Source organism: Pelobates fuscus, chromosome 2, assembly GCF_036172605.1.
Source record: "Pelobates fuscus isolate aPelFus1 chromosome 2, aPelFus1.pri, whole genome shotgun sequence".
Lineage (NCBI taxonomy): Eukaryota > Metazoa > Chordata > Amphibia > Anura > Pelobatidae > Pelobates > Pelobates fuscus.
This window is the reverse complement of record NC_086318.1, coordinates 181,003,852-181,075,940: the sequence shown is the minus strand read 5'-3', so window position 1 is coordinate 181,075,940 and position 72,089 is coordinate 181,003,852. Positions and strand designations below refer to the sequence as shown.

General features: G+C 42.9%; 1 protein-coding gene across 1 annotated transcript; it reads right to left on the bottom strand.

The window, feature by feature from the left end:
* Positions 1-14,900: 14,900 nt before the first annotated feature.
* On the bottom strand, positions 14,901-65,863 carry LOC134586244 (cyclic GMP-AMP synthase-like). The gene is made up of 5 exons (XM_063441737.1): positions 65,146-65,863; positions 43,677-43,893; positions 25,690-25,932; positions 24,710-24,812; positions 14,901-15,267 (listed from the first exon to the last, which is right to left on the bottom strand). The coding sequence occupies exons 1-5, from the start codon at positions 65,806-65,808 to the stop codon at positions 14,901-14,903; spliced, it is 1,593 nt and encodes a 530-aa protein (XP_063297807.1). The 5' UTR covers positions 65,809-65,863.
* Between the last annotated feature and the right edge of the window lie 6,226 nt (positions 65,864-72,089).

Genomic DNA, 72,089 nt, shown 5'->3' with positions numbered 1-72,089 from the left:
CACCAGATATGAGTGGCAAAGTGGACTGGCAGAGGTTGGCAGAGTACACGCTGAAGGCCTGACTCACCAGCTTGAAGGACACTGACTGCTATTAGCTTACAGTGAAAAACCTGTTTTCTTTTAAAAGGCACGCTATAGTCACACCAGATATGAGTGGCAAAGTGCACTTGCAGAGGTTAGCAGAGTACACGCGGAAGGCCTGACACCCAGACGCTTGCAGACAACTAACTGCTATTCAATGTATTACAGTGAAAAAATGTTTTTAACCCCTTAAGGACCAATCTTCTGGAATAAAAGGGAATCATGACATGTCACACATGTCGTGTGTCCTTAAGGGGTTAAATGCAAGCTTAAGCTATTGTGACACCAGATATGAGTGGTGGCACTGGGCAAGTGGGCACATTATCCACTGTGAGCCTGACACAGAAGCTGGCAGACAACTAACTGCTATTCAACCTATTACAGTGAAATTTTTTTTGTTTTTAAATGTCAAGCTTAAGCTATTGTGACACCAGATATGAGTGGTGGCACTGGGCAAGTGGGCACAGTATCCACTGTGAGCCTGACACAGAAGCTGGCAGACAACCAACTTCTATTCAATCTATTACAGTGAAAAACATTTTTTTCTTTTTAAATGTCAAGCTTAAGCTATTGTGACACCAGATATGAGTGGTGGCACTGGGCAAGTGGGCACAGTATCCACTGTGAGACTGACACAGAAGCTGGCAGAAAACTAACTGCTATTCAACCTATTACAGTGAAATTTTTTTTGTTTTTAAATGTCAAGCTTAAGCTATTGTGACACCAGATATGAGTGGTGGCACTGGGCAAGTGGGCACAGTATCCACTGTGAGCCTGACACAGAAGCTGGCAGACAACCAACTTCTATTCAATCTATTACAGTGAAAAACATTTTTTTCTTTTTAAATGTCAAGCTTAAGCTATTGTGACACCAGATATGAGTGGTGGCACTGGGCAAGTGGGCACAGTATCCACTGTGAGCCTGACACAGAAGCTGGCAGACAACCAACTTCTATTCAATCTATTACAGTGAAAAACATTTTTTTCTTTTTAAATGTCAAGCTCAAGCTATTGTGACACCAGATATGAGTGGTGGCACTGGGCAAGTGGGCACAGTATCCACTGTGAGCCTGACACAGAAGCTGGCAGACAACTAACTGCTATTCAATCTATTACAGTGAAAAACATTTTTTGTTTTTAAATGTCAAGCTTAAGCTATTGTGACACCAGATATGAGTGGTGGCACTGGGCAAGTGGGCACAGTATCCACTGTGAGCCTGACACAGAAGCTGGCAGACAACTAACTGCTATTCAATCTATTACAGGGAATTTTTTTTCTTTTTAAAAGTCAAGCTTAAGCTATTGTGACACCAGATATGAGTGGTGGCACTGGGCAAGTGGGCACAGTATCCACTGTGAGCCTGACACAGAAGCTGGCAGGCAGGCAACTGCAATTACATTACACACAAAAAAAAGCAGACTGATGTTCTAGCCCTAAAAAGGGCTTTTTGGGGTGCTGTCCTTACAGCAGAGATCAGATGAGTCCTTCAGGACTGTAGTGGACACTAAATACCCTAGCCTAGCTATCAATTTCCCTATCAAATGAGCAGCAGCTACACTTTCCCTCCTCTATCTAAGAATGCAGCTTCAGAATGAATTTAAAATGGATGCTGTACAGTAGGTGGGAGGGTCTGGAAGGGAGGGTCTGCTGCTAATTTGCTGGAATGTGTCTGCTGACCGTGAGGCACAGGGTCAAAGTTTGCTCAATGATGACGAATAGGGGGCAGATCGAACCGCGCATGTGTTCGCCCGCCGTGGCGAACGCGAACACGCTATGTTCGCCGGGAACTATTCGCCAGCGAACAGTTTGGTACATCACTATTTATTAATCCTCTTCTTTATCTGCAAAATGCTTTCAATTTACCCATACAAATATAATACAGTAGTTTAGGAGATTAAAATTACCTCACTTATAAATTTCAGAACTTGTCTAATCTCTATTAAAAATACCATGTTATTTTTACCCCATAGTGATGTCCCGAACGGTTCGCTGGCGAATAGTTCCTGGCGAACATAGCATGTTCGCGTCCGCCACCGCGGGCGAACACATGCGATGTTCGGTCCGCCCCCTATTCTTTATCATTGAGTAAACTTTGATCCTGTACCTCACAGTCAGCAGACACATTCCAGCCAATCAGCAGCACACCCTCCCTAGCAGACCCTCCCACCTACTGGACAGCATCCATTTTAGATTCATTCGGAAGCTGCAACCATTTTATTTTATTTTTTCAATGTATTATTTTTTTTTCAAGTGCATATAAATGTTACAAGCAGATACTCCCCCCAGACACTCTGTATTACTGCAGATACTCCCCCCAGACACTCTGTGTTACTGCACATACTCCCTCCAGACACCCTGTGTTACTGCAGATACTCCCTCCAGACACCCTGTGTTACTGCAGATACTCCCCCCAGACACTCTGTGTTACTGCAGATACTCCCTCCAGACACTCTGTGTTACTGCACATACTCCCTCCAGACACTCTGTGTTACTGCAGATACTCCCTCCAGACACTCTGTGTTACTGCAGATACTCCCTCCACACACTCTGTGTTACTGCAGATACTCCCTCCAGACACTCTGTGTTACTGCAGATACTACCCCCAGACACTCTGTGTTACTGCAGATACTCCCTCCAGACACCCTGTGTTACTGCAGATACTCCCCCCAGACACCCAGTGTTACTGCAGATACTCCCCCCAGACACTCTGTGTTACTGCAGATACTCCCTCCAGACACCCTGTGTTACTGCAGATACTCCCTCCAGACACTCTGTGTTACTGCAGATACTCCCTCCAGACACTCTGTGTTACTGCAGATACTCCCTCCAGACACCCTGTGTTCAGTGGCGTACATACCAGGGCCGCAGGGGTCGCGGCTGCGACCGGGCCCGGCCCACCAGGGGGCCCGGCCGCCCCTGCGACCCGGTATGTACCCACAGGGCCAGCCTCTTCTGCTGGGGGGCCCAGGAGCCGGCCACCTCCGGGCCCCCCAAGGCTGGCCCTGCTGTCACCCAGCTGGCGGGCGCGCGAGGGAGCACTGTCTCCTGAGTGTTCCCTCTTCTGCTCCCTCGCACACCGCACTGAAACCGGAGCCGGAAGATGACGTCATCTTCCGGCTCCCAGTACAAGGCGCGCGAGGGAGCTGAAGAGGGAGCACTCAGGGCACAGTGCTCCCTCGCGCGCCCGCCAGCAGGGCCAGCAACACCACTGGACCCCAGGGAATCCCCTCAGCTCTCCCACAGGTAAGGAGGCTGGGGGGATTAAATTTAAAAAATTTAGTGAGAGTGTTAGTGAGTGTGTTAGTGAGAGTGTTAGTGAGTGTGTTAGTGTTAGAGTGTTAGTGTTAGTGTGTTAGTGAGTGTGTGTTAGTGAGAGTGTTAGTGAGTGAGTGTGTTAATGTTAGTGTGAGTGATTGTGTTAGTGAGTGTGTTAGTGAGTGTGTTAGTGAGAGTGTTAGTGAGAGTGTTATTGAGTGTGTGTTAGTGAGTGTGTGTTAGTGAGTGTGTGTTAGTGAGTGTGTTAGTGTTAGTGTTAGTGTGTTAGTGAGTGTTAGTGAGTGTTAGTGAGTGTTAGTGAGTGTGTTAGTGAGTGTGTTAGTGAGAGTGTTAGTGAGAGTGTTAGTGAGAGTGTTAGTGAGTGAGTGTGTTAATGTTAGTGTGAGTGATTGTGTTAGTGAGTGTGTTAGTGAGTGTTAGTGAGAGTGTTAGTGAGAGTGTTAGTGAGAGTGTTAGTGAGTGAGTGTGTTAATGTTAGTGTGAGTGATTGTGTTAGTGAGAGTGTTAGTGAGAGTGTTAGTGAGAGTGTTAGTGAGTGTGTTAGTGAGTGTGTTAGTGAGAGTGTTAGTGAGTGAGTTAGTGAGTGAGTGTGTTAGTGAGTGTGTTAATGTTAGTGTGAGTGATTGTGTTAGTGAGTGTGTTAGTGTTAGTTTGTGTTAGTGTGTGTGTTAGTGTTAGAGTGTGTGTTAGTGTGTGTGTGTGTTAGTGTGTGTGTCTGTTACTGAGTATGTTTGTGTGCGTCTGTCACTGAGTGTGTGTCTGTCAGTAAATGTGTGCGTCTGTTCATGAGAGTGTGTGTGTGTGTCTAAAGCACTTACCTTTCTCCAGCGCCGGGCTCCCTTGGCGCTGGGGATCTCTCCGTCCCGATCCGCCTCTCAGCTCCGAATGCACATGCGTGGCAAGAGCCACGCGCGCATTCAAACCGCCCATAGGAAAGCATTACTCAATGCTTTCCTATGGACGTTCAGCGTCTTCTCACTGTGATTTTCACAGTGAGAATCGCAGAAAATCCTCTAGCGGCTGTCAATGAGACAGCCACTAGAGGCTGGATTGACCCTCAGTGAAACATAGCAGTTTCTCTGAAACTGCTATGTTTTCAGCTGCAGGGTTAAAACTAGAGAGACCTGGCACCCAGACCACTTCATTGAGCTGATTTGATCTGGGTGTCTGTAGTGGTCCTTTAAGTGTATGTGTTTATGCATGCACTGGCGTACATACCGCGGTCGCACGGGTCGCAGCCCTGCGACCAGGTGCCCGCCGCTATGTGTTGCGGCCCCAGCCCGCGCAGAGTAAGCGCGGGGGGGGGGGGGGGGGCCCACAGATCAGTTTTCGCACCGGGGCCCCATGGGTTGTGTGTACGCCACTGCCTGTGTTACTGCAGATACTCCCTCCAGACACTCTGTGTTACTGCAGATACTCCCTCCAGACACTCTGTATTACTGCAGATACTCCCTCCAGACACTCTGTGTTACTGCAGATACTCCCTCCAGACACTCTGTGTTACTGCAGATACTCCCTCCAGACACTCTGCTTTACTGCAGATACTCCCTCCAGACACTCTGCGTTACTGCAGATACTCCCTCCAGACACCCTGTGTTACTGCAGATACTCCCTCCAGACACCCTGTGTTACTGCAGATACTCCCTCCAGACACCCTGTGTTACTATAGATACTCCCTCCAGACACTCTGTATAACTGCAGATACTCCCCCCAGACAGTGACACAGAGCAGAATAGGGACTGTTCCCCCTACATAGGGTCACTTGGCAGATATGGATTGACACCTATCCTAAGGATCCCTGATACACACTGACACAGAGCAGAATAGGAACGGTTCCTCCTACATAGGGTCACTTGGCAGATATGCATTGACACCTATCCTAAGGATCCCTGATACACACTGACACAGAGCAGAATAGGAACGGTTCCTCCTACATAGGGTCACTTGGCAGATATGGATTGACACCTATCCTAAGGATCCCTGATACACACTGACACAGAGCAGAATAGGAACGGTTCCTCCTACATAGGGTCACTTGGCAGATATGGATTGACACCTATCCTAAGGATCCCTGATACACACTGACACAGAGCAGAATAGGGACTGTTCCCCCTACATAGGGTCACTTGGCAGATATGGATTGACACCTATCCTAAGGATCCCTGATACACACTGACACAGAGCAGAATAGGGACTGTTCCTCCTACATAGGGTCACTTGGTAGATATGGATTGACACCTATCCTTAGGATCCCTGATACACACTGACACAGAGCAGAATAGGGACTGTTCCCCCTACATAGGGTCACTTGGCAGATATGGATTGACACCTATCCTAAGGATCCCTGATACACACTGACACAGAGCAAAATAGGGACTGTTCCTCCGACATAGGGTCACTTGGCAGATATGGATTGACACCTATTCTAAGGATCCCTGATACATATTGATACAGAGCAGAATAGGGAGTGTTCCCCCTACATAGGGTCACTTGGCAGATATGGATTGACACCTATCCTAAGGATCCCTGATACACACTGACACAGAGAAGAATAGGGACTGTTCCCCCTACATAGGGTCACTTGGCAGATATGGATTGACACCTATCCTAAGGATCCCTGATACACACTGACACAGAGCAGAATAGGGACTGTTCCCCCTACATAGGGTCATTTGGCAGATATGGATTGACACCTATCCTAAGGATCCCTGATACACACTGACACAGAGCAGAATAGGGACTGTTCCTCCTACAAAGGGTCACTTGGCAGATATGGATTGACACCTATCCTAAAGATCCCTGATACACACTGACACAGAGCAGAATAGGGACTGTTCCCCCTACATAGGGTCACTTGGCAGATATGGATTGACACCTATCCTAAGGATCCCTGATACACACTGACACAGAGCAGAATAGGGACTGTTACCCCTACATAGGGTCACTTGGCAGATATGGATTGACTCCTATCCTAAGGATCCCTGATACACATCGACACAGAGCAGAATAGGAACTGTTCCTCCTACACAGGGTCACTTGGCAGATATGGATTGACACCTATCCTAAGGATCCCTGATACACACTGACACAGAGCAGAATAGGGACTGTTCCTCCTACATAGGGTCACTTGGTAGATATGGATTGACACCTATCCTTAGGATCCCTGATACACACTGACACAGAGCAGAATAGGGACTGTTCCCCCTACATAGGGTCACTTGGCAGATATGGATTGACACCTATTCTAAGGATCCCTGATACATATTGATACAGAGCAGAATAGGGACTGTTCCCCCTACATAGGGTCACTTGGCAGATATGGATTGACACCTATCCTAAGGATCCCTGATACACACTGACACAGAGAAGAATAGGGACTGTTCCCCCTACATAGGGTCACTTGGCAGATATGGATTGACACCTATCCTAAGGATCCCTGATACACACTGACACAGAGCAGAATAGGGACTGTTCCCCCTACATAGGGTCATTTGGCAGATATGGATTGACACCTATCCTAAGGATCCCTGATACACACTGACACAGAGCAGAATAGGGACTGTTCCTCCTACAAAGGGTCACTTGGCAGATATGGATTGACACCTATCCTAAAGATCCCTGATACACACTGACACAGAGCAGAATAGGGACTGTTCCCCCTACATAGGGTCACTTGGCAGATATGGATTGACACCTATCCTAAGGATCCCTGATACACACTGACACAGAGCAGAATAGGGACTGTTACCCCTACATAGGGTCACTTGGCAGATATGGATTGACTCCTATCCTAAGGATCCCTGATACACATCGACACAGAGCAGAATAGGAACTGTTCCTCCTACACAGGGTCACTTGGCAGATATGGATTGACACCTATCCTAAGGATCCCTGATACACACTGACACAGAGCAGAATAGGGACTGTTCCTCCTACATAGGGTCACTTGGCAGATATGGATTGACACCTATCCTAAGGATCCCTGATACACACTGACACAGAGCATAATAGGGACTGTTGCCCCTACATAGGGTCACTTGGCAGATATGGATTGACACCTATCCTAAGGATCCCTGATACACACTGACACAGTGCAGAATAGGGACTGTTCCTCCTACATAGGGTCACTTGGCAGATATGGATTGACACCTATCCTAAGGATCCCTGATACACACTGACACAGAGCAGAATAGGGACTGTTCCCCCTACATAGGGTCACTTGGCAGATATGGATTGACACCTATCCTAAGGATCCCTGATACACACTGACACAGAGCAGAATAGGGACTGTCCCCCCTACATAGGGTCACTTGGCAGATATGGATTGACACCTATCCTAAGGATCCCTGATACACACTGACACAGAGCAGAATAGGGACTGTTCCCCCTACATAGGGTCACTTGGCAGATATGGATTAACACCTATCCTAAGGATCCCTGATACACACTGACACAGAGCAGAATAGGGACTGTTCCCCCTACATAGGGTCACTTGGCAGATATGGATTGACACCTATCCTAAGGATCCCTGACACACACTGACACAGAGCAGAATAGGGACTGTTCCCCCTACATAGGGTCACTTGGCAGATATGGATTGACACCTGTCCTCAGGGACCCTGATACACACTGGGGGGGGGACCTACTGTCCTCCCCCCGCCCCCACCACTGCGTGGTGGGTGGGGGCCATAAAATAATGAGGGGGGACCTACTGTCCTCCCCCCGGCCCCCACCCCTGCACGGTGGGTGGGGGTCATGAATCAAAATGGGGGGAGGACCTACTGTCCTTCCCCCACCCCCCACCCCTGCGCGGTGGGTTGGGGGCCGTAAAAATAATGAGGGTGGGACCTACTGTCCTCCCCCCCGGCCCCCACCCCTGCGGTGGGTTGGGGCCATAAATCACAAGGGGGGAGGACCTACTGTCCTCCCCCCGCCCCCACCCCTGCGCGGTGGGTGGGGGCCGTAAAAATAATGACGGGGGGACCTACTGTCCTCCCTCCAAGCCCCCACCCCTGCGCGGAGTGTGGGGGCCATAAATCACAATGGGGGATGACCTACTGTCCTCCCGCCGCCCCCACCCCTGCGTGGTGGGTGGGGGCCATAAAAATAATGAAGGGGGGGACCTACTGTCCTCCCCCAGGCCCCCACTCCTTCGCGGTGGGTGGGGGCCATAAATCACAATGGGGGAGGACCTTCTGTCCTCCCCCCGCCCCCACCCCTGCGTGGTGGGTCGGGGCCATAAAAAAATTAGGGGGGGATCTACTGTCCTCCCCCCGGCCCCCACCCCTGCGCGGTGGGTGGGGGCCATAAAAATAATGAGGGGGGGACCTACTGTCCTCCCCCCTGGCCCCCACCCCTGAGCGGTGGGTTGGGGCCCTAAAAAAACAATAAGGAGGGACCTACTGTCCCCCCCCAGCCCCCATCCCTTAGTGGTGGGTGGGGGCCCTAAATAAAAATCCCCCCCCCCCATAATCAAAGGTGACTAGGGGTCCCCAAGCCCCTAGTCAACCACCCCCCCACCCCCAAAAAATTTACCCCCTACCTACCCCCCTCACCCTAAAAAATAGTGAAGGGGGAATAAAATAACTAACCTGTAAAGAAAATTTCAACTTACTATTTGACATCTTCTTTTTTCTAAAATCTTCTTTTTTCAGCCCCAAAAAAGGCCAAATAAAAAGCCATAAGATCCGACGCAATAAAAAAAAAAAAAACGAGCGCAAAAAAAAAATCCATCTTTACCCATGGAGAGCTCCGCGCAGACTGAGCTCTGCAGGGCGGGGGAAGGCTTATAAAGCCTTGCCAAGCCCTCAATTAGGCTAAGAACACTGATTGGCTGGTTCCCACGCTGTGTAAAATGACAAAGAGCACTCTCATTGGTGGGCTTGGAATCTAACCAATCAGAGTGCTCTTTGTCATTTTACACAGCGTGGGAAAATTCCAAAGAACTTTCCCACGCTGTGTAAAATGACACAGAACACTCTGATTGGTTAGATTCCAAGCCCACCAATGAGAGTGCTCTTTGTCATTTTACACAGCGTGGGAAAATTCCAAAGAACTTTCCCACGCTGTGTAAAATGACACAGAACACTCTGATTGGTTAGATTCCAAGCCCACCAATCAGAGTTCTCTTTGTCATTTTACACAGCGTGGGAAAATTTCAAAGAACTCTCCCACGCTGTGTAAAATTACACAGTGCACTGTGATTGGTGGGCTTGGAATCTAACCAATCAGAGTGCTCTGTGTCATTTTACACAGCGTGGGAAAGTTCTTTGGAATTTTCCCACGCTGTGTAAAATGACAAAGAGCACTCTGATTGGCTTAAACCAACCAATCAGAGTGCTCTTAGCCTAATTGCAGGGCGTGGCAAGGCTTTATAAGAGCTCAGCCTGCAGAGCTCAGTCTGCGCGGAGCCCTCCATGGGTGAACATTGATTATTTTTTTTGCGCTTGTTTTTTTTTTTTTTTTTTTAATTGCGTCGGTTCTTATGGCTTTTTATTTGGCCTTTTTTGGGGCTGAAAAAAGAAGATTTAAGAAAAAAGAAGACGTCAAATGGTAAGCTGAATTTTTCTTTACAGGTTAGTTATTTTATTCCCCCTTCACTATTTTTTAGGTCGAGGGGGGTAGGTAGGGGGTAACTTTTTTTGGGGTGGGTGACTAGGGGCTTGGGGACCCCTAGTCACCTTTGATTGGGGGGGGGAATTTTTATTTAGGCCCTCCACCCACCACTCAGGGGTGGGGGCCAGTGGGGGAGGACAGTAGGTCCCCCCTCATTATTTGTATGGCCCCCACCCACCGCGCAGGGGTGGGGGCAGGGGGATGACAGTAGGTCCTCCCCCCATTGTGATTTATGGCCCCCACTCAACGCGCAGGGGTGGGGGCCGGGGGGGAGGACAGTAGGTCCCCCCCTCATTATTTTTATGGCCCCCACCCACCGCACAGGGGTGGGCCGGGGGCGAGTACAGTAGATCCCCCCTCATTATTTTTATGGCCCCCACCCACCGCGGTGGGGGCAGGGGGAGGACAGTAGGTCCTCCCCCCATTGTGATTTATGGCCCCCACCCACCGCACAGGGGTGGGGGCCGGGGGGAGGACAGTAGGTCCCCCCTCATTATTTTGAGGGCCCCCACCCACCGCGCAAGGGTGGGGGCGGGGGGCGGACAGTAGGTCCCCCCCCAGTGTGTATCAGAGTCCCTGAGGACAGGTGTCAATCCATATCTGCCACTTGACCCTATATAGGGGGAACAGTCCCTATTCTGCTCTGTGTCAGTGTGTATCAGGGATCCTTAGGATAGGTGTCAATCCATATCTGCCTAGTGACCCTATGTAGGGGGAACAGTCCCTATTCTGCTCTGTGTCAGTGTGTATCAGGGATCCTTAGGATAGGTGTCAATCCATATCTGCCAAGTGACCCTATGTAGGGGGAACAGTCCCTATTCTGCTCTGTGTCAGTGTGTATCAGGGTCTCTGAGGACAGGTGTCAATCCATATGTCAAGGTGTCAATATGTCATATGTCAGGTGTCAATCCATATCCATTGTGATTTAGGAATTTTAGGTGATTTATGCCCTTTATGGATTAAAACCAGACTCTTCATCAACTGTGTTATTTTCCATGGGAGTTTTGCCTTGGATCCCCCTTCGGCATGCCACAGTCCAGGTGTTAGTCCCCTTGAAACAACTTTTCCATCACTTTTGTGGCCAGAAAGAGTCCCTGTGGGTTTTAAAATTCGCCTGCCCATTGAAGTCAATGGCGGTTCGCCCGGTTCGCCGGTTCGTGAACATTTGCGGAAGTTCACCTCTGGCTGTTCGCAAAACGAAAATTTTGTGTTCAAACATCACTATTACCCCATAATCAATGAGGCATACTAGATGAATCTTAATTTGACACAAACAATGCAATATACTTTAAAAGTAGAGTTAACTCTGAGCTGGACAATGCTCCCCTATTAGAACTCCTTTATGAGGGAGAGACCCTATATCTTGTCCATTCAATCCTTATCAGTAAAAGAATGACTTTCTGGATTAATCAATTTGCAAATGGAAATGTGGACCCACGATTTGAAGTTTGCGGGGCCCCTTTCACGTGGGATGTAACAAGTGCTTTTCTTGCTCCAGGAGCGATAGCATACAATTGTTTCATTCTAGCCGGCTGGACAGCATTTCACCTTTTGTAAAAACACTAAATGCTTGCGTTAAATCACTCTGCTAGTTGGATAATAAAATACATAAAACACATAACACACCAATTCATTTCAAACCATATAACTCATACTCAGCATCCAATGTAATATTACACATCATCTCACAAAACAGACATCTCACAAAACAGACGTAGTAGAAACACATAATGGATACCCAGCAGATATGCCAATACAGAAAATACATTCATGGGCATGCAACTACACACTCTGTGTCCCTCCTAGGAAACATGGGTAGACACAATATGAAAACAGTCTTAAACACCTCCAAATCTCCATTCCTATATAGCTATATCAGACCACAACACAGAGCCTCTCTGAGCTGATAGAACTACTCCAGGTTATTTGGCTGGCATTTTTATCAGTATCACTAGACTGAGACAAACTGATTCAAATATAATTTAAAACAACACAGCAACATATAAATTAAACCACTTTCCAGTTAAGCTGCACACTTCACACATTATCACAGTCACCATTTACACAGAATAAACAGTTAACAGCTGTATTCAGAACATATTATTGTAAGGTATACCAATTTTAGTTTGTATTAGATTTATTTTAGGGATTCTTATATATACTTGTTTTTCTTAATTAACTTCATTACTTTAATCTACTATAGTATTGTATATAAAGAAAGGATCCATTTATATAGCGTGCTCATAACTCAAATATTTGTATGAAACTTCCATTAACTAATCTGAGATGATACTGCATCAACTTAAATCTTATAGAAATTGAGCAAACATCTGGACCAGATTACACAGACATGGTTTCACCCGAATCTTTCAGAACTCTCAGAGACTTAAAAAATTTATACTATACCATGTTGAAAGGCATGGCAAACCTTAGACCGGTCAGTCTCCAAGAGCCTTAGTAACACAGGTAGAAACCTTTGTCCATGATCTCTGATCCAGGCTATATACCACAATTTAAAAGAACACATATAATGTGAGAAATAGAAGACACAAAACATATGCTGGATCATTTAAAGCACCTATAGCAATAAAAAGGTTAGCTTACAGCACAAAATGAAGCATGTGTTGGACCGCTGAAAATGTAAATGTTGCTCTCTTATTTACAAACAAAATCATATTTACAGTATGGATCCTTTGCAACAAACACCCAGGGCAGAGAAGATGTGCTGATTGGTGTTCTATACAATCAATCCCATATGGGGAATTAACTTTCAAATACTAATGAAGGGACTTTTTGTCTCAGTTTAAAAATACTGAGCTCATCATGCAAACAATGTACACTATCCCACTCTCATAGAAAGTGTAGTGGGCTTATGGTATTAAAGTAACAATCATACCAGGCACACAGATCCCATGTAAAATAACTTACAATAAAACATAGTAATAAGCTTATACTTCTATGTGACAGAAAGAATAAAGCAAAAAGAGTTTTCATATCCTTACAGTCAGCACTAATGATGATAAACCTTATCTAAGCATAAAATACATATGAACAAGAAAAGTTAACTACTTCATATTCTTACATGGCTATTTCCCATTCCTAGGACAAATCTTTCAAACACTTATTCACACACACAACCACCACCAGACTTAACTAATGACAATTAGAGGGTGGACAAGGTGAACCTATTTGTCTGTGTACACTTTTTCTTTTATCCTAGTATATTCACTTATATACTAAATCCTTTGTCTATTTGCTTATAGACACCTTAGTCTATTACTGTCTAGTTCTCTTACTAGACCTATCTAGTTCACTTACTAGAAATATAGTCTATTACTGTCTAGTTCTCTTACTAGATCTATCTAGTTCACTTACTAGAAATATATATATCCTGTCTAGTTCCCTTACTAGACTATTTAACGGGACCTTATGTAAACTGAGTCACATAAAACACATATACTAAATAACCTTTCCTAAAATGATGTAGACTTACAAATCCATGGGGATCATAGATTCAGGGCGTCAAGATAGACACAAGGAATTACTACTCACCGCAATCAATGGTTTGGCTACAATCCCACTTCTGACACCAAGCTGAAAGGTAAATCTGCTAGTCTAGTGACTCGATCCCTCTCTGTCCACGGTTCTCCAACCCTCGATTGTCAGCTGAATATTCAGGGAAGAATTATGGAAGCGTAATAACGAGACACACACAAGTTGCTTTCCAAAAGTCTTCTGACAATGTATTCAAAATGCTCTGTACTTATACAGTATTTGTCACGAACATTGGCTACACAAAAGGTTACAAAAAGGTTACACGAGATACATAAAAGAGGAAGTTTCTGCTGTTACGTTCAATATTCAATAATCTATTCTTACAAAATATCACATGTACATTGTGGTTAAGAGCATCCTTTTACATAGAAACTGTTATAGCTTGTGACTTCCTTTCAGTTATGTTTTGTAAGCAGTTCTGCAAAAGAGCTTGCTACTTCATTTACAAAATAATTCAATTTATACAATACTGACAGATTAACTGTGTCAATTCCTTCAACTAACCACCTCTACAAACCTCTCAGGTGTCCTAGGGCATGCTGAACTGCCTTACAGAGCCACAGTGTAAATCAGCCTTATTGAGATACACTGTTGAACTGTATATATAGTGGAAAACATGAAGTCCCCTGCAGGAAGGGGCAGCAAATCCTATACAGGGGAGCTGGATGTTGAAATCAGGTCATTTAATTCCTGATGTGAAAATGATTGAACCTTAAAAAAGCTTGAATAGCATTAGGTATCACATGTGGCATTAATTTGCTTAGATTAGAGAAAGTATTCACCTTGCATCAAACAGCATAGCAAGTTGCAATTGTGACCTTGTGATTTAAACAAGCACAGTAAGTAGCGGGTTAACAAACTGAGCCATAAAATTCCCAGTGTCAAAGCTTTTTTAAAATTCTTATTACAATTTTTACTACAGTAAACAACTTCATTTGGGCAATTTCATTGGGCCTTATGAATATCAGGTGTCTGTCATGACCATTGAGCACTGACTAAAAAAATACATGAACTGCCATAGTTGACACAAAAGCTAATACCCATATTTAATTTAATTTAATAGCAGATCGCATGATTAAACCGTACAGATAAATGTACAAAAATATAGTTTTAATATACCGTAGTTTTAGTATATTTTATTTGTACTGCTATTTAGCTCTCCAGACAATCATGTAAAATTTCAATTTAAACAGTAGATGCTTCCTATGGCTCTTTGATACGCGATCATTTGTTTGTGTAAACAATCAGGATATTTATTAAAAAACAAAACAAAAAAAACTAGATATTCAGATAAAAACCGAAAACATTTGCATAGTTTAGCTGGGTAAAGAGTTAATCATGGGAGAAATACGTCAATCATCAAAATCATAAATCACTTTGAAATTGTTTTAAGAAGAATTTTATCAAAGATTGGATATCCTTGATTTTTCTCACATTCTATTTCATTATGAAGAAGAGTAAAGCATGTTTTTTCAATTCTGCTGTCAAACAGATTGTGACAAGGTATAAAAAAGTTAGGGAGACTCACATCTTTAAGGCATGTTAGAAAGTATCCAACAAAATCATCAAAACATTTTTGCAGATCTTCTGTTAACCATTGTGTATCTAATGGGTTCATTGCACAGTAATGTAAGAAGGCAGTCTTAGCGTGGTATGAACAGAACACATCCAGGCTCTCTTCATTGGAATTATTTTTTATGAGTTCCAAAAGGCATTTCAAAAGTTTAAGGCATGCTTTCCTGTTAAGAAGAAAAAAAATATGTAAACAGAAAAAACATGTGTTTTGTTAATTTTTATGTATATGTAAATCCGTATCGAAAACAAACATACATGGCTAAAACACTTAATTTACTGATCAGTAATTGAAAATAAGATTTCACAGTACTGTCTGACCATCCCAAATATTAGATGCATTAATGCTGAGCTGAGAGCATTAGGACCATGTGAAGGACGTTTCAGTTGTGATCAGTGCATGGCCCGCTCTGAGTGGGGTCAGCTGGGAGGTTGCAGTACTCCCAACTGTATCGCTTTCAGGCAGGACAGTCCACATATTATCCTGTCCTGCTGTACCAATTTATTTCCCTGGTGTCTTATATCCGACGCCAGGGAATTATCTTTGGGAAGCACAGTCATTAGACCTGCTCGGTATGTGAAACTGGCACTAGGACCATGCAGAGAGAGCTTCTGAACCACTCTTTGCATAATCTTGTATGGAGCAGAACGGCCATCATGCTAGACGACAGGTTGACACACCCCTTCAGTGAGAAGCCTGCCCACTTTCTGGACGGGCCCATTCATTGCGGGTATCGATATGGGCATCATTAGGGTTGCAAGTTGTGTCATGGGTGACGCCTCCTGAAGGACCCACGCACCCTGATTACATACCTCCCATTGTTGGGAGGTATTAACCTGTCCGTCAGTCACTCACCAGCAGGCCGCAGATAAAGTACAGCTCAGGACATAGAAACTCCACAAAATACTATTTAAAGCAATTCCTCCAGAAGCATAGAGATCAACCTCAATCACCAGGTCCATAGTTATACAGGTAAATATTCCACCTTCTTCATCAACAGAACACAAGTAGCATGAAATGGGACGGCTCCCAAATCACCTCTAACCCCTTTGTGTATGGGCTGAATCAAGCTTTGCTCCAAATTAGGAAATCACCATTCAAGCTTTTTATTCTAACCGTATTTTTATATTAATATATACAGTTGCAAGAAAAGTATGTGAACCCTTTGGAATGATATGGATTTCTGCACAAATTGGTCATAAAATGTGATCTGATCATCATCTAAGTCACAACAATAGACAATCACAGTCTGCTTAAACTAATAACACACAAAGAATGAAATGTTGCCATGTTTTTTATTGAACACACCATGTAAACATTCACAGTGCAGGTGGAAAAAGTATGTGAACCCTTGGATTTAATAACTGGCTGAACCTCCTTTGGCAGCAATAACTTCAACCAAGCGTTTCCTGTAGTTGCAGATCAGACGTGCACAACGGTCAGGAGTAATTCTTGACCATTCCTCTTTACAGAACTGTTTCAGTTCAGCAATATTCTTGGGATGTCTGGTGTGAATTGCTTTCTTGAGGTCATGCCACAGCATCTCAATCGGGTTGAGGTCAGGACTCTGACTGGGCCACTTCAGAAGGCATATTTTCTTCTGTTTAAGCCATTCTGTTGTTGATTTACTTCTATGCTTTGGGTCATTGTCCTGTTGCAACATCCATCTTCTGTTGAGCTTCAGCTGGTAGACAGATGGCCTTAAGTTCTCCTGCAAAATGTCTTGATAAACCTGGGAATTCATTTTTTCTTCGATGATAGCAATCCGTCCAAGCCCTGACGCAGCAAAGCAGCCCCAAACCATTTACATAATTAAGTCATTTTATTGATTGCAATTTGGGGGACCAGCCTGGCAACCTAGGCGAAAGTCCAGAGAATGTAATTTGCTAGCACTAGATTTAACCCTGTAACTTTCCAAGACACCCTAAAACCTGTAATGGGGGGTACTGTTTTACTCGGGAGACTTCACTGAACACAAATATTAGTGTTTCAAAACAGTAAAACATATCACAACGATGATATTGTCTGTGAAAGTGAAATTTTTTGCATTTTTCACACACAAACAGCACTTTCACTGATAATATCAATGTTGTTTACGTTTTACTGTTTTGAAACACTAATATTTGTGTTCAGCGAAGTCTCCTGAGTATAACAGTACCCCCCATGTACAGGTTTTAGAGTGTTTTTGAAAGTTACAGGGTCAAATATAAGGCCGTTTTTTCAAATTGATTTTTTTCAGATTGGTTATGTTGCCTTTGAGAGCGTGTGGTCAGGGCCGCCACCAGAAATTTTGGGGCCCCTTAACTCAGCTCAGGGTCTGGGCCCCCTGGGGCCCGCCTCCAAATACCGCCCACTGGGTCCACACACAGACACAAACGCACACACTGATACAAAAGGACACAGATACATACTAACAGACACACACGCATACAGGCATACATACTGACACACACATACTGAGACATACACACAGGCATACATAGTGACAGACACATACTAACATACATACAGACACACATGCAAGAGGACATAAAGACACATACATACATACAGACATACAGACACCGACATACATACATACATGCATACACATTTATACATACAGACACTGACATCCATACACACACATTCATAATGGCATACAGACATACACAGACATACATTCATAATGGCATAGAGACATACATACATACATACAGACTGACATACATGCATATATACAGACATACTGACAGACATACATGCATACAGACATCCATACACACATACACACAGACCTACGTTCATAATGATATGCAGACATACATTCATACTGACATACAGACATACATATATACATATATAATGACATACAGACATACATACATGCATACAGACATACATGTATGCATACAGACATACACAAACATACATAGACAGACATATATACGTAGACATACATGCATGCAGTCAGACAGACATACATACATGCATACAGACATACATACAGACATACATACATACATACATAGACATACACACATAATATGAGTGGCAACAAACAAGTTAGGTTTTTAATATGTCCAGGAACATTATGATATGATGTTTAAAGTAGAAATATTCACATCAGTAGGGTGAGGTTTTGAGGTTGCTGTTTCTTTGACATACATACATAGACAGACATACACACAGACATGCATGCATCCAGACAGACAGACACATACATACATGCATACAGACATACACATACAGACAGACATACATACATAGACATACATGCATGCATACAGACAGACATACACAGACAGACATACACAGACAGACATACATGCATGCATACAGACATACATACATACATAGATAGACATACATGCATACAGACATACACATACAGACAGACAGACACATACATGCATACAGACACACAGACATACAGACAGACATGCATGCATCCAGACAGACATACATACATACATAGACATACACATACATACATACATAGACAGACAGACATAGACAGACAGACATACATACATACATAGACATACATACATACATAGACATACAGACAGACATACATACATACACATACATACATACATAGACATACATACATACATACATACACATACATACATGCATACATAGGCATACAGACAGACATACATACATACATAGACATACATACATACATAGACATACAGACAGACAGACATACATACATAGACATACAGACAGACATACATAGACATACATGCATGCATACAAACAGACATACACAGACAGACATACATGCACACACACAGCTCATTTTCCAGCCACCCTCCTGTCTCTTACCTTTTCTTTGCAGGAGGGTGGCTGGGGATGATGGGAGTCGGTGCTGCTCCCTCTTCACTGCCTGGCTCTCCCTCTTCACGGCTTGGCGGGCGGGCTTGCGGGAGCGCTCCTCCCGCGCGGAGTGAGCTGGGAGGAAGTGACCACTTCCTCCCAGCAGCACTTGCGGCTGCTTTTTTTTTTTAAAGGGGCCCGGTCGCGCTATACAACAGCCACAGCGCTGACCGGGCCCCTGAAGGGGGGGGGGGGCTCATCGGGTGTCCCTAAGTGTGTGGGCCACCCGATGCCTGATGCCTGGTGTCTGGGCCACCCCCAGGGCCGCCGGGCCCGTGACAACTGTTATGGTTGTCAGCCCCTGATGGCGGCCCTGCGTGTGCCCAGGAATGAGAATTACCCCCATGATGGCATACCATTTGCAAAAGAAGACAACCCGAGTTATTGCAAATGGGGTATGTTCAGTCTTTTCTAGTAGCCACTTACTCACAAACACTGGCCAAAGTTAGCGTTCATAATGTTTTTTTGCATTTTTAACACACAAACAAATATAAATTCTAGCTTTGGGCTTTGTTTGTGACTAAGTGGCTACTAAAAAAGATTGGACAAACCCCATATATTATACCCTGGGTTGTCTACTTTTCAAAAATATATGGTTTGATGGGGGTAAATTACATTGTCCGGCTTTTTAAAAAATGTCCCAAATAGGACATGGGTGCATGATGACCAGCTGTAAAAATTCCAAGTTGGAAAACTGTGAATGTGCACCCTCCAAATAAGGTCTTTTAGCCCCCAGATTACACACCTATACCTGGGTGGTATCACTGTACTCAGGAGATGTTGCTGAATACATATTGGGGTGTTCTTTGGTAGTAACCCTTAAAGTTCTCAGTACATATATTCTTTAATTGCTATGTGTGTCAAAAAAATCACCAATTATTATTATTTTTTGAAATTGGGCATAGATTGATGGTAAAATGGTTGCATGAAAAGAGTTAAAATACCCCAGGTTTAATACCTTAGGTTGTCTTCTTTTAAAAAATATATACATGTGAAGGGTTATTCAGGGATTCCTGACAGATATCAGTGTTAAAAGTGTTAAACTTGCGTTTATAAAAAAAAAAAATGGTTTGGAAACAGGAAAGTGCTACTTTACTTATAGCCCTAAACTTTAAAAAAAAAAAAGCTAAGAACATGTTAACATCTGGTATTTCTAAACTCAGGACAAAATTTAGAAACTATTTAGCATGGGTGTTTTTTGGTGGTTGTAGATGCCTAACCGATTTTGGGGGTCAAAGTTTGAAAAGGTGTGGTTTTTTATTTTTTTCATAAATTTTTTTATAGTATGTTATATGATATGATGAAAATAATGGTATCTTTTGAAAGACCATTTAATGGCGAGAAAAACGGCATATAATTTGTGTGGGTACAGTAAATGAGTAAGAGAAAAATTACAGTAAAACACAAACACTGCAGAAATGTAAAAACAGCCCTGGTCCCAAACGGTAAGAAAATTGAAAAGCAGTCAGGTCACTAAGGGGTTAAATTGCAGTACTCTTTTTTTGGATTTAAATTACTACAAACATTGTTTTTTTTAATCTAATTCGCAAGATCCTGAACTGCTCAAACATATATATTGTTCTGTAGGATCTTGGATAAAAAATAGATTTTTTTTTTTCAATTAAGTATATTTACATATGTTTTCATTATCTAAATTATTGTCTACTTACTCCATTTCTATCAAAACATTATTTTTAAAGTTCCTGTTCTAGAAAATTTTAAAACATACACTGAGAAAGAATTAGACATCCTGATGGGATGAATTTAAGACCTTTGTTTAAAATACTAATAATAATCTGTTAATTTATAGTTCCAAAACATTAATGAGTGCATATGGTGGGAAAATATTGTCATTATTATGATCATCATGTTAATTAGCCAAAGCCTCAAAGTGATTGGTTAGCGAAATCCCTCAATCCTTCTGTGCATGACAAAGACTGCAATTTCTTTTCATTCTCCCATTGTCATGCCCAGATGGCGTTCTCATTTTTGTCCACCCGGCATGATATCCACTTTTAGGGGATTTTAAATTTCCTTCTACATTTTCACTATACTTAATCACCTTACTTTTTATTTTTTTCTTATTATCATTACTCTGGTTATGCTGTTATTACTCCGAGCATAAAATCCAGACTTTCTTCGACAATTGTGTGAGCGAGTGCATTATAAGGGCAGTATGTGAGTCAATATGCATTGGGATCTAAAGAAGCTGATTCCACAACACGTCATCGAGTAGGAAATCAGTGTCCTGTCCAGGGCCGGACTGGGAATTAAAAGCAGCCCTGGAAAAAAATTATTTACCAGCCCCATAATGCGTCGTGCCAGCATAGTGTGCAGATACAGAGTTAGAAAAGATAAATTAAAATTATTACTCCAACGTGAAAAAAGCACATATAGGCTTAAAAAAAAAGAGTGCAGATTTATTTTAAGCAGACGTGACTTTGCATATAACCAATGTTTCAGTCCAACTACCTTGACATAATAAGGAAAGCTTGGTAATGGGACTGAAATGGTGAATGTATGTAGGGCACAACTGTAAAAAATGACGTTATCTTGTTTATTTTGAGGTCCTGTGGGTGCACTCTTCACTTTAAATATGTTATTGTGCTGGATTATGCACCTAGCAACAAGACTGGGCCAATATCTGCTTATTACATATTGTACATATCAATGACATTTCTTAGTGTATTATGCATATATAAATGTACATTAATATATGTGTAAATATAATAGGAATAATTATATATATATATATATATATATATATATATATATATATATATATATAATATAAATCAGTGGCGGATCCAGAGCCTGATCTCAGGAGGGGCACCTATAGATTATTTAAAGAAATAATCCATGCACAATAACCACTACTGCTCTGTGTAGTGGGTATGGTGCCAGGAGTGCCGGGACCCGCTCCCAGAGTAAGTAGTCAAACCGTTTAAGTACAGTTTGACAACTTACCTGGGGTCTGCTGGGATATGGGGCTGTAGTAGGGTATAGGAGCAGTGGTGCAATGTGTGAGGGGTGCAATGTGTGTGAAAGGTTCAGTGTGTAGGGTGCGTGGGGCAATGTGTGTATGGGGGTCTGTGTGTGTGTATGGGGGGGCAGTGTGTGAATGTGTATGGTGTGTGTGGGCAGTGTTTGTATGGGGCTAGAGTTCACTCTCACCACTTGGACCACCAGGAATCCCTGGTGGTCGCAGTGGTGAGAGTGAACTCTAGCCCGTAGCTCCAGGGCTAGAGTTTCCCTGTGGCACTCTCCCTCCCCCTCTGTCTCTCTCTATTCACCCCTCTTTCTCCCCTTGTGTCTCACTCTCCCCCCTCTGTCTCTTTCTCCCCCCTTTCCCTGTGGCACTCTCCCTCCCCTCTGTCTCTCTCTATTCGCCCCTCTTTCTCCCCTTGTGTCTCACTCTCCCCCCTCTCCCTGTGGCACTCTCCCCCCTCTGTCTCTTTATCCCTCCTTTCCCTGTGGCACTCTCCCTCCCCCTCTGTCTCTCTCTATTCGCCCCTCTCTCCCCCCTTGTGTCTCACTCTCCCCCTCTCCCTGTGGCACTCTCCCCCCTCTGTCTCTCTCTCTATTCACCCCCCCTCTGTCTCTCTCTCTATTCACCCCTCTCTCTCTCTCTCTCTATTCACCCCCCCTCTGTCTCTCTCTCTATTCACCCCCTCTATCTCTCTCTCTCTATTCACCCCCTCTGTCTCTCTCTCTATTCACCCCCTCTGTCTCTCTCTCTCTATTCACTCCCCCTCTGTCTCTCTCTATTCACCCCCTCTGTCTCTCTCTATTCACCCCCTCTGTCTCTCTCTATTCACCCCCTCTGTCTCTCTCTATTCACCCCCTCTGTCTCTCTCTCTCTATTCACTCCCCCCTCTGTCTCTCTCTCTTCACCCCCCCTCTGTCTCTCTCTCTCTTCACCCCCCCTCTGTCTCTCTCTCTTCACCCCCCCTCTGTCTCTCTCTCTTCACCCCCCCTCTGGCTCTCTCTCTCTTCACCCCCCCTCTCTCTCTTCACCCCCCTGTCTCTCTCTCTCTTCACCCCCCCTGTCTCTCTCTCTCTCTCTCTCTTCACCCCCCTCTGTCTCTCTCTCTCTTCACCCCCCTCTGTCTCTCTCTCTCTTCACCCCCCTCTGTCTCTCTTCACCCCCCTCTGTCTCTCTTCACCCCCCTCTGTCTCTCTCTCTTCACACCCCCCTCTGTCTCTCTCTCTCTTCACACCCCCCCTCTGTCTCTCTCTCTCTTTTCACCCTCCCCCTCTGTCGTTCTCTCTAATAAGCCCCCCACTTCCATCCCCCCCACCCACCTGAGAGGAGTCAGGGGGCCGGCCGCATTGCACGCTGCAGCCTCGCCGGTCCGGCAGCACTGTTAATGCTGAGGGCTGAAGGGGGAGGGAGCATATCTCTACCATGCTCCCTCGCGGTTCCCACAATCCCCAGCACGAATGCTGCTGGGGATTGTGGGAACCGCGAGGGAGCATGGTAGAGATATGCTCCCTCCCCCTTCAGCCCTCAGCATTAACAGTGCTGCCGGAACGGCGAGGCTGCAGCGTGCAATGCGGCCGCCTGCCGGCCGGCCCCCTCAAAGTGTGTGCCACCGGACCGGCCACCCGGTGGCACATATATTGCCAGAGCAGCCCCCAGGAGCCGCGGCCCACCGGGAAATTTCCCGGTATCCCGGTGGGCCAGTCCGGCCCTGGTCCTGTCTCTCGGAAAGTGGTTCAAGGTGTTTGCTGTAAACAAGACATTTGGCATTCAAACTCTTCAAAGATAGATTCAGCTTATATATGGTGCTCATCCTTTGGGAGGATGTTTGAAGTTATTTGGGGGATGTCCTATTGCATGTTATTTGTAACCACTAACCACTGCATACCATGAACACCCTATGAGAAATGCCATTTTGGAAATGCTCTGGCCCAGTCGTCTAGCCATCACTATTTGTCAAATTCACTCAGATCTTTTCACTTGTCAATTTTTCCTGCTTCCAGCTCATGAAATTCAAGAACTGAATGATCACTTGCTGCCTAAGATATCCCACCCATTGACAGGTGCCATTGTAACAATATAGTCAATGTTATTCACTTCACCTGTCAGTGGTGTTAATGCCGTGTCTGATCAGTGTATTGTTCCTGCACCAAAGTATCTGACTTTCTACTTTCATGGGATGAATATTCCACATTTATTATGTAAAACATGCTTCTTAATCTTGTTCATGATCTGATCTCATACATTGCCATACTGCCAACTTATTTTAAGAGTTTAGAGTAATGGGTCCTCTTCAGTAGAAAATTAAGATAACAATAGAAATAAAAAAAATACAATAGATACAGTCTTGCTCTGCACAATACTTCTGAGCAGCTGTAGCATGGAATATTTAGCAGTGGCAATCCAAATATAATTCAGGAAAGTCATGCATCAGGTTAAAGGGGCACTGTAGGGACACTCATCTCATTGAGGGAGGGAGGCAAAGGGAGCTATAGTGCCAGGAATACAGTTTTGTATTCGTGGCGCTATAGTATCCCTTTAAACTTGCAAAACAAAAATGTGTTAAACAACTGCAAAGTTATACACTAAAGTGAGATTTGTGGCGAATGGAAGGTGAATTTAAAACAGATTTCACATTTAGGGCCAAAGTGGCCAAACTGGAAAAAATTACTGTAGCACGCACCAGTGGTTATGGTGTTTGGAGTGTTCCTTTAATGAATAGCTTTATTACAATACAGGAACTTCAAATTACACTCACCTGCAGCATGTTTGTCCTTTACGTTCACAACAAGTTTTTGCATTACCATGGTTCTTGATTATTTCCTTTTCGATGTGTGAAAATGAAAGGCGCCAGGCTTCCACTAAATATGTAAACAATGGAAACAAAACATAAACTCTTGACAAACAACATTTTATTAAAGGGAGAGTATTCCCTAGATAACGGCAGACATGTTTTTTTTTTTCTTTGCGCCCTGCCGGGTGCATGCAGCAGCACTGGTGAAGGGTCAGGGCAAGGAATTCATTGTCTCTTTGTGTTCTGACATTTGCTAATGACCACAATAAGGAGACAAGTAAGGAGAGATGAGAGAAAGGTACAGAAAGGAACAGGATGAAAAAAAACAGTTTTACACATGCCATACACTGTGTGTGTGTGAGTGAGTATGGGCTTGTGTGTGTCAATAGTACAGTGTGGTATACTGCATGTGGTTTGGGAGGAGCTTGAGTGAACATATGTGAGAGGAGTCATACATTTTATCCTTGGGCTTAAAAAATTAAATAAAAACTAAAAACATTCCAAGCTTCAGAGTTAGGTAAACTGACTTGATTGTTAGTGTCTCACCAACTGCCTAATAATGAGGGTTAAAAGTTGACCATTTGGCACCACCAGACTTTCACCAACAAGTTTACAACTGAACTGCAACTCCACTAAACACATACATGCCTATAACCTCAATGGTCCTACAAAAAGTTATGGGAGCAATAGAATAGTTTGAACCACTATGTGGTCTGGTGATCACTGTGGAAGCTGCATAAAGTTTAAGTTTAATACCTTTCACTATAATACTATAAAATGAGGCAGTTAACTCAAGTTTGGATTGTTTAATTAGCATGTAGCATGTTTTTTTAAACAGCATTCTCCATATACAATGTAAGCAGTTCACATCCATTTAACCTGCATTGCATATCCTTTAGCACAAACATTGCATGCAGACTAAACAGACAATTCATCAAGTTTACCTTTGTCTATACTTTCATCTGGTTGCTTGGCTACCAAGCAGACGTTCTTGTACTTGCACTCATTTTTCTTTTTGGTCCCTAACCAACGATCAATATTCATTCCATCTCTAGCTGCTTCAGGCCAGTTCCCCTGTACTTCCAAAGCAAGAACAAGGTCCACTGATATCTTCTCAAGTGTGTTTTCAATCTCAATAGTAATAGCAGGACAGTTAGGAGTTTCCCTTGTTAGAGTAATTGTTTCACCTATGGAGAATATATATTTAATGTTATTGCTAAATATGACATAAAAAACACTAAATAGTAAAAACATGTGTAGAACTGTTCCGACAATACCTGTGACGGAGCTCCTGTACTTGGACCGAGTACCTCCGTCAAGTCTGCTTCCTCGTAGCTATCAGGGACCCTGGAGCACTACAGACCCAGTCGCCAAGGTTTGACTGGGATCACTGAGGGCCTTTTCCACCCTGATCCAGACTAATGTGTATATAGCCCTGGACACACTTTCCATTAGCAGATTTTCCCAAACACCAGACGAAACTTGACATAGCACACATATTATAGGCCCCCAACAGCCTCATTTACATACAATAGGGTGCATAGAGTATTAGGTGGTGTCACACAATAGCAAGGGCTGATGGGAGAGGCACAGACAAGCAATACATTGAACATACTCTGCACTAATACTGGACACAGGGTGATCAAAACACAAGAGGAATCTTGGGACCTACATATAGTATCTGTCTTCCATCGCCAGTGATGGAGATTACCGTCACAATACCCTAGAAATTTTTTAAACAGGGGGCCAGTTCACGCTCCCTCAGACACTGTTTGGGGCCAAACTATAAAAAATATTAACAAATTCCTATGCACACTGCACACGCATAAGGACATAAATACACACACCCATACTGACATACATACATAAACAGACAGACACAGACATACACATACATACATATGGACATACATACACATACATACATACACATACAGATACATACACACAGACAGACATACATACAGACAGACACATACTGACATACATACACAAACAGACAGACACATACTGACATACATACACACACACATAGACATACATACTGACATACATACATGCATGCAGATACATACACACACATACATACATACATATATACATACTGAAATACATACAGATACGTACACACAGACATACATACACACACAGACATACATACAGACTGAAATACATACACATACATGCAGATACATACATACGCACAGACATACATACATACTGACATACATACACACACACATACATACATACTGCCACACACATACTGACATACATACATACATACACACACACACACTGACATACATACATACTGACATACACACACACACACACACACACATATACTGACATACATACATACACACACACACATACTGACACACACACATACTGACATACAGACATACACATACATAGACACACTGACATACACACACATACTAACATACATACATACACACACACACATACTGACATACAGACATACATACATACATACAAACTAACAGACATACATACACACACACACACACATACTGACATACATACATACATACATACAGACATACTGACATACATACATACATACACATACATAGGCATACTGACATACAGACACACACACACTGACATACAAACATACTGATATACATACATACATACACACACACATACTGACATACATACATACATACACACACATACTGACATACATACACAGACATACTGACATACATACACACATACATAGACATACTGACATACATACACACACACACACACACACACACACTGACATACACACATACATACACACACACACATACAGACTTACTGACATCCTGAAATACAGACACACACACACACACACACTGACATACCAACATACATAAACATACATACTGACAAACAAAAATACACATACATACAGACATACTGACATACATACATACACACACACACATATTGACATACAGACATGCTGACACACATACATACAGACATACTGACACACATACATAGACATACTGACATACAGACATACATACACACATACTGACATACATACACACACATACTGACATATATACATACATACACATACATAGCATTACTGACATACAGACACACACACACACACACATACATACACATACAGACATACTGAAAAACAGACATACACATACACACACATACTGACATACAGACATACTAACATACAGATATACATACAGACATACACATACATACAGACATACTGACATACATACATACACACACATAGACATACTGACATACAGAAATACACACACACATACTGACATACATACAGACATACACACACACAGACATACATACACACATACTGACATACATACATACACACATACATACTGACATATATACACACACACACACACATACATAAACACATGCTGACATACATACATACACACACACACACATACACATACACACACACACACACATACATACACACAAACTGACACACTGACATACATACATACACATACACACAGACATACATACATAAACACATACTGACGTACTGACATACATACACACACATTCATACATACATACACACTAACATACATACACACACACACAGACATACATAAACACTTACTGACATACATACACATACATACATACACACTGACATACATACATATACACACACATACATACGTAAACACATACTGACATACATACACACACACACACACACACATACCTACACACTGACATACATACACACCCACACAGACATACATACATAAACACATACTGACATACATATACACACACACACACACACTTACACACTGACATACATACATACACACACACAGACATACATACATAAACACATACTGACATACATACACACACACATACATACATACACACTGACATACATACATAAACACATACGGACATACATACACACATACATACATACATACACACTGACATACATACATACACACACACACACACACACAGACATACATAAACACATACTGACATACATATACACATACATACATACATAGCTAATTTTGCTTAGCTTTTTTTGCAGGAGGGTGGCTGTGGCTGATAGGAGTCAGCGTGGCTCCCGCTGCCAGGCTCTCTTCCCTCCCGCGCGGAGTGACCACTGGCCCCATTCAACATCCCTTTACAAGTAGTAAAGGGTACCTAAAAATGACACTGTAGGATCCTAACTGTACTCCACATTCATGGGAGAATATGCATTTCCCTACATGAAATACATCTCATCTCGTTATTTTATCCCACTCTACTTAGTATGCAAGCACATTTGGGCCGGGTCCTTTTTTTCTTCTTCATTTCTCTCAACTAGGGTTGAGAAGAACTGAAAAGTCAGCGTAATAAGAGAAACTATAGGAACACAATCTCATGTCTCTATGACAAATGCCTAGAACAGTGGTGTCTCTACAAATGCCTAGAATAGTGGTGTACTAACAGGGGGGTGCGGTCTGCCCCATTTACCACTCATAGGGAGGTGCCATTCAGGGACAGACTGAGTGGCACTTTGGCCTGTGGGGTGCGACCTACGGGTGACCGGCAGGAGGGGAGAGCACTGCCCAGGTTTTTGCCCAGCAGTTTTTTGCTCTCAGTGAGCACTTCCAGTCAGACCGATTATGGGGGATGGGGCATAAGAAGGGCACATGAGGGAGGGTGACAAAAGAAGCGCACAGGAAGGAGGGGCAATAAAGGGCACAGGAAGGAAGGGGGGATAAAAGAAGGGCACTGGAGGGGTGGGGGGACAAAGACCGACACAAGAGGGGAGGGGGCAAAAGAAGGACACAGGAGGGGAGGGGGACAAAGACACACAGGGGCTGTGGGGCATAAAGAGACACACAGAGGGGCTGAGAGGGTACAAAAAGACAAACAGAGCGGCTGGGGAAATCAATAAGACATAGAGCGGCTAGGAGACACACAGAAGGGCTGGGGGCCCAAAGAGAGACACAAAGGGGCTGGGGAGCAGAGGAGGCAAACAGTGCGGCTTGGGGGGACAAAGAGATAAACAGAGAGTCTGGGAGGCACAAGGAGATACACTGAGAGGCACAAAGAGATACACATAGAGGCTTGAGGTACAAAAGAAGGGCACAGGAGGGGAGGGCAATTTAAATGGAGTCCAAGAGAAATGAGATTATTTAAAAGTTGCACTGCTGAAGGCAACAGAAAATTGCATTAGGCTTGTCAGTAAAAGCAAAAAATTCAAGAAACCACTGTGGTACTCTGCAGATGTGGCCAAAATAGTAAAAAACTAAAAGTTAGCTGTAATGGAGCTCCGTGTACTCCGACCGAGTACCCTCCGTTGATGGACGCTTCCTAGCTTGTGCCGAGGACCACAAGCACCGCACCGGACACCACAACCACCGCAGACTCCGCAACCGCCGTAGCTTGACTGGAGTCTCGCCGTCTTCCTTCCACCCTGTAGTAGCTTCTGACCTACAGGACCGTGTGGGAAAGACCTCTTCCTTCCACCCTGTATGAAGCTCCAGCATCCAGGACTGTGTGGGGAAGACCTCTCATCCAAGGAGAGCGTAACAGGAACAGCTCTTAAAAGAGCTAAGTGATTCAAGCTCAGGGGAGTACGCAGAGCATAGCAATCCCCAGTGTGATTATAACAGCTCCCTCCAATAACGAGACAAGGCTACGTTTTGAGGGATCAAGAAGAACTGAGGTCTGGAATATCCAGCCTGCTTTTTATTACAGTTACAGACAAAAAGTACCCACCCAGGGGGAGGCATAAAATCACCAATCATGTAGAGGTTACAGCCCACACATCCCCTCCCCTCAGATGAACAGTTAACATAATTAACTTGTACAGTAATTTCCCCAAGTTCTGGATGTACCCCAAAAACAGGGGGTACAGTATCCCCAGATAGCCCTTGTCCAGGGTAACAATATATCCAAAATTCAGTCTATTCGGACAAACGGTTCGGGAGTTATGGGGTTCCAGAGTTTTGACCGACCGCACAGACCAACTAGCCGAAAATAGTTCCATAAGTTTTGGCCTTGCGGTCGGTCCCCGTTCGTACGGTGAAAAGGGATGAAATTTGTGCCATCCAGTCGAATCTCAGTGGTCGCTTGAATCCCCATATCAAGTTAAATATAACTACCGAACGGCCGGTTGTTCGGTAGTTCCAGACCGAAGTTCTGGGTGCATGGAGGTCTCAGCGGTGTTCGCCTGTTTGCGTATCCGTTTTTAGTTCCATGCGTTCACAGGCAAACACCGCTGTTCGTGCGCAAGATGGCCGCGAACACGTGTAAGTCCCGAAATGGCGGCCACCCAGACACTGAGATAAAGGGAACGATTGAAACGACATGAACGGTTTTACTACCGAATCCCAGCAAGGCATTTAAACATAGTCCATGTGTCCATAGCCTCTGTACAGCCCATTTAAAGGACCAGAGACAGCAATATAACAATCCATTAAGCGCAGATATAGTTTTTAAAGGGCCCAATCTTCCAGGGCCATAGTCGCAGGGGAGGAGGCAGGCAAGCAGGCCTCTCCAGGACAAAGTGGCAAAGGGCACTTCGTCACATTAGCATTTAGTAATTATAAAAAAAACAGAGTAAGGAAGACAGAATGATCTATAAGATTAGGCAGAAAGAGGCTAAGCAAGTTATAGGAGCTTCCAAATCACACACAGAAGAGAAAATAGCACAGTCAGTAAAAAAAGGGGACAAAACATTTTTTAGATACATAAATGAGAAAAGGAAAGTAAAACAAGGATTAGTTAGATTAAAAACAAAAGAAGGAATGTATGTAGAAGAGGATAAAGGTCTAGTTGACTGCCTCAATGAATATTTTTCTTCAGTATTTACAGATGAAAATGAAGGAAAGGGACCTCAGTTAGGAAAAAGGACAAATGAGGCATTTATTACATGTGAGTTTACAGAGGAAGAGGTTCTATTTCAACTGTCAAAAGTAAAGACAAATAAGCCAATGGGACCTGATGGAATACACCCAAAGTTATTAAAAGAGCTTAGTGGTGTACTAGCAAAACTATTCACAGATTTATTTAACCAATCATTGTTAACAGGAGTAGTCCCGGAAGAATGTTGTGCCCATTTACAAGAAAGGAAGTAGGGAGGAGTCGGGCAACTATAGGCCAGTAAGCCTTACTTCCGTAGTGGGGAAAGTAATGGAAACCACGTTAAAGGATAGGATCGATGAACATCTAAAAACACATGGATTTCAAGATCAGAGACAACATGGGTTTACTTCAGGGAGATCATGCCAAACTAATCTTATTACATAGTTACATAGTTGAAAAGAGACTTGTGTCCATCAAGTTCAGCCTTCCTCACATTTTTTTTTTTGCTGTTGATCCAAAAGAAGGCAAAAAAAAAACCCCAGTTTGAAGCACAATTTTGCAACAAGCTAGGAAAAAAAATTCCTTCTTGACCCCAGAATGGCAGTCAGATTTATCCTTGGATCAAGCCGTTATTACCCTATATTGAAAGATTATATCCTTGAATATTCCGTCTTTGCAAGTATGCATCTAGTAGCTGTTTGAACATCTGTATGGACTCTGATAAAACCACTTCTTCAGGCAGAGAATTCCACATCCTGATTGTTCTTACAGTAAAAAAACCTTTCCTTTGCCTTAGACGAAATCTTCTTTCTTCCAGTCTAAACGCATGGCCTCGTGTCCTATGTAAAGTCCGGTTTGTGAATAGATTTCCACACAATGGTTTGTATTGGCCCCGAATATATTTGTATAATGTTATTATATCCCCTCTCAGGCGATGTTTTTCTAAACTAAATAGGTTTAAATTTGTTAACCTTTCTCCATAGCTGATATGTTCCATTCCTTTTATTAATTTTGTAGCCCGCCTCTGCACTTTTTCCAGTGCCATGATATCCTTCTTTAGAACAGGTGCCCAAAATTGCACAGCATATTCAATATGTGGTCTTACCCGTGATTTATAAAGAGGCAAAATGATATTCTCGTCCCGAGAATGAATGCCCTTTTTCATGCATGACAATACCTTACTGGCCTTGGCCACTGCTGATTGACATGGCACATTGTTGCATAGTTTGTTGTCTATAACAATTCCCAAGTCCTTTTCGTGTGTTGTTATCCCTAATTCACTTCCATTAAGGGTATACGTTGCTTGTGTATTCTTTACGCCGAAGTGCATAACATTTTTCAACATTAAATTTCATCTGCCATTTGAGTGCCCAGTCCTCCAGTCTATCTAAATCCTTCTGCAGCAAAGTAATATCTTGCTCACATTGTATTATTTTACAAAGTTTTGTGTCATCTGCAAACACTGAAGCATGACTTTCAATGCTGTCTTCAAGATCATGTATAAACATGTTAAATAGAAGGGGTCCCAGAACAGACCCCTGAGGGACACCACTTGCCACCTCTGTCCAGCTTGAAAATTTACCATTAATGACAACTCTTTGTATTCTGTTTTTAAGCCAATGTTCTACCCAAGAACAAGCATTTTCATGGAGACCAATTTCCTTGAGTTTGAACACTAATCTTTTGTGTGGAACTGTATCAAATGCCTTGGCAAAATCCAAATAGATCACATCCACTGCAACACCCTGATCTATACTTCTACTTACTTCTTCGTAGAACGCAATCAAGTTAGTTTGACATGACCTGTGCTTCATAAAACCGTGCTGATTTTTGCTGATAACCATATTCTTCTCAAGGAATTCTTGAATATTATCCCTTAATAACCTTTCAAATATTTTACCAGCCACAGAAGTTAAGCTCACAGGTCTATAATTTCCAGGCAAGGATTTTGAACCCTTTTTGAATGTAGGAACCACATCTGCCTTCCTCCAATCCTCCGGAACACTTCCTGAAAGAAAAGAATCTTGAAAGATTAAAAACAGAGGTTCACTTATTTCTACACTGAGTTCCTTAAGTACACGTGGATGGATACCGTCAGGCCCTGGAGCTTTGTTTATATTAACCTTCTTTAGCTGCTGCAGCACCTTGTCTTGAGTTAACCAATTACAATTATTCTGCAAGTTTTTAGTAGCAATCATTTGCACATCTTTTGCCATGGGTTCTTCCTTAATATATACGGAGGAGAATTTATTTGATTTATTTGATTGGGTAACTAAAATAATAGATCAGGATAGTGCAGTAGACATTGCTTACCTAGATTTCAGTAAGGCTTTTGACACTGTTTCACAGAGAAGGCTTATCAATAAATTGCAATCTTTAATCTGACATACATACACACATACATACAATCTCCTCAGGGATCTGCACTTGGACCCATTCTCTGTAATATTTTTATTAGTGATATTGCAGAAGGTCTTGTTGGTAAGTGTAACGGATCGCCTGGCACCCCGACTGGGTACCTCCGTTGAAGGATGCTCCTAGCGCTTCCAGAGCGCTCAAAGCACTCTACCAGACACCACAACCACCGCAGGCCGAACCTCTCTTCTTTCAGTGCGAAGCAGGAACCAGCTCTTAAAAGAGCTTAGGAGTGATTATAGCAAGGGAATATACAGAGCATAGCAATCCCTTGTAGCAGATTCCCCCAATAAGAGACAGAATTACAAATTGTGGGTGAAGTAGAACTCAAGCTTTAATCCAACACTCTGCTTTTATGCACATTTTACACATATAGTACTGCCCACAGGGTTTTGCAGAACAACCAATTAATACGTACAATACACTCAGACACTCCCAGCAATTACACTAAACACCCTCCCCTCTGCCTGTGATATAATTACTGAACACAATGTAATTATCACAGGCAGGAAAATACACAATTTTACACAATATTCATAACTTTAAAAGTATACATCACATTCACATAAAACTTAAAATTTCAGAATCAGCATACTCCATACAAACATATGTCAAAATCATACAAATTGGTCCAGTGGTTCAAAAGTTAGTTGGAAATCCCTTTTTGACCAACTGCAAGCATGGCTTGGGTGTGGTAAGCCCTCAAGCATACTGAAAATATCTCCATTTATAACAACAGTAAAAACACATAAAAATACATAATTCCTATCATACTGAACAGAACCCCCACATTCAACCTATCCCCAGATAGCTTGGATCTGAGCACTCAATATATCCGAACAGCACTCAGATCCCACAAACAGAATAAAATCGCCATGGGGATTACATAGTCATACACAGTCCGATAGAAGTCCATTAGAAGTCCATAAGCCCTAAATGCTGTTTTTAAGGTGCCCAATTTCCCACGGGCCATAGCGCCAAGGCATGTGGCTGGTAATCAGTCCCCTCCAAAACCCAGTGGTGAGGTCCCTTTTGCCACATATCTCCCCTTTGGGGGTAGACTAACCAGGTACCTGACCTTCTGTCGGTCGGTGCCTGAGTTAGTCTGACAACCCACCCACAATAGCAAAGTACAAGAAGAGCCCCCCCACAACAAATGGGTACTTGAGGGACAGAGGCCAGCTGCGCTCTGCCCCGATGTCAGCGCTTCTGCTGGGGCAGCTGGGTTAGGCCTTGGCTTTGGAGGGAATTTAGTACTTACCCCCTCCTCCTGGTACCCCTGCAAGGGTAGTTGGGGATCTGGGCAGGCTGTCCAGCATCCCTGCAGGTCAGGCGCAGAGACCACAGTTCCATCTGCACCTTCTGGGAGATTAGTGTCTCCCCTTTGTATGGTAAACTGCCGCTGGGGAGAGAGGGCGATATGTTCCTCTCTCTGAAGCACATACTGCCGCTGTGGAGGGAGACCGACCTTCTCCTCCCTGTAGGACACACTACTGCTGGGGGGGAAGGACGACACTTTCGGCCCCCTGGGGTGCATACTGTTGCTGGGGAGAGAGACCGGCTGTCTCCTCTCCCAAGGATACACACTGCCGCTGGGGAGGAAGGACGACACCTTCAGCTCCCTGGGATATGCACTGCCGCTGGGGTGTGAGACCGCTTGTCTCCACTCCCTGTAACTCTCTTGGCTGCTGGGGAGAGAGAACGACTGTCTCCTCTCCTAAGGACACACACTACCGCTGGGGAGGAAGAACGACACCTTCAGCTCCCTGGGATACATACTGCCGCTGGGGCGGAAGGACAACACCGTCAGCCCCCTGGGGTGCATACTGTTGCTGGGGAGAGAGACCGACTGTCTCCTCTCCTAAGGACACACACTGCCGCTGGGGAGAAAGGACGACACCTTCAGCTCCCTGGGATACATACTGCCGCTGGGGCGGAAGGACAACACCGTCGGCCCCCTGGGGTGCATACGGTTGCTGGGGAGAGAGACCGACTGTCTCCTCTCCCAAAGATACACACTGCCGCTAGGGAGGAAGGACGACACCTCCAGCTCCCTAGGAAACATACTGCCGTTGGGAGGGGGACTGTAGCGGAGAGGTAGTATAATCCACAGTATCTCCGCTGGATAACAGGAACAGCATAAAATAATCCAGGCAAATAAATACAGCATACAATAATCCTGGTAGCGTTGTAAGAATCCTTCCTTCCCAAGAACTAGACGACACATAGGCTGGGAGTCAACTGAGTTTTTAATCACAGGTCACCGTATTTATGGGATTACCCATGCAAGGGGTTTCCCTACTGACATTACAGGGGTTGTACAGTAGGGGACTACATGGGGAACTTAACAACCTGGACATTTCTCCCATCATACACTGCTGTACGAGAGGGATACTCCCACTAGAATATACAGTTAAGTGGATTATCCCTCTGTACAGCAGAACTGACAATTTACATTAAAACACATAACTTTTATAATATTCACTTTATTTAAATGAATGGACGTTCGGTAGATAGCTGGGGTCTGAGTGCACATTTCGTGAAAGTACCGTTTAGATCCCAGCATAAATAACCAAATGCCGCACGAAACCAACAATATGTTTAAGTTACTTTCAAACTACCGATTGACTTTAGGGAACCACATTACTGAAGGACCGGGGCTCCCGAACGGCTTGGAAGTCCAGTGGTATTCGTGCTGTTGAGTAGCTGATTTTAGTTCTAGGTGCTCAACGACAAAATACCGCTGGGCTAACAAAGGATCCAAGATGGCCGACCGCCGCGTGGTCGGTAGCCGAACGGCGGCCACCCTGAATCCTTATAATTACCGATTGCAACAATGTTGCAATCCTTAATGGGAGCCACACGACCTCCTGTGTGTGGTCTCCCTTCGGTAGTTTGTTCGTTTCAAGAAACAGTGTTGAAATTCACTGTTTGTGAAACTTATTGTATGAATGCTGGCGGTTTTCATGCCGCCAGCATACGAACGCTATTGTTCGCATGGAACACATTAAGCATACATACACCCTTGGTTCTTAAAGCGGTATACACACATTTATGAGAATTTTGCCACAGGGACCGCCTGTCCCCACTCCTGGTAACGTTTGCGGTGGCTGAGGATCTTGGCCGGCTGCCAAGCATCGCTTGAGGGCCGGTAGAGAGACCTCGGTCCCATCTCCATCTGCCGGCTAGGGTCCTCTCCGGACCAGTCTATGAGGTCCGCTACCTCAGGTATCTCTAGTTGCTGTTGAGGAAGAGGACCGGTTGTCTCTTCCCGGGCCTCATTGATGAGTCGCTGGTAATCCCATTACAGGTTTCATTCCTTGGTGACCAAATACCGTAGGTCTGCCTCGAGGTCAATAGCGCTAGGGAGACCCAGCATGTCTTCTCGGTTGTAACACAGGTCCCAAAAATGAGAGTCAGTAGTTTTTCCGAAGTCCTCATCATCAATATTATCCCAAAATAGGCCAGGGCCATCGTAATCCCCACCCTCTGGGAACTCATATTCTGCCATCTCAGGGACACACTGAGCTGCATACCACTGTATTGCCTGGTATGCGTTGTCGAGCCACACTGCATATACTAGAATCTCGAGTCTAGTCACCCACACTTCCAGGGGCTGTTTTCCCAGGAGGGGCATCCGCTCTGCCATTCGAGCCAGCATTCGCTGCCTTCTGCTGAGGCGCCGATCACCTCGCCAATACTGTACTTTCTCCAGGGCTTCATCCCACTGCTGCCACCAATGTAATGGATCGCCTGGCACCCCGACTGGGTACCTCTGTTGAAGGATGCTCCTAGCGCTTTCGGAGGGCTCCAAGCACTCTAGCAGACACCACAACCACCGCAGGCCGAACCTCTCTTCTTTCAGAGCGAAGCAGGAACAAGCTCTTAAAAGAGCTTAGGAGTGATTATAGCAAGGGAATATGCAGAGCATAGCAATCCCTTGTAGCAGATTTCCCCAATAAGAGACGGAACTACAAATTGAGGGTGAAGTAGAACTCAAGCTTTAATCCAACACTCTGCTTTTATGCACATTTTACACACATAGTACTGCCCACAGGGTTTTGAAGAACAACCAATCAATACGTACAATACACTCAGACACTCCCAGCAATTACACACAAAATCCTCCCCTCTGCCTGTGATATAATTACTGAACACAATGTAATTATCACAGGCATAAAAATACACAATTTTACACAATATTCATAACTTTAAAAGTATACATCACATTCACAACTTACATTTTCAGAATCAGCATACTCCATACAAACATATGTCAAAATCCTACAAATTGGTCCAGTGGTTCAAAAGTTAGTTGGAAATCCCTTTTTGACCCACTGCAAGCATGGCTTGGGTGTGGTAAGCCAATTATCTCCAGCATACAGAAAATATCTCCATTTACAACAACAGTAAATACACATAAAAATACATAATTCCTATCATACTGAAAAGAACCCCCACGTTCAAGCTATACCCAGATATCTTGAATCTGAGCGCTCAATACATCCGAACAGCTCTCAGATCCCACGAACAGAATGAAATCGCCATGGGGTTTTGCTAAGACACTCCCAGCATAAATGAGTGAAACCGCCGTTTAGTTGATCTTCCCCCTTTAGAGACACAGGCGCTGTTGCTATAGACCGCCAAACTCCCGAACAGACTATAAGGGAATGTTTCAAACCTCCCGAACAAAGAATCAGCTGAACTCCTTCTTTCCTAGAACTGGCGAAATAATACTTCCAAGTAGCAATCCCCCCAAACACGAGACCAAGCTCCGTATTGAGGGTAAAACAGGAATCTGCTTTAATGAGGGCTACTTACCCGGTATTTATGCAGGTCTCCCACCCTAGGGGACCAGAAGGAAGACTGGGACACATAATGTACAGTAGCCAATCACAGTGGCTCGGGTATAAACACTCCCCTTTGCACAAGTAATTCCCTCCTCTCTATCCTGGAGATAACTGGGAAGAAATCCAATTATCTCCAGGGATAGAGGCAAACCGCCATCTTACATAGTATAATAAACATATAATGAATAAAGTATGGAGAAACAATCAGTTAATAAAGACTATAATCACCTGGGTGCTATTCCTCAATGGTACTCCCTCAAATACCAATACAAACAATAGTTAGACAAAAAAGGAGAATACACACCAGAAACCACAAGTAATATATAACTTGGTTTAATAAACCAACAATAGGTTTAAGCATACAAATAACATATAAAGTAACAAAAAATAGGCAACATGTAAATAATGAACAATAATAGTTTACCAGATTTCTCACAAGCCTAATAGGGCAGAAACACGGATCCAAAATAACCCCCCAATGTTTCGGCACCACCTGGCCGCCCTAGTACATAGTATAATAAAAACACATAAAAATCCATAAATGTAAAACTACCAAATGCATTTAATTCGTGTAACGTATCCCCAGACAGCCTGGATCTGAGCGCACATTACTACCGAATAGCGCTCAGACCCAATGCACACAGTTCAATCGCCATGGAGTCAAAGTCTTTCACACTGTTCTTTCTGTATACGATTGACTCCAGGGGATGGCTATCTGGGTTAAGTCCATTCGTATAATAAAAAGTCCCGAACGGACCGGCGTTCGTATACCCGATGATAAGAAGGACAGTCGGCAGTTTTAGCGGTGTTCGGTAGAAAAAGTGTCCGTTTGGAGTTCCATAAGTTCCTCGTCAAACACCGCTGTTCATTCACGTGTTTAAAATGGCCGCTGCCTCGTGGTCGGCATACGAACGACAACCACCCTGCAAACGGTTCGAATAAAGAGGTGTCTGCGGTTAGCCACAACGTTCTAATTGAGGCCAATAGGTTAACCAGCAGCACATTTCTCTTCTGGGTGGCCGTCCGTTCGGTAGTTTTATTCGGTATCACTGGAAATAAACGAACAGGGACATACGGGCAGGTAATCCCATGAATGTATACAAAATAGACGAACCAGCAAATAGTACTTAGACAGATTGATCTGTCACAGGTTTAAGTTTAACAAGGGCCATACACAGTCCAATAGAAGTCCATAGGCCTCAAAAGCTGTTAAAGTGCCCAATCTCCCAGGGGCCATAGTCCCAAGGCTTTAGGCTGGCAATCCGTCCCCTCAGTGGCGAGGTCCCTTTCGCTAGAGTAAGGTATTTCTACGTAACAGGGTTATGTCAACGTAACAGGGTTGATATACTAGGAGGGATAAGCCAAATGGCAAATGATTTAGTTAAACTAAAAAAATGGTAAGAGTTGTGGCAACTGACATTTAATGTGGATAAGTGCAAGATAATGCATCTTGGACGTAAAAACCCAAGGGCAGAGTACAGAATATTTGATAGAGTCCTAACCTCAACATCTGAGGAAAGGGATTTAGGGGTGATTATTTCTGATGACTTAAAGGTAGGCAGACAATGTAATAGGCAGCAGGAAATGCTAGCAGAATGCTTGGTTGTATAAGGTTGTATTAGCAGTAGAAAGAGGGAAGTGCTCATGCAATTGTACAGAACACTGGTGAGACCTCACTTGGAGTATTGTACGCAGTACTGGAGACCGTATCTTCAGAAAGATATTGATACTTTAGAGAGAGTTCAGAGAAGGGCTACTAAACTGGTTCATGGATTGAAGGATAAAACTTACCAGGAAAGGTTAAATGATCTTAACATGTGTAGCTTGGAGGAAAGACGAGACAGGGGGGATATGATAGAAACATTTAACTACATAAAGGGAATCAAGACAGGAGGAGACCATATTTAAAAGAAGAAAAACTACCACAACAAGAGGACATAGTCTTAAATTAGAGGGGCAAAGGTTTAAAAATAATATCAGGAAGTATTACTTTACTGAGAGCGTAGTGGATGCATGGAATAGCCTTCCAGTTGAAGTGGTAGAGGTTAACACAGTAAAGGAGTTTAAGCATGCGTGGGATAGGCATAAGTCTATCCTAACTATAAGATAAGGCCAGTGACTAATGAAAGTATTTAGAAAATTGGGCAGACTAGATGGGCCGAATGGTTCTTATCTGCCGTCACATTCTATCTTTCTATGTTTCTATGGGGGAGGGGGGGGACAAAGGAAGGACACATGAGGGGGGGCAAAAGAAGAACACAAGAGGGGATGTTGACAAACAGACACAGAAGGACTCGTGGACAAATACACATAGAGGGTTTGGAGGCACAATGAGACACACAAATGGCTGGGAGATACAAAGAGGTACACAGAGAGGTTAAGGGGGGCAAGGAGACTTATTGAAGGGCTGTGGGGGCAAAGAGACACAGAAAGGGGCAAGGGGAAAAACATTTGCACAAAGTGGCTGAGGGAAGAAAGAGACAATGGGTCTGGGGGGGTCAAAGAGGCACACAGAAAGGCTTGGCAGAGAGAGGGGAAGAGGGAAAAGACACACACAAAGGGGGGGGGGGGACAGATGCACAAAGAGGCTGGGAGAAGAAGAAGGTCTGCCAACCAGTTATAGCAGCCAGAAACAGTAATTAAGGTGAGAACAGACAACTTGGGCTGGGTATCAGAGAGCTATGTTATATTACTATATTGCGAATAGGGACCAGAGTGTTAGAGAGACATCTTTCCAGTGCCCACTAGACTCTATTGTAGTCTATACAGGGGCCTTAAGGGGACTATTTCTAACATGCAGCTTACAAATTTGTGCAATATATTCTTAAAAACATTAAAAAGGATTGCGGGTGTATTTTACATTTTAAAGTTGGGGGTGGGGGGCGGAGCCTGGACACCGAGCCGTGCAGACGTACCTGACACGAGCTCCCGAGAGACGGGCTGCAAAACGAAGAACGGGGAAAAGCGGAGGCTATATGGCCCAAGGTCCTCTAAAGGTGCACCACCCACGTCGGGTGTGCTCCGCAGAATCGACAGACACAACCCTGGAATCCGTCGGAGCCGTGAAAGCGGAGAGGCGGGGGGAGCCTGGGGAGGCGGCCGATCCCCTCGGCGCTGGGGCCTTCAAGCGACTTTACAGTAGCCTACCCCCCCCTCCATGGACCGTGGGGGATATCCCAGTCCCCACTGGAAGCACCAACCCAAACAAAAAACAGGCGAGTTCACCCCACGGCATGCAGGGGCAACAGGCCACCAAAGCACTACCAATATGGCCACCAAGTGCAGACGCCATGAGCGTGATGCCCACAACAAGCCGTCCACACCTCCACAGGGGACCCTCGACTGGCTATGCAAAAGATTCTGGGATGCACTGCACAGCCGAGGAGCCACTTACCACCATGCAGAATCAATGGTAACCGCATGGATCCGACCAGCAACACGGCGCAGCCAATATAGGCGCATGCCTAGAGCCTCCAAAGCGGCCATCCGACGATGCAGGTTTCAGCGGACCTCAAGGCGGGAACGAGAGTCAGGCTTCGCAAAAGCAAGCTCCAACTCGCCATCACATAAACATGCGACCATTACCCAAGCGACATACAAAGGGACCTCACCCTGTGCCAAAATCCAGCACAGCATGACTCAGATCCCTAAGGCCAACGCTGCAAAACGAATGTCTGTGCGGCTTCACACCCCTCAAGGTACCACCGGAGCTAACTCCCGACGTGGGGACACCGCGCTCGGGGGCTCCAAAGAAGGGACTCACAACGGCAATAAACGGGACTTCCAAACACTAGGTATTGGCTGAAACATTCACTGCACAGCCTTACCAGAATCATGTCCTGCAATTCCGGGTAATGCACTATCTGAACAGATTGCAACACGACCACGCTCACACTGGACTGAAGGGGTTAACACTGACTTTTTTAAATTTTTTTATTTTCTCTTATTTTCTTTACTCAGCCTGGAACACACCTAGCCATCATAATAATTATGCACCCAGATGTTAACCCCTATAGCACACCCGACGTAGATTAAGGCCCCCTGCCACACATTAACATGTTCATGTGAAGTTATTCCTGATTAAAGCAGAACCCAGTGGTTTCTTACTCAATGTTTAACTAGCTTCTGATACAGCATATTAATTTCATGCCTAGAAAGCAAAGCGATGTTACTATATGTTATATGTATACCTAAGCAACGAAAATCAACACTGTTCATTACATAACTTAACCTCAAAAATGTGCTAGTTCAACTATGTACCTCTTGTTTAACTGTCTATACTGTGCTAGAGGATTGCCTTTGGGCTACTTCACACGCGACTGTACCAAGCTTCCGCACCACAAAAATAAAGAATAAAAAAAAAAGTTGGGTTTGGGGAGCCAAATACAAGATCTGCCCATTTGCCAAATGCTCTAGGTACGCTCCAGGTCTAAAAAGAAATGTGATTCAAGCACTCAAGGTACATACATAGCAGATTTAGTTGGAGAACCAGAACATAAACAGCAACGTTTGACATTTAATTAGGTCTTTATCAAACCTGAAAATCTGAAAGCCTGACCTATCCAATGGAATTTTAAGTGATTTGATGGTTGCTTGGTGAGAATTCATTAAGTGTCTTACGATATGTATTTGCTGAAAATATAGTAATTATGCTTACACCATGGTGGATGGGAAATGCTAATGTGATCATCTCCAGTCAAGCGCAATATGAAGATTTATGATAAGTACAGAAGGATATTTAAAGAAGAGATCAATTTTATCCAAAAAGAAAATTAATATCTTACCTGACTTTATAATATTTTCAATAATATCTCGTAATTCAGTAATTATTTCGTTGGGAGAAATCAACCTTGATATTTCATCTGCATACCTGTTCCATGGATTATTTTTCGGTAGCCTTTTAAATTGACATTTATAAAAAGCACCACTATCAAGGTCTATCAATTCAACTCGTTGTACTGGTATCTTCAGCATGATGTCAAATTCATTTGGTTTTGAAATCTAAAAAATACAGAAAAATACCATTATTAAAGGAACACTCTAAGCAATATAACCTTTAAAGTGTTTTGTGGTGGTTATGGTTCCAAGCATTCCCTGATTAACCCTAATGTAAGCAGTCAACCCATTTGCTTAATTACTTTTTTTAATACAAAACAGTACAGGCATAGAATACAAATATGACATTGCGTTTTTAAACATACAAGGGTATCACGTGGTATTGCATGAGTTACATTTGCAACATGAGTGGAGACAGCCATCATATCCACGTTACATCATCCAATCAATCTAGTATAATAAGATAGTGTCACTCGACAGCCCCTACAGCTACATCTGTTACCAGGCAATTTGCATCAACACATGTACATGTACAATTTAACATACTGAAGAAAGAAACAAAAAATGAACAAAAGAAAATGAAGTGAGAAATAAAAGAAGAGCCGAGAAGGTTCTCCATATACATCACTGTTCAGTTTCTACACATCTATTGTGAGTATTGGGGTGGTATTGTTATATGTTGTACTGCAACTTAGAAGAGTACCGCTGGCCCATCACTTCAAGGCCCCCCTTGCTCAAGTGAATTCTGTTCAAACACTCATCCCCCCCACTCTGTCTCAAATCTGGAACTGAGCCCTGCAAGCCTGTAGGACAAGCATGTCAAATTTAAAAGGCTAACACGAGCCAAATAATTAAGGTCTAACTTCATGTGGGCTGCAGGAAACCAAAAACTTAAGTTTTCATAGAAAGGTAGGTTTATTTAGAAAAGTACAGTGTAACAAAAGTTGCCTAACTGACACTGGATGTCCTCACGCTTGTAGTGCTTCAAAGTAAACAAAAGAGCACATTTATTTTAAGGAGACATGCATTTGCATATAGCCAATGTTTCAGTCAAACTACCTCACATATTTAGAAAAGTTTGGTAATGGGACTGAAATTGTGAATGTATGCTGTTACACAGCTCTAAAAAAAACAAATTACGTTATCTTGTTGATTTTGAAGACCTATGAGTGTGTTCTTCACTTTGGCTGAGATCATCAAACGTGATGATCTCAGCAAATTCAATTCTTTGCCGTAGGAAAAGAAAAAGCTGCGCAGACAGCCGGCATTTCCATGGGGAGCGTTCAGAGCCTCTATGCAGACCCAATTTAATACACTGTCCTCTCCCCCCATTCTAGTACACTGCCCCATCTAATACACTACTCCCAAATCCAATACAATGCCCACAAATCCAATACACTTCCCCCAAATCTACACTGTCCACCCTCTCTCCCACCTCTCTTATATACTGCCCCGCACCCCAACTCTAAAACACTGTCCTTCCATCCAATACACTGCCCCCCAATACACAGCCACCTCAATCTAATACGCAGCTCCCCCTTCATCCACTCTAATACACTGACCCCTCCCCAATCTAATACACTGCCCCCACTCCCAACACTCTAGTTTAATACACTGCCCTCCCTCCCCTAATTTAACACACTGCTCACCGTCCCACCACTCTAATACACTGCCCCTCCCTTTCCCAATTTAATACACTGCCCCCCTCCCACCACTCTAATACACTGCCCCCATCCCTCCAGCAATTTAATACAGTGCCCCCTCACTTCCTCAATTTAATACCCTCCCCTCCTCCCGAATTTAAAACACTACACAGGAAGATCCCCCAAGCCCCTCTTCCCCTACCTTAAGATGAGCCACCTGTCCTCCAATTCTAGCCCTGCCCTTCTCTGCACATACAGGTTAGACGCTCCTCTGTCACTGTGAGCAGGAGGGAAGAAGGAGTGGCTGGCCTGCGAAAGCCACTCTGCTCACTGCAGAGTGAATGTATCAATATCATCCAAATATACAAGAACAAAACAATTTAAGTAGTCTCTAAGAGCATAGTTTATGAGATCCTGGAAGACGGCCGGAGCATTACATAAGCCAGAAGGCGTGACGGTATATTCATAATTCTGATGTTAAAGGCCGTCTTCCATTCATCACCATGGCGGATTCTGACCAGATTATAAGCCCCCCTGAGATCCAGTTTGAGGAATACAGTCGAACCATGTAGTTTGTCAAACAGCTCAGTAACCAGAGGAATCAGATATGCATTTTTACCTGTTATACGATTTAACCCTCGGTAGTTGATACAAGGTCTAAGGTCCCCCTCTTTTTCAGAGACAAAAAAGAAACCTGCTCCAGCAGGAGAGGATGACCTTCTGATAAAACCTTTGGCCAGAGAGAATTGGGCGTATTCCTCCATTACCTAATTTTCCTGAGGAGATAGAGGATAGATCTAGGTGGCATGTAACCTGGAAGGAGCTTAATGGTACAATCATATGACCTGTAAGGAGGAAACTTCTCAGCCTCCTTCTTGTCAAATATCTCTTTAAGGTATGCATACTGATCTGGTACACTGGTAGATAAAGGTTAAGCTGTGGGCTCATTAAAGGTATGAACAGGTAAGATGTTCTGAAGGCAAGAGTTCCTGCATGTAGATCCTCGAGAAATTATATCCCTTCTCTGCCAATCAATGCTAGGGTTATGTGTGTACAACCATGGAAATCCTAACACTATAGGAGCAGAAGGTGAAGTAATGACCTGTAACATTATTATCTAGTGGTGTTAGAGTCCAACTGTCAGTGATAAGATCTCTGTCTCATGAGTGATTGTAGGCTCTAGAATTGGGCTACCTACCTTCTATGGCCTCAATGGCTAAGAGTGTGTCTCTTTCTTTAAGGGGTAAGTTTAGCTTGGTGGCGAAAGCTAAATCAATGAAACTCTCGGCAGCACTAGAGTCTAATAATGCCTGCGTCTGAGAAGTGTAAGAACCCTTTTTGTAAGGGTATAGGTAGAAGGAAGCAAATGTGAGGTGTTATAGGGGACAAAGTGTTAACACCCAAGGCCAGTCCCCTACTAGGACTTAGGTGTGTGAGTTTTGCAGCCAAGAAGGGCAAACTGAGGTGTCCTTTTTTCCCACAGTAAAGATAGAACCACTCTCTACGTCAATGTGATTTTTACTCCTCCGATAACCTATCAGAACCTAATTGCAAAGGTTCTGGTGCATGTACCGCCGGGTTAATAAATGTAGGTGCTAGTTGGGTAGCGTCCCTAGTTTTTCTCCTCTCCCTGATTCTCCTGTCTATATGGGATGTGTAGGAAATCAACTCCTCTAACTGATCAGGTAGATCCCTAGCTGCTAACTCATCCAGCAAGGTATCAAACAGACCCTCTGTAAAGGCAGTAATGAGGGAGTTGTTATTCCACGATACCTCCGAAGATAACATACGGAATTCAATAATCAGCGACTGACCTATTACCCTGTTTAATTTTCATGAGAGCTTTCCCGGACCTTATTTCTCTCCCTGGGGGATCAAATACCCTCCTAAAAGACGTAATATATTCGGAATAGTTATAAACGAAGGGATCATCATTTTTCTACAAAGGGTTAATCCAAGCAAGTGCCTTATCGGTCAGAAGGTTCATGATGAATGCAATTTTAGCCCTGTCTGAAGAAAAGATTCTGGGCAACAATTTGAATTAACCCCTACCTCATTAAAAAACTCTGCAATGTACCCTATCTAGGTGGAGGTGTGAGATATATATAGAAGGGCCAGGTTGAGCTTGAGCAGATTCTAGGAGGAGTTTGGAAACTTGCGGAACCGGTTTGTGGATCCTGCTGGATAAATGCTGTCCTAGTCAGTATGGTTTGCAACGCTTGTTCAAATTGGTCCATCCTATGATCCATTTGTTCCATACGTGCTTCATTATGGGATAGCTGCTGTCCTAACCCTGTAGGGTCCATGGCCCTGTCGTAATGTCAGAATTGCGGTAACCCCTACATACAGTGAGAAGGATATTTTGCCAAAATAGAAGAAAGAACAGGATTCTATACCGGATCTTAGAGTGGCTCGACTTAACGTATGCCTAAAAAGGTGTGGAATCGTAGTAAAAAAGGTATAGATCAACGAATACAGAGGTACACAAGAATGAGAAAACAAGCCAAGGTCAAAGGGATACAGGATACAGAGAGTCAGAATAGTCAAAATATGAAACCGGGTCAGCAACAGGAAAAACAGAATAATATAAGTGATATAGTGATATTGAAGAGATAAGGTGTAAGGAAAAGGGATATGCTGTATTGGGACATTTCTCATTATTGCTGCACAAAGATACACTTTGTCTGTGGGGATATTTACTCCAAAATTAAGCTTTGAATATTTTGTGAGGAGATTGTAAGAGGGTAAGCAATTACATTCAGTACATTCATACATACATATATAGTATGACAACATCCGGGAATGAGCTTTATTGCACGCATGCACATGCGGAAGCGGTACACACCGGCACACAGGTGATTGAAGTCGGGTAAATGAACTCTCCTTATTTATAGTCAGTTAGTAATGGTACATGCTATTTATGTCCTGATGAAAGTTTACTGAAGTGAACTGAAACGTTGACTATGGATTAAAAGCTATTCTTATTTTTATACAAGTTCTCGAGTGCAGGTTTTACTTGGAAATTATATATATATAAAAGAAACCAAGAGGGCTGCACTCACCTAAACATGCATACATTATAGGGTGCTGCTGGGGCCAAAATATACAAAATACAGAATCCAGCGCGCTCGCTTATTAACTAAACAGTGATTTCAAATCTTAGAGATTGTAATAGTTTTATTTAAAAACACCTCACCTAGGCAAAAAATGATGGGGGTTTAGTTACATTATATGATCATACATTGCATAAGCCTGCCAACTACGTCAAAGTACCCCATATTCGGCAGGTCCTATCCTAATAGCAGCCTAATGCTTGCTCTTATGAGATTAATCCACTTACTTGGGAAATACTTCCTTACTGGGACTCTCTGCAAGTCAAGGCTAAATAGGGTCCTGGAATGAGGCACCTGTAACAGGGAGGGGTGCAAAACCAAGAAGTTGGCCTGGGACTCCCATATATATAAAAGAAACCAAGAGGGCTGCACTCACCTAAACATGCATACATTATAGGGTGCTGCTGGGGCCAAAATCATTTTTTGCCTAGGTGAGGTGTTTTTAAATAAAACTATTACAATCTCTAAGATTTGAAATCACTGTTTAGTTAATAAGCGAGTGCGCTGGATTCTGTATTTTATATATATATATATATATATATTGTGTGTGCTTATATATTACTCAATCATCTGGGGTGGCAAGACATAGCCTTACATATTATTGGTATATTTCTTTTTTCTAATTCAAAATATTGTTCATTTCAGAGTAAAACATTTAATTATACATTAAGCATACCCACATACAGACACAGACAAACTCTGGGATAGACAATAATATACTGACCGTAGGGGATAGTAAGAGATTTGAAGGTTGGTTATTTGATTGTAATAGGAAAACGGTTCTTATATAAATTGATACTCAGTAGGATGCTGGTTCCTTTTTTTTTTTCTCTCTCTCTCTTTTTCTCTATAAGACACTCCGAGTTTCTATACCTCGCCCTGTGGGATTCCATGGGATTCCCAGTACGTGGAATATTTTTTGGTTCCAGGCTTTTATGTAGATATGAATGTCTTCATGTTGTTTTGTCAGGTGTGTAATATGTTTAACTGGTCATGCATATTGCAGATATGGTCAAGGAGCCCAAAAAAGAAAAATAGACTATTAATGCCCAAGGCCTTAATTATTTTATTAAAATAGGCTATTTGTATAATACTCTTGTTAATCAGAAAATACAAGTAGGGTTTATTCAGGAAACCCATTGGACTTGGGAGTCTAGGAAATTATGGTTCTATAAAAAATATCCCTTGATTTACTCTACATCCTTACAAGGAAAAAAGGAATGTGGTGTTTCAATAATTTTCTCTAAGGAAGTTACTTTCGATTGTTGTTTTAACCATTTAGACCCGGAAGGGAGGTTTATCATTCTGGTGGGCCAACTGAATGGGACGGATTATACTTTAGTTAATGTGTATTTACCTAATAAAGACCCAATTAAAACATTGACTAACATTTTAGGTCTGGTAGAGTTATGATTGCAGGTGATTTTAATTGTATTTTTGACACTTTATTGGACAAGCAATTGGCTAAAAATCAGAGGATAGATAAAACCCTGAAAAGACAGGCAGCGTCATTAAGTAGAGTGATAAAGAAAGCGGATTTGTACGACTGCTGGAGTTTGTCCCATCCCAATGAAAGGAATTTCACGCATAGATCTATCCCTCATAACTCGGCTGCCAGGATAGATCAGATTTTGGGTAACTTAAATCTAGTACAGGCGATCTCTTCAATTTCCATTGTTGAAAATACCTGGTCAGACCATGATATGGTAATTGCAGACTTGGTGGTAACTAATATGAGACCCCCGCCCCCAATTTGGAGATTGGCAGATTATCTGTTAGAAAATAAAGCAAATGTAGAACATATAGAGAAGTTAGTTGATCTTTTTATCAAGGAGAATACATCTGAGGAGTTATCCAAGGAATGCCTATGGTGCTCTTGTAAAGTAGTTATTAGGGGACACTGGATTAAATGAGCAAGCCACCAAAAAAGGAATATAGACAATATTTTGTCCGATCTTTATATTGAATTTTACAGTCTTTCTAAAGCTAACAAACAATCTTATGAGGAGAGAGCATTATCTATTAAGGTCTGCCAAGAAAAGATAAATGTTCAGATTAAGAACAGGATAGAACGTAATCTAAATAAGTTCAATATTAAATACTATTACAAGAACAATCGTTTTGACTCATTGTTAACAAATAAATTAAAGAAAAAGACTGATCAAAAGATCTCCAAACCAGGAGATGGAATTAATTATATCTATAAGACAGATGAAATTGCCAGCAAATTCAGATCTTTTTATGCAAAATTATATAACTTAAATAAATCTCCTGACCTAGGCATGTTGGAGAATTACTTGAGAAAATCTAATTTATCAAAAATATCTCATGACCAGAAGGAAAGGCTTAACAGAAGTATATATCAGAATGAAGTCGATTTAGCAATTGATAAGCTTGTAAATAGTAAAGCTCCTGGTCCGGATGGGTATATGGACCTGTTCTTTAAAGGTTTTTAAAAAACAATTACTCCCGCTGTTAACTGAGACCTTTACAGAAATGGCGACCAGAGGGTCTGCCTCCCTAGATCTATTAAGGGCACATATTACTCTGATTTTGAAGCAAGGTGAAATCCCCTATGAAGTGAGTTATTATCGTCCTATTTCTTTGGTCAATGTCGATGTTAAACTTTACGCCGCAAGTTTAGCGGAACGATTGAAAATAGCCTTGCCATCACTCATTCATCGGGACCAGATAGACTTTATGCTGGGTAGGCACTCCTCTCATAACCGGCGTAGGGTCCTAGATCTACTGGAGTAGGCTCAGACTGAGGGAACCCCCCTCCTGACTCTGTCGGTGGATGCAGAAAAAGCCTTCGATAGGGTCGTATGGGGCAGTTTGGCTTTGAAGGGTGGTTTATGGGTGCAGTAGGAGCCATATATTTGAATCCTACAGCCCGCATAGTAGCCTGTGATTTATGCTCAGAATGGTTCAGTATTAATAATGGAACAAGGCAGGGGTGTCCTCTCTCACCCCTATTATATGTTTTATCAATAGAACCTCTGGCCAATAACATCAGACAAAATGTGAGGATCAAAGGACTGGGAATGGAAGATATGTTTGTATGCAGATGATATCCTTATTTCTATTACTGACCCACACGTTTCTCTTCCACACTTAATGCAAGAATTTGATAATTACAGCCTGAATATGAATAAAACAACAGCTATGTCCATTAATATACAAAAATAGTTCACATATTTGGGGGTGATTATCTCTGCAGATATAAGGTGGACCATGGAAATTAATTTATTGAAATTGTTAAAAAAGACCAACGTATTACTAAAAGAATGGAGAGTTCATAAAATTTCCTGGTGGGGAAGGATTAATACCATTAAAGCCTATATAATCCCTAAATGGGCTTACCTATTTGGTATGCTCCCTCTCTCGATCTCTTGCCACTGGTTAAATGTGCTACAAAGTAGTATTACATCCTATATCTGGAGAGGGAAGAGACCAAGAATCAATACATATACTCTATCAAGGAAGGCCCAACAGGGGGGATTGGGCTGCCCCTTAATTACTCAAATATATCAGGCCAATATGCTGGTCCATGCTAGTAATTTACAATTAAGTGATTCCAAAAACCAAGCTTGGTACAAAATTGAGTCAGCTAGAATTGGACTAGATAATCTTGAGCTTCTCCTATTGAGAGAGGCAAGCCAGAATAAGCAAATGGGCGAGATTACATTCCAGTCTCCCTTGTCTTTATCACAAACATTAAATGAATGGAATACTATAAAGAAAAAGCTGAATATTAATAAAAAAAACTTTATGAGAACCTTAGTTTAAGGTCTTTAGAACACTATATGTTAGAGATTAACTTGGTAAGCTGGTATAAAATTTTTAACTATAAGATAAAATATCTTGATAGTGAACAACAATTGAAAAGCTTTGAAGTTCTTAAAAAATTGTTGGATTTACCTTCTAGAGAAATATTTAACTACCTTCGTATCTAGAGCTATCTTAAAGATAATATACTAACGTTAGATGGCCGTTTGGGTAAACTATTTAGGAAAATCTCTGGTTTTATGGTAAAAAAGGTGTTCTCTCTTGCAATAGAAGTGATAAAACTTAAGGGGACCCCAGATATTCCCAAAGCTTTAACTAAATGGGAAGATGATTTAGCAATATCTATTCCATTTAACAATTGGTGTAAATCCTTTATGATGACTAAAAAAGCCATTCACTGTCTTTCTAGAGACCTTTACAAAATCCTGTATAGATGGTATCTGGTACCGACTAGACTTGCAAAAATATCCAATACAAACCCATCAAATTGCTGGCGGTGTTTTCATCCAGACGATTCTATGCTCCATATTTGGTGGGCTTGTCCCAGAATTAAGCCTCTTTGGAGTATTTAATTTAATCTTATATATAGGATTGGAGGTATATGCCTGGAGCATAAAGCGGAAATTGCCCTACTTCATCTTATGGGTTCAGAAATAAAAGATAATCTCGATATTGTGATTATACAATGTCTAATGGCAACTAAAATATTAATTGCTAGATTTTGGAAAAGTACTGAGATTCCTACTAGAGACCAAGTTAAAGCTCAATTACTATACTAATTTGAGATGGAAAAAGGGTTGATCCTCATGAATGATTATTTAAACGTTAATATTTTGACACTATATTCCAACCTTATTGACAAGATCTGAGGGTTTTAATGAGGTGAGCTTAATGGAAAAACGTATTATGACCTACCTAGATTCAGATTAAACCCAGTATTGGATAATACCTCATGGGTTCTTTGACCATATATTTGATACTAGTTGTATTTACTATGGAATTTTTGACCTGCCATATTCCTATAATATCTTGGACCAGTTTTGTTTGTATTGTATGTCCTATTCTTGTGGGTATTGGTTTTTGTTGGAGTGTGATTCTCCTATACTTCGATATTGCATATTAAATTTTTACGCACTGGAAGATGTATCTTTTACATATATATGATGTAATTTGCCATACCTGTGTGTGTTTTACCCGGGAAAGGATTTTTTTTGTAATACCTTTCTCGGTTGTTGTACCGTATATTTATATTGTTATAAAACTCAATAAAAAAAAAAGATTGAAACAGAATAGTCATAATATGAAACCGGGTCAGCAACAGGAAAAACAGAATAATATAATGAAGTGATATAGTGATATTGAAGAGATAAGGGGCAAGGAAAAGGGATATGTTGTGTTACGACACTCACCGCCAAATTAGATGAAGCCGCCGTTTAGTCAATAATCCCCTTTTCCAGAAATGCAGGTTCTGCACGGTCGACCGCCAAACTCCCGAACGGAGTATAAGGGAACGGAGTATAGAATACTCACTGAACACCGCTGATCCTTCTCGTGTTCCAAACGACGACCACCCATACGGATGGAATGTGGAGGTGTCTGCGGTTAACCACAACGTTCTAATTGGGGCCAAGAGGTTAACCAGCAGCACACTCCTCTCCTGGGTGGCCGTCCGTTCGGTAGTTTCAATCGGTATTTAGAGAAACACACGAACAGGGGCATACGGACAGGAAACCAAACAAAATAAAGGCAAACAGACGAACCAGCAATCTTAGTCTGTACAGATGGATCTGTCACAAGGCTCCCTCCTTGTGGGACACTCTGGCAGACCCGGCTTAACCCTTTGGTGGGTCAACTTGGGGATGACCGGACTAGGAGGTGGCAGGGATGTCTGTTTGCCGGGACAATCCATCAGCATTCCCGTTCTGCTTACCGGGTCGGTAGCTGATGGTGAAGTTATAAGGTTGTAGCGCTAAACTCCACCGTAGCAGTCTACCATTGTCTCCTGAGACCCGGTTAAGCCAGACAAGGGGATTGTGGTCCGTCACAAGGGAAAATTCCTGTCCATACAAATAGGGGCTCAACTTTTTCAATGCCCAGACCAGGGCCAAGCACTCCTTCTCCACTGCCGCATAACTCACTTCCCGGGGTAACAGCTTTCTGCTGAGATATGCGATAGGGTGCTCTCCTCCATCCTCCCCGACTTGGCTCAGCACAGCCCCCAGTCCATACATCTGTATGTATGGAAGCATCTGTATGGACAAGAAAACGTTTGTTAGGGACTGGGGCAGCCAGGACAGGAGCATTCACAAGAGCCTGCTTTAGTGCTTGAAACGCAGCTTCACAAGCTGGAGACCACAGGACCTGCTTAGGGAGATTCTTTTTAGTCAGGTCAGTCAGGGGCTTAGCGATAGTGCTGTAATCGGGAACAAAACGTCGGTAGTACCCTGCCGTCACCAGGAAGGCTAACACCTGGGTCTTAGTGATAGATGTGGGACAGTTAGCTACTGCCTCTATCTTGGCTGGCTCCGGTCTCTGGCTCCCACACCCCACTCGGTGACCCAGGTATTGCACTTCAGCCATGCCTAGATGGCACTTCTCTGGCTTCAATGTCAGGCCAGCAGTCCAAATTTTATCCAGTACTACCCCTACGTGCACCAGGTGTTCCTCTCAGGACCCACTGTAGAGCAAATTCCTGGAAACCATCGAGGAGTCTATCCACCATACACCCCATTTGGCCTGTACCAATTTAAGGTCATGCCAAATGGCATGACCTTAAATTGGTACAGGCCAAATGGGGTGACGAAGGCCGACTTGGGGATAGCATCCTCGGCCAGGGGAATCTGCCAGTAGCCCTTACACAGGTCTATGGTGGTCAGATAGCGTCCCCTAGCAATACGATCTAATAATTCGTCTACCCGAGGCATCGGGTAGGCGTCAGTGGTGGTCCGCTCATTGGGTCGCCTGTAGTCCACACAGAACCGGGTGGTCCCATCTTTCTTATGCACCAGGACTGCAGGCGAAGCCCAAGGGCTATCGGAGTGTTCGATGACCCCAAGCTGGGTCATCTACTGTATCTCCTTCCGCATTCCTTCTCGGACTGCTTCAGGGATGCGGTAAGGGGGCTGTCGCAGGGGGTTCTGTCCAGGGGTCTCTACCTTATGTACAGCTAGGTTAGTGTAGCCGGGTTCTTGAGAGAACGTCGCCTGCTTCTCCCACATAAGTTGTTTTGCCTGTCCCTTCTCTGTGGGGCTCAACCTGTCCCCTAGCTGTACAAGGCTAGTAAGGTCAGTCTGGGGATCCCTCTCTAATAAGCCAGGCAGGGGTAAGTTCTCTGGGTCGTCTGCAGCCGGGGCACACACTGCAGCGACATCCTCCGGTCTCTCCTGATACTCCTTCAGCATGTTCACATGGAAGGATCGCTGGATCCTTTCATCTGCACAGCTGGCTATAAGGTAGGTAGTATCACACACCTGAGCTAACACCTTATACTGGCCCTGCCAAGATGCTTGCATCTTGTTGGCCTTCACAGGTTTGAGCACTAAAACCTTCTGCCCAACCTGGAAGACCCGCTGTCACCCCGATCGTACCACCTCTTCTGCCTCCCCTGGGCCGCCTGGAGATTCTCTCTTACCATCAGAGACAGTTTCTCCATGTGGTCCCGGAGTTCCAGGACATACGGTACTATGGGGGTTCCCTCCTGCTCTGTCTCCCCCTCCCAGTGGCCTCTAATGAGATCAAGGGGTCTGCGGACCCTTCTCCCATAAAGCAACTCAAAGGGGGAGAACCCAGTAGATTCCTGGGGCACCTCTCTGTAGGAAAATAACAGATGAGGCAGGAACCTCTCCCAGTCTCTGCAAGTGTCTGTAAAGGTCCTCAGCATTTGCTTGAGGGTGCCATTAAATTGCTCGCAGAGACCGTTAGTCTGCGGATGATAAGGTGAGCTAAGCAGCGGTTTAATGCCGCACACTTTCCACAGTTGCTGGGTGAGCACAGCGGTAAATTGGGTTCCCTGGTCAGAGAGGATCTCCTTAGGGAACCCGACCCTAGTAAAAATCCTAACCAGAGCATCAGCAACCGTCTCTGCCTCTATGTTAGACAGCGCTACTGCCTCTGGATAGCGAGTGGCATAGTCCACCACAGTAAGAATATATTTCTTACCGGAGGGACTAGCCCTGGCCAGTGGACCCACAATGTCAACGGCTATGCGGGCAAAGGGTTCCCCAATAATAAGCATAGACATAAGCCTAGCTTTTGGGTGGTCCCCCCGCTTTCCTACCCGTTGACATGTGTCACACGTACTACAGTATACCCGCACAGCCTGATTAAAATTTGGCCAAAAGAAATTCTGAGTGATCCTATAGGCTGTGCGACGGGACCCTAGATGTCCAGCTAATGGAACATCATGCCCTATCCGCAGAATCTCCTGCCGGTATTTCGCAGGCACCACCAGCTGTCGATTCGGCGGAGGGGCAACACTTTTCTGGGAAGGCTTAGGGATCCTGTACAGCCTGTCCCCCACCCACTCATACCGTTCCCCATCTACTCCTTCTTCTCCAGTATCTGCTCTATCCCTGTACTTCTGGAGAGTCAGGTCTGCCCGGGTTTCCCTCCCAAACTCCTCTGGGGAATCCCAGCTAACAGGGGTCTGATCTAGGGTACCAGTCGGGGAAGCGGGTCTAACCTGGGTCTCAGCAGCAGGCGAGCCAGTTCCAGTAGCACGGGTCTGAGCACGGGTAGTCACTGGATTAACGTCAGCAGGGCCCATCGGGGCATAGGCAGAAACCAAAGGGGCCAAATCGTTCCCAAGGAGAACATCGGCAGGCAAGTCTTTCATGACCCCCACATCCACATGTCTAGCGCCCACTCCCCAATCCAAATGAACCCGGGCAACATGTAGACAGAACACGGCGCCTCCTGCTACCGTCACTGCTACAGTATCTCCGGTATGTTGATGTTCCGAAACCAGGTTCTTTTGGAGCAGAGTCATAGTGGCTCCGGTGTCTCTCAGTCTGGTTACCGCTCTGCCATTCAGCTTAACGGTCTGTCGGTGTTGCTGACGGTTGTCCTGATGTGCTGCTTGTACCGGGTCGGCCTCGTGTAGTATGCCCCAAAATTCCTCCTGCTCAATACAGTGAGCAGCAGACTAGGGTGGATGCTGATTCCCGCCGGCTGGTCTTCTCCACAACTGTGCCTGGTTAGCGTTGTTCAGTGGGCACTCAGGTCTCTTGTGCCCCGATTGTTTGCACCCAAAACACCTGATGGGCTGAGAGTAATCCCGGGCGTTGAATTGAGATGGCTGAATATAATTGTTAGCTGGTGGTATCGTAGGGGTGCTTTGCGCTGGGGGGTGATAAACAGTAGTGGTTGGAGGTGCTGCTGGTTTGTACTCCACTCTGGTAGGGGCTTTGGTTGCTGTATGGTCCAACTTTCATGCGTCTGTATATTCGTCTGCCAGACAGGCAGCTTCGGGTAAGGTAGAGGGTTTGCGGTCCCTGACCCACTCTCTAACTCCTGCAGGTAACCGATCAAAGCAGTGCTCCAGCAGAAACACTTGCAGCACCTCTTCCCCAGTTACCGCCTGGCACCCCACCATCCAGTGGGCTGCTGTGCGGTGTACTCTGCATGCCCACTCCATGTAGGAGTCGCCAGTTTGTTTGCTTGTTTCCCGGAATCGCCGCCGGTACGCCTCTGGGGTCACTGCGTACCTGGCCAAAAGGGCATCTTTTACTGCACGGTAGCTTGTGATTTCCTCCTCTGGGATGGCCTGAAACGCTTCGCTGGCCCGGCCGGATAACTTCCCAGAGAGGATAGTGACCCATTCCTCTGCGGATACCTGGTGTAGGGCACACTGCCTTTCAAAGTCAGCCACGAACCCGTCAATCTCTCCCTCTGCTTCCACAAAATTCTTAAATGCAGCAAAGGGTAATTTTTTCCTTCCAATATTATTATTGGGTACCTCTGCTGCTGCAGCTCCTCTTCCCTGGAGCGCCTGATGTGCTGCCACTGCTGCTTGCACACGCTCCACAATATCTGCTGCAGGGTTGGGGCCAAAGTGTGCCAGCCTTATGTGGACTGCCCGGTTGAATTGTATTTCCTCGGGTGGTAAATCCAGTATGCCGGGCACATTAGCTCTCTCCATTCCTTGTGCTGCATCCATTTCTAGTAGCAAAGCGATAATCTCTCTTTTCTTTAGATTGCTTTCTGACCGTCCTCGACGTTCCAATATATCTTTAAGGGTAGCACGCCTTAATTCCTCATACTGCATTTCCAAACTGGGATGTGTAGCTGACCTTCTGGGCGGTGGGACTCATCCCGTCGCTTGCCACCAATTGTTACGACACTCACCACCAAATTAGATGAAGCCGCCGTTTAGTCAATAATCCCCTTTTCCAGAAATGCAGGTTCTGCACGGCCGACCGCCAAACTCCCGAACGGAGTATAAGGGAACGCGGTAACTCCCGACCATAAAATCAGCCGAACTCCTTTCATGGCTAAAATAAACGAAATGCGCTTTCCAAGTAATAATTCCCCCCACAAACGAGACCAAGCTCCGTCTTGAGGGTAAGACAGGATTCTGTTTACTGGAGGCTACCTGCCCGGTATTTATGCAGGTCTCCCACCTCGTGGACACTCCCCTAGGGGACCAGATGGAAGACTGGGATACTTACTGGACAGTAGCCAATCCCAGTGGCTTAGGTGTAAGCCCTCCCCATTACACACATAAATCCCGCCTCTCTATCCTGGAGATAATTGGGAAGAAACCTAGTTATCTCCAGGGATAGAGGCAAATCGCCATTTTGAATACAGTAATAAAAATACATTAAAATACATAAATGTGAAAATACCGAATGTATGTGTTTCGTGTAACGTATCCCCAGATAGCCTGGATCTGAGTGCACATTTCTACCGAATAGCGCTCAGATCCAATGTACACAGTTCAATCGCCATGGAGTGTCTCTCACAAGTCTTTCGGTATACGATTGACTCCATGGGACGGCTATCTGGGCGAAGTCCATGCGTACGGTTCAAACTCCCGAACGGGACGGTGTTCGTATGCCTCGACAAAATAGAAGGCGGGCGGTAGTTTCAGCGGTGTTCGGTAGATAAAGTGTCCGCTTTTAGTTCCATAGAATACTCGCCGAACACCGATGATCCTTCTCGTGTTCCAAAATGGCCGCCTCGTGGTCAGCATACGAACGACGACCACCCATATGGATGGAATGGAGAGGTGTCTGCGGTTAACCACAACGTTCTAATTGGGGCCAAGAGGTTAACCAGCAGCACACTCCTCTCCTGGGTGGCCGTCCGTTCGGTAGTTTCAATCGGTATTTAGAGAAACACACGAACAGGGGCATACGGACAGGAAATCAAACGAAATAAAGGCAAACAGACGAACTAGCAATCTTAGTCTGTACAGATGGATCTGTCACATGCTGTATTGGGACATTTCTCATTATTGCTGCACAGAGATACACTTTGTCTGTGGGGATATTTACTCCAAAATTAAGCTTTGAATATTTTGTGAGGAGATTGTGAGAGGGTAAGCAATTACATTCAGTGATATTAGCTGCCACTTCATAGAACATCCTAAAACCTCTGCCCTTCATGTTTAGAATCGAACTTATGTGATGCATTTTATTGTTAATGTATCTAAATTTCTAACGTTTTATGGTATAAATCAGAAGTTGGGAAAGCAATTAATTAATTAATTAATTTTAGCTGCCATCTCAATGGATGTTCCATAAATTCAGCTCTCTATGGTGTGTACTGGATCTATCTGACATACTTTACTGTTAAAACAACAGAGTGAATCTGAATTTGTAACGCTATATGCTTTAAACTAGAAGCTATTTGTATGGTCTATATAAGAAAGAAGGAACTTTAAAGAACTGTATAAGTATTGTGCTATTTCAGGAACTACTATTGTATAATTTCAACAGCAACGGAAATTAGCTGGTGTATGCTTAACATCCTTTACTGTGTTAACCTCTACCACTTCAGCTGGAAGGCTATTCCATGCATCCACTACCCTCTCAGTAAAGTAATACTTCCGGATATTATTTTTAAACCTTTGCCCCTCTAATTTAAGACTATGTCATCTTGTTGTGGTAGTTTTTCTTCTTTTAAATATAGTCTCCTCCTTTACTGTGTTGATTCCCTTTATGTATTTAAATGTTTCTATCATATCCCCCCTGTCTCGTCTTTCCTCCAAGCTATACATGTTAAGTTCCTTTAACATTTCCTTGTAAGTTTTATCCTGCAATCCATGAACCAGTTTAGTAGCCCTTCTCTGAACTCTCTCTAACGTATCAATATCCTTCTGAAGATACGGTCTCCAGTACTGCGTACAATACTCCAAGTGAGGTCTCACCAGTGTTCTGTACAATGGCATGAGCACTTCCCTCTTTCTACTGCTAATACCTCTCCCTATACAACCAAGCATTCTGCTAGCATTTCCTGCTGCTCTATTACATTGTCTGCCTACCTTTAAGTCATCAGAAATAATCACCCCTAAATCCCTTTCCTCAGATGTTGAGGTTAGGACTCTATCAAATATTCTGTATTCTGTCCTTGGGTTTTTACGCCCAAGATGCATTATATTTCACTTATCCACATTAAATGTCAGTTACCACAACTCTGACCATTTTTCTAGTTCACCTAAATCATTTGCCATTTGGCTTATCCCTCCTGGAACATCAACCCTGTTACATATCTTAGTATCATCAGCCACTGAATGGCCGTTCCTTTAATAATTGGCTTCAGGCGTTTTGTATTTTTGCTAGTGTTTATTGTGAATGTCATGCAGATAAAGCTAGCGGTCTTTTTCATCATCTAGACCAGGGGTAGTCAACCTTTTAATACCTACCGCCCACTTTTGTATCTTTGTTGATGGTAAAAGATTTTTACAAAAATACGTACTTAAATGTATCTATTTGTTTTTCTATGTGTGTCTGTGAGGTGCTGCGTGTGTGTTTGTGAAGGGTGTTGTGTTTGTGTGTGTGGGGGGGCAGTGTGTAACGGGTGGTGCTGTTTGTGTAAGTAGTACTGTGTGTGGGTGAGAGGTGCAGTGTGTGTGTGTGTGAGGGGGCTTCTTAATTTCTCCCCCTCCCTTCATCTTACCTTTTACCAGGGGGGTATATATAATGCTGCAAGCCCTGGTGGTCCAGTGGTGGCATGTTCGCTTTAGCCTGCAGCTACTCTGGCTGCAGGCTGATTCTCCTGTCCTCCTGTGAGCACAGCACTGTATCGTTGTGTTGCCATGGTAACGCACGACAATGTTTTGACCAGTCTGCTCGCGGGAGGAACACAGAGCCTCCCATGCCCTTCTCTCCCTCTGCTGGAACCAAGTGCCAGCGGGCCGATTAGGGAGTTCTTTGATCTCCTCACCAGCCCGAGAGGGCTTACAGCAAGGATGGCTCTGCATGAGCCGGCTGGGGAGATTAAAGGATCTCCCCTGTCAGCTTTGGCCCACGTTTTCTGCAGAACCCACCACCGCTCACCTGAAATCCCAAACCGCCCACTAGTGGGTGGTAGGAACCAGGTTGACTACCCCTGATCTAGATGCTATATTAGAGGCTTTCAAAAATTACGGTAGGTTGGCTTGGTTCAATTATGATGAAATAGTTAGTCAGAAATTATCAGTGCATAAGAATTTGAAATGAGGTATAAAGGATGTTGGTTCTTGGGTAAGCATTAAGCAAACCAAGCAGGATTTCTCAGAATCAATATAGACCGCAGACTCAAGCGAGTGGGTTGCAAATACGCCCAAAAGGTGTTTGTTGGTCTTTTAATGAATCACAGTGCAAATGGCCGAATTCTTGCAGGCTCAGACATGAATGCATTAATTGTACGGGGATCATCCGTCCTTTGGGTGCTTTAAGAGGCAAGGTGCTACTGCCAGGGAACAGATTTCTAAGATCATGGACCCCAGTGAAAGTACAAAAGCTGCTCCCTTATTTAAAATGCTATCCAAACCAGCAGATAGGGCAGCTAATAAGCGGGACACTCCAGGCACCCAGACCACTTCTGCCCATTGGAGTGGTCTGGGTGCCAACTCCCACTACCCTTAACCCTGCAAGTGTAATTATTGCAGTTTTCATAAACTGCAATATTTACCTTGCAGGGTTAACTTCTCCTCTAGTGGCTGTCTACTAGACAGCCCCTAGAGGGCACTTCCGTGATTATAGCACACGAAAAGTGTGCTACAGCGTCGCTGGATGTCCTTACACTATGTGAGGACCCCAAGCGTTGCTGAAATTACCATAGTTGGTGGTTTTTCTGGTGAGTTATGTGTTAAATCTCTGGGGGTTTAAAGACGGAGATGTTTGGTTACAAATTACATGTTTTAAAGTAAATGAGTTACGTTTGTATAATTTGTAAACTAAATAAAAGACTGTGGCCTTTTCAGGACACATCTGAGTCTGTGTTTCATTATTATGTTTCTGTGCCTTACTATGTTATGTATTACTTGCTGTTATTATGTGTCGGTCTGAATTAACCCCTTGCTAAGCACATGTGTGTTATCATGGGGAAGTGATGAATATTTTTTATAAAATCTGTTATAAATTTCGGCAAAAGTATACAGAAATGACAATATGATTCTCTTATTGTAGTGGCTGCATAACATCAAGGTACTTGAAAGAAGTTCTTGTTAAATAAAGTTCCCACTCAGTTCGTTCATATGCAACAAATATCCTCAAGGTAATGGCATCAGAGGGTTCTCACTCAACATAAATCATCTATTCTAGCATTCAGTGAATTGGAACTTGTGCCAATAACGTCAAAATCAGCTTATTCAATGCCTAACCAAAAAAGTCCAATGAGTACAAAAAGTACAATAAAATACAACAATAAAAAGCAACTAATGCTGCAGCCCACCCAACCAGACCATGGCATTATCGATCATGCACTGTAAATCATTACTACAAATATCTAAACCGACATCAGATAAATGAATACCATCTCTTATAAACAAACCTTCACACTTTGTGTGTGTGACTACTATTTCACTTCATTAATTGCTTCCGTTGCTCCATTTGGCATTTACAGTATTTTGTGAGTACTTAATATAAGCAAACATGAAGTATACTAAATATACTAAGCACCATACAAGGGCTTTTCATTTCAGATTTTATATTTGTATGGGAAATGTTTTTGTGAGTATATTGTTTGCTTTGCTCTTAGGGAAGATTTTCATGTAACATAAAACTTTATTATGTTATTTATGTTCTGATTTTATACATTTTCGAATTTTCTAATATTTTATGTATTTTTATAGTTCTCATCCATACATATTATTTGGACATTTTATGTGAAAAATATACTTCCTATCCTTTTATTACACTAACCTGTATCATTTTTAAAAAGAATTATACAGTTATAGACTTCCCTAAAAACCCTGTTGTGAAAGAGGAAGCCCCCTATTTCATCCCTTCTAGGCATGCGTTTAAAGTGGATAAATCAACCACACTCCACATAGGCCCACTGCTTGAAGAAGGACCATTTCTTTTTGATAACTGAAAAAAGCGTTGCAAAATTTACAAAAGAGTATTGCCAATGAATCATTTTACTTGTTCATAAAGTGGAAATGTTAACTTCCAGGATTTTTTATATTATTCTTACTGATCTATATATTTAACAAATATGTATTTGTGATGAGTGAAAAATAAAATAGCCAATTTATCCTACAACTGGGTGCCTCCATCTTAGCTCTCTGCCAGTCATTGTTAGAAGTTGTTCTTTACACGTTGATGTTGGCATAAAAAAAGGAGACGGAGAAGAGGAGAAATTAAACCATGTTACTATTTCTACTTCGCACTTGCAATTTTGGCCCTAGTTTTGCCTTGTCTGAATTGGATTATAATGTAATTTTCTCATTTTTTTATACATTTAATAGAGCATAGAACATCTCATGGAGAAAAAAACCACAAAAACCATTATAAGCCTTTTGCTGAGCCTGTGTCCCAGACAAGTTAACACATAAGTTCACAGCTGGCAAGTCTTGCAGCTAAAGCCTTATGCAGTGGCATCAAATTTTGGAAAATTAATTCCCACCCACTCTACTCCACACCCCACCCTCCCCAGGGTAATCGCTACATTTATAGATATATAGATATTACAAATTACCTGGTTTTCTAAACACCAATCAAGTCTACCAACCTCTCTTCACATGAAATACCTCAATTCCCACACGACATGCCTTTTTAACCAATTACCCCTTCAATCTCTCCCATGGTTTTAACTGAACATATCTCTTTATCTATGATAAAATCTCCCTCATTTCTTAAAGGGATACTGTAGTTCTAGGAATACAAAGCAGTTTTGTCCAAAGTCTCCATGCCAGGCCTGCATGCCAGATTAAAATTGTGAGCTGAGCTTTATCTAGTCCATGGAGAAAGAGTCAAACCATGGACCTTGCATGTGTGTGACTGTGTAGCTGCACATTGTTTAGTTCATTAAACTAAATGTGTGTACTGATAGCAGCCTCAGTATGGTACTTCTCTTTGGGGATAAATGAGGTATCCTACAAACTTCTGTTGTACTGACATTTATGGGATAAAAATACATCACAGACAAAAAAGACCCCACAAATAGCTGCAGGCAAACCCAATAAACAGTTCAAATCAATTGTGTTGTGTTCAACAGAGCACAGTGCCACTGCAGCACCATTAAAGAGGATGATCCAATTCTGATGTTAGGATCAGAGGGTTTATGAAAATAGCCAGGGTCCATAGGGTTAGGAGGTTTTTGTCTAGTAGGAAGAGGGGCAGATAAATCACTTTATCAGCCTACAAAAAGTAAGAGTTACATATAAAAATAATTGTAATTAAAAAAACAAAAAACTATGTATCAACAAGATTTTGTTCTCTCACCTTAAGCCCTTCATAGTAGCTTCCAGTATTCATTTGTGAAATATTCTTAAATATAGGATGTTCTTTCAAACAGGCAGACTTGAGAATGTTATCTATAGTATTATTCACTATCTGAGCTGCAGCTGAAATTTCATCCATTTTTAGTTTCAGTTTCTCCACTACATCTTTTAGTCTTCTACGACTTTCACGAGATGGACTGGGTGTCTCTGGGCTCTTTCTCGGATTTGTTTGGGGTTGTGATGCCATGTCTGTAGATACCTTGCTACTCTTTCTTTGAGTGATGAATGGTTTTGCCCCACTATCTTCAAATTTAGGAGAATCAGTAGACTCCTTGGTGGTCTTCTTTCTGCGGTGTGTCAGTGGTATTGTTCCCACTGCCCTAGTTTCAGATGACGCTTTAGTGTCTTCCTTTTTATGTTTCCCTTGCTTCTTGTCACCCGATTCTGCTTTAGTACTGAGTTGTCTCCTTCCATTTACTGGTTTGCCCCGGTTTAAATGGACATCCTGAGGCTTGTCGTCTCCTTCTTCCCTGCTAATGCACTCATTATTTTCTCTGCTTTGCTTGTCTGACCTGGTTGTACTTTTTTTTCCTGTCAAAGGTTTCTCTGGGTCAGTACTAGATGAACTGCCCTTCATTCCTCTTCCAGAATTCCCTTCTGCCATTTCGTGCCTGATTTGCCCTAAAACCTGAAAGATACATTTATAGCATTTCAGTCAGCAGAAATCCCTCCCCATATACAGTCAGAACAAGGAAGTTATAATGAAACGAAACTTAAATTCTACTGCATAAACACTTAACCACCTCCCTGCCTGGTTGTGATATATCTTGTTGAAGGATTCTAGCATGGGATAGAAAGTTTCCAATTTTTGTTTAAATGTTAATTAGCATAGAGGAGAGTGAAATACTGCTGAAAAATACTACTATTGTGTTTTATCTGTATTTTAAGCCACCATAACTATCCTCAGTCCTCGACCACTGCCCCTACTGTTCCCTCACCCACCTTCACTACCCTCAACCACTAACCCAGCATACTATGCCATCACTCCACTAATCCCACTATCCTCAGCCATTCACCCTCAACTTCTGTCACTCCCCACTATCAACTGCCACCCCCACTATCCTTAGCCACTCTCACTGCTCTAATTATCCCTATACCCTCAGCCTAAAGCTAATGCCCCCAAAAAATTGTCAGTTCCCTAAATAAAATCTTACATTCTGATGACTTTATTGCAATCTTTTCATTTTTTTGTTCATCTTGAGTGAAGGAATATAACACCCACTAAGATGTATGTCCTTGTACTGCATAGTGGCAAACCATATATTAATTATTGCTCTTAACAGAGAGTTAACTGTTAAAGAAATCTTAATTGTTTAAAGAAATATCTCTGAAATGGCGATCATGATCTTCTTTTACCTTGCTGATCTTCCTTCCATTACTTGATGGTGTGTTTGTAATATCCCATTGTACAGCGCTACGGAATCTGATGGCGCTATATAAATAATAATAATAATTGAGGACATTCATATATCTAGATGCTCCTCCTCCAGCTCTGTTACTAAAGGCTTGATTGGTTGAGCTGATTCTTCAAACACTTTTCTTTTTATTTTCCTTGGTAGTTTCCAAATGGTTCCACTTTCCCGATAAGAGTTATTCACTAGAGTGAGGATTCAAACTGCATTACAAATTTAAGGTCAATATAGCCAAACTGTAATTCACTTTGAGTGCAGTTAGAATGTACCTAGTCAATTGCGTTGCAGGGTTATTCAGGGATCAAAGTTGCGGCACACACCGATATCAGTCACGAGGGCATCAGTAACAGCTGTTACGATGCCCTTGTGAACCTCTATGCAGGAGTCTGCGCGGAAAGTGCTGCAGTAGCTACCGCGCAATATCTCTCCTAAACATCGATACTAAATTATTCACGAAGGTGCTTGCGACTAGGATACAACCATACCTCTCAAATCTAATCCACACGGACCAGACGGGCTTCATCCCCGGTCGAGAGGCACGGGATAGCACCTTACAACTCTTCTCCATCCAACACTGGGCGAGGAAGAAGGGAGAGCGCCTTTTGCTGCTATCGACTGAAGCGGAGAAGGCGTTCAATCGAGTCAACTGGCAGTACATGATAGCCACGCTAAAAGAGATGGGCATGGGACAGACGCTCCTCACCTGGATATCTGCCATATATAGCACTCCACGGGCTTCAGTGCGGGTCAACGGAGCCCAGACAGCGGACTTCGCGATCAGCAACGGAACGCGGCAGGGCTTCCCCCTTCTCCCCACTATTATTCGCCCTGTCCCTGGAACCTCTCATGCAAGCGATCTGCTTGAATCCAAACATACAGGGACATGACGGACGGGGATCGACTCATAAAGTTGCGGCATACGCCGATGACTTGCTCTTCTTTATCAAACACCCTAGAATAACTATACCGAACCTTCTAGAGGAGTTCGAGCGCTACAGCAAAATATCAGGTTTCAAGCTCAATCTATCAAAATGCGAGGTGCTGAACCACACGCTACCCACATCAGAATACTTGGAGCTTGGACCGGAATTCGACTTCAAGTGGTGCCATGGCAAAATGAAATATCTGGGCATCTGGGTACCCACAGACCACGGAAAGCTGTACGAACATAACTTCCTGCCCCTGCTGCACATGATAACAGCAGACCTAACCAGGTGGGCCTTCCCCCATGTGACATGGCAGGGACGTATAGCCGTGCTTCAAATGAACGTGCTCCCCAGGGTTCTATACCTCCTGCAGACCATACCCCTCACGCCTCCAGCAAACTTCTTTTCCTCACTGAAAACGGCAGTCATGCGCTTTACGTGGCGAGGCGAACGATCTAGAATAAGACACGACATACTGTGCCTACCTCTTCATGGGAGGACTAGCGTTACCGAACTTCCGAAAATATCATCGGCCACGGTACTACAGCATAATCTGGACTGGCACATGAACCCCCCACACAAACATTGGGTGATGCTAGACAGAGAAGCCACGGAGGGGACCTTGGAGTCGATGATTTGGGGGGAGCCCTGCTGTGGTGACATTCTGTCATCAAACTAGCATGGTGACCAGGGGTCATGTGATCAAGTTCATGTAGATCTTTCTTACAGGGGGATAAGCTTTACTTTGATATGGTAATTGATATGGTAATTTACAAGTCAGGAAAGAGATAGCCACTCCCCCCTCTATCCTCATTCCTCTCTGTTCCTTCTTGGCTGTGCTACTAAGCAGATGTGCAGACGCCATGTGCTATCTTGATGAACCATGTTATATTCTGTTGCTTCCTTTTCTTCCTTGGTGGATGTGATGTTGGACTTGCAGCAGTGAGCCATTACTAGATGTGAAGGCCTAACCGTGGGTGAGATCAAACGTGTGGGGAAGGGGATTACTATATACATAGATAGATTTAAAAGGGTTGTTGCTCCGTGGGTCTGGGCTGTGTGTTTGTGATATATTTATAGTATTGTGTTGTTGCCTTCTAAATAAATACCTTTTAATGTAGACGAACCTTGTGTAATATTTATATTAATTTGGTGATTACACCACATATGGCGACCAACAAATTTTAGACTTCTACAAAGGTTATTTATGAGGTAATAACACATTAAAAGATAGTCAGATTTACTTTTTGGGGAGGAAAAAAAAAAAAAGTACTTTATTTAATTATCCTCTGCATGGGAAATCCAGGGCTGATCGTGTTTGGAGTCTAGTTCAGGCCTCCATTTTAATATACCAGATTAGGCATCAGGCCTCCATTTTAATATACCAGATTAGGCATCAGGCCTCCATTTTAATATACCAGATTAGGCATCAGGCCTCCATTTTAATATACCAGATTAGGCATCAGGCCTCCATTTTAATATACCAGATTAGGCATCAGGCCTCCATTTTAATATACCAGATTAGGCATCAGGCCTCAATTTTGAATATATGTTTCAAATATCTGAGTTGAGTTTTATTGGGTTTTTGGCTATCAGAGTACAGGCCTAGCCCTGCATTATAATAGGCTTCCATGCGGCTTCTTTTTTGTATTTGAATGCTGATTTGATTCTTTATACAAGCTTGGGCATCAGGCCTCAATTTTGAATAGAGTATTAGTCTTTTTGCGTGTTTCAAATATCTGAGTTTGTTGTGTTTAGACTACCATAGTTCAGGCCTAGTAGTTTTTAAGGCCTTCATTATCAGAGTACAGGCCTAGCCCTGCATTTTAACACACTATAGTAGGCTTCCATGCGGTTTCTTTTTGCAAATACCTGAGTTTGTTGTGTTTTGACTACCATAGTTCAGGCCTAGTAGTTTCTCAGGCCTTCATTTTATTTTATTTTAATACACTACCAGCATAGGCCTCAATTTTGAACATACTATTGTTTTTTGTGTGTTTTATATATTTGAGTTGAGTTTTGTTGTGTTTTGGCTATCATAGTACAGGCCTAAAAATTTTTTAATTTTTTTTTTCAGGCCTGCACTTTAATACACTATAGGCTTCCATACTTTATACTTTTTTTGTGTGTCTTGAATAATCTAGTTTAGGTATAACTCCTACCCTCCAGGCCTTGCTATTATATTTTAATATGCTAATTTGGGCTAATTTACTGGTTTTGAAGTTAATTAGCAAGTATTACCTTCACCATACTAAGGTAAATATAATTTGCATTGTGTTTACATGATAAAGGTATTGGGGCTCATACAGTGTGGTGGCTATTGTTTAGCCAGGTTAACATTTCCATTTTTACACTGGAGTGTGTTTAAACAAAGGAAGAAGGGTGGTTTTGTGTTTTGCTTTCTGTGGGCATTTGTTGTATTGAAACGGTGAAGTTTTTTTTCTTAAAAGACAAGAGTTTGTTTGAATAGGTTAATGTAATTAAGTTTCTCAAATGGTTTAATCTCTTTGGAGCCAGTTTCAGTTTTTTTTTAATTAATCCCATTGTTAAAGACTCAGGGAGAGCTCAGTTTTAAAATGTCATTTCTGGGTACTAAGTATTTTTCTGGAGAAGTACTAGAGTACTTCAAGAATGACATTGACAAACATGATGGACCATATGAGCTTCCAGAACCAGCAGGCCCCAATTGTGGAAAATATGAAGGTTTTATGGATGTTTTGACACAGATTGTTACTAATAAAAAGTTCCATATTAACCCCTTAAGACCGCAGCCAAATGTACAAGTTGTGATCCAAAAAAAACGTAAACAAAACCTGGCATTTGCGCTATATGTCTGTCCAACCGTAATTCACCTCTTTCATATTAAATGCACCCACACTTATTATATATCATTTTATTCAGGGGAAACAGGGCTTTCATTTAACATCAAATATTTAGGTATGGAACATAACTTAATATGAATACAATATAAAAAAATGAGAGAAAATAAGATTTTTTTATAATTTTCTTAGTTCTATGTGACATTCTAACTGTGAATGTCATAATACTGTTTGCTTTTACTGCAATAAAATGCACATATTTGTATTCAGCGATGTCTCACGTGTAAAACAGTACCCCCTATGTACAGGTTTTATGGTGTTTTGGGAAGTTACAGGGTCAAATAAAGCATGTTACACTTTTCAGTTTTTTCACATTGAAATTTGCCAGTTTGGTTACGTTGCCTTTGAGACTGTATGGTAGCCCAGGAATGAGAATTACCCCCATGATTGCATACCATTTGCAAAAGTAGACAACCCAAGGTATTGCAAATGGGGTATGTCCAGTCTTTTTTAGTAGCCACTTGGTCACAAACACTAGCCAAAGTTAACGTTAATATTTGTTTGTGTGTGAAAAATGCAAAAAACTAATTTGAAAGCCAATTTTGGCCAGTGTTTGTGACTAAGTGGCTACTAAAAAAGACTGGACATACCCCATTTGCAATACCTTGGGTTGTCTACTTTTGCAAATGGTATGCCATTATGGAGGTAATTCTTATTTCTGGGCTACTATACGGTCTCAAAGCCAACGTAACCAATCTGGCGAATTTCATTGTGAAAAAAATGAAACGCAAGCCTTATGTTTGACTCTGTAACTTTTGAAAACACCCTAAAACCTGTACATGAGGGGTACTGTTATACTCAGGAGACTTTGCTGAACACAAATATTTGTGTTTCAAAACAGTAAAAAGTATTACAGCAAAAATATTGTCAGTGTAAGTGCCGTTTGTGTGCGAAAAATGCAATAAATTTCACTTTCCCTGACGATATCATTGTTGTAATACATTTTACGGTTTTGAAACACAAATATTTGTGTTCAGCGAAGTCTCCCGAGTAAAACAGTACCCCCCATGTACAGGTTTTATGGTGTCTTGGAAAGTTATAGGGTTAAATATAGTGCTAGCAAATTAAATTACCTATACTTTCGGCCTGGGTTGTTAGGCAGGTCCCGCTAATTGTAATTAATTAGGATACCTAATTATGTAAAATTATTACATAAATATATATGTAAAATTATTATATATACACGTGTGTGGATATATATATGTATATATATATGTATATAATTTTTTTACAATTATTTTTATTTATATATAGGTATACATATAGTGATGTATACGTATATACTTAGGTATATACATATATATATATTATTTCGTTCTACGAGTATTTTGATATCAATATATATATATTAATATCAAAATACAGTTAGAACGAAATTACACACATATATATATTTGTAATTTTTTTTTTTAATTGTTTTTTTTTTTTTTTAACGTATTTATATTTTTTTTATTATAAAAAAAAAATATATATATATATATATATAATTATAATTATGTATATATTTAATCAATATCCTTCTACGTGTATTTTGATATTAATATATATATATAATTATATATATATAAATATTAAAATACACTTAGTGTATGTGTAAATGTGTGTGTCTATATATATATATATATATATATATATATATACTTAGATCATATATATAATATATATATA

Excerpts from the sequence above, each read along its gene's own strand:
- LOC134586244 (XM_063441737.1), bottom strand. The coding sequence starts at position 65,808 with ATGGCAGAAGGGAATTCTGGAAGAGGAATGAAGGGCAGTTCATCTAGT. Across the intron at positions 43,894-65,145 it reads GCTACTATGAAGGGCTTAAG|ATTTCAAAACCAAATGAATT; the intron begins GTGAGAGAACAA and ends TGTATTTTTTAG. Across the intron at positions 25,933-43,676 it reads TGAAAATATTATAAAGTCAG|GTGAAACAATTACTCTAACA; the intron begins GTAAGATATTAA and ends TATTCTCCATAG.